At 41.5% G+C, this 57,177-nt stretch overlaps 1 protein-coding gene across 2 annotated transcripts; it reads right to left on the bottom strand.

Moving 5' to 3' along the window:
• Nucleotides 1–483: 483 nt before the first annotated feature.
• Nucleotides 484–29,971, bottom strand: pofut1 (protein O-fucosyltransferase 1). Of its 2 annotated transcripts, XM_060938033.1 has the most exons (7): nucleotides 29,825–29,971; nucleotides 29,524–29,645; nucleotides 13,720–13,902; nucleotides 8,266–8,378; nucleotides 7,955–8,147; nucleotides 5,972–6,214; nucleotides 484–1,314 (listed from the first exon to the last, which is right to left on the bottom strand). In XM_060938033.1, exons 1-7 carry the CDS (start codon nucleotides 29,961–29,963, stop codon nucleotides 1,120–1,122), a joined length of 1,188 nt encoding a protein of 395 aa, XP_060794016.1. In that variant the 5' UTR covers nucleotides 29,964–29,971; the 3' UTR covers nucleotides 484–1,119. The 2 variants fall into 2 exon arrangements, with proteins under 2 accessions (XP_060794016.1, XP_060794017.1); XM_060938034.1 differs by lacking the exon at nucleotides 29,524–29,645 and having other exon boundaries at nucleotides 29,825–29,912.
• Between the last annotated feature and the right edge of the window lie 27,206 nt (nucleotides 29,972–57,177).

Here is a 57,177-nt window from a genome sequence, read left to right on the forward strand (position 1 = left end):
GCAGTTATTGCTGCACAAGGGGGTCACACCAGATACTGAAAGCAAAGGTTCACCTACTTTTGCCACTCACAGATATGTAATATTGGATCATTTTCCTCAAATAAATGACCAAGTAAATATTTTTGTCTCATTTGTTTAACTGGGTTCTCTTTATCTACTTTTAGGACTTGTGTGAAAATCTGATGTTTTAGGTCAGAAATATAGAAAATTCTAAAGGGTTCACAAATTTTATGTACTAGAACATTCTTGGGAGGTTGAACGAAACAGAAAACCCAAAGGAAACTCGTACTGACAGAGAGAGAACATACACAAATACTCCATCCAGACAGAAGCCCTGACATATACATTAGGTGTTTACAAGCTTAGAACATGTATAAACCTTCTGACAGCTGGTAGATCACTACAAGATCAAACAAGTTTGAACTTTGATCGGACCACTGAGGTTTGTTTTCTCCATTAAAAAAGGCATTCAATGCTGGCATGTGCAGTTTCAACTTAAAAAGTACAATTTATTCTTCAACAGCTTTACAAAAATTACACACCTAGAGTGTACAGACTCGCTTGTGAAGTAATAGACCCTTGCATCCCTTTCTTGTAGTGTGCAGGTTTGTTATTAAACACAAACCAACTGACTAATTTGAGCTCCTCACGCCACTATAATTAGCATCCAACGGATCATTTACTGCCCCCCGAGGGGAGGGGGGGGGGAATCACGTCCCAATAACGTACAACTATTACACACCAAATGTCAACTAGTTTCTAGTTCATAAATTTATACTGTATAGCCTATAGTATGTGAATACAACATACATGTATTCACGTACAATAGGCAATGTATCAGCATTAGTTTTAGCATCTAAACAGCTAAATTAACAGGAGTACATTAAAAGGCAGCATCCGGTCAATGCTATACACGTGAACTGTTTTTCAATACTGGTCTGTTCAAGTCTGGAATGTTCTAATCTGCAAAATACTTCTGCATTGAGTTTTGCCTGAAACTTTTTGTGTCTTCTACACCATACCAAAACCCCTTCTGAGCTTCACTCTTCTGTAAAGTATTCACCTGAGATCACAAAAAAGTCAGCTTTCAGAGTTAAACACTTCAGTGCAAGATGGTTTCTAAAGTTCATCTTTTCTTTCCTTTTTAATAGGGTAGTCCATGCCAAAGAAGGAGGAGGACCTGTTATGGATATCTCTTTCCCGCTTAACAAAAGCTGAGAAGGATGAGACACAGTTGCCTATAAAATGGTCGGCTTGGCCCAAGATGAAAAGGTCAAGCTGAGCCACGTCTGGCTGAACACTGACCACCTTTACCTGCATAAAGAGAAGAGAATGCAAAAATAAGGCTGTGGACAGGATAAAAGAAAAAGATTAAACCACAACAACATGTAAACCAATTGATAGCAATCTCAATCTATGTGGATCAAAAATTATCTACAATGAAAAGTTATTAGAAATCCAAATTAGCCTGATTTTTTTTTTTGGGGGGGGGGGACACGGACACACTGATAACCTAATCTGGAAGACGCTCTGGACTCTTACAGTAATGCTTTTATGGCTGAGGACTACAGTTGACTTGCTAACTTTAGGACTGCGGTTGTCATGAACAGTTTTGCACTCAAGTTTCCATCAATGAAGAGTTTATAACATCAACGAAACTGACTTCATGTTAAAACTGTTATAGTCATGCTGTCTATTGTTGCCCAAATGAGGATGGGTTCCCTTTTAAGTCTGGTTCCTCTCGAGGTTTCTTCCTCATGTCATCTGAGGGAGTTTTTCCTTGCCACCGTCGCCACAGGCGTGCTCATTGGGGATAGATTAGGAATAAAATTAGCTCATATTTTAAGTCGTTCAAATTCCGTAAAGCTGCTTTACGACAATGTTTATTGTTAAAAGCGCTATACAAATAAACTTGACTTATCCCAAAGATATCATGTCTACTGTTAATCAGGGGCGGGTTTCCCAAAAGCCTCTTCATGCCAAAAGCATCTTAACTAGGAGAGAGAGAGTGTTCATTGTGCTGCTCACTCTACCATTTAACAATGATCTTTGTGCTACAATGCTTTTGGGAAACTCGGCACAGCTTTGTACCACAGCGCTGATGAACTCTCGATTCTGATTGGTCAGAGGGTGTCCAGTATGAGCATGGCTCAGAGGGCAGTTCTGGTTGCAAAGCAAATCAGGTTTATATTAAAAGGGGCTGACTCAACCTTCCCAGAATCCAGTGGTTTTTGTTTTCAAATCAAGAGAACGCTTCTCTGCTTGCTTTGTGCAGTAAAACCTCTGCAAATTCACTGTTAGTTTAGTGATCCCTTCGAAATCCATCTCAAATTTTTTCTTCATCTACACTGAATGTCACTAAAACATGGACATTTTGAATAAAATATGCCCGATTTTTCCCCCCTTTCCTTCACGTCTGAGGCCGGTTCCGGTCCATTACAACAGAATAACCATTCAAAAACAGACTGGATTGGTCAAAATCATAAAATATAACTACTTTGGCCAAAAGAATCTTCAATTTCAAGTTACAATTTATGATCTATGGCTTAGTATGTTGCTGGATTGTTGTGGACTGTTTTGCAAATCAGTGGAATCTCTATGGATAAGAAAATGGTGACATGGTAGAGAGGCTTCTAGGAAGGGAGAGCTGGCCCCTTTAATGTGTTCATATGAATAAATTTTTTTGATCGTAAAAACATACGCAGGGACCTGCATGAACACATGTACAATTACATGCAATTGTTAATATGGTGAAACTTTCTGTACAGGTGTTTATTTGATATTTTTGGAGTCTCCATTGTCAACACTATACAAGAGTGCTCCGAGAGCACAATATCCCCCGCTGGTAACTATGTCATAACTCTGGTAAAATGCGACTGAACTGAACAAAAATTACAATATGCGCATTACCGACATGTAACAAAAAATCCTGTCAAATTTCGTGAAATCCCTTCAAAAACTGAGAGAGGAGTTGATTTCAGAAGGTAAGTACCCTTCCTGGGAGGGGACGGATATCGCCACGACATAATCCCCCCTTCGGGCCTTTCAGCCAGCAGGGGATAAAAATCGTGAGGGAAGTTGATTTCAGAAAGCAAGCAGACCTTGATGAAATTGCCAAAGTACAAGTTTGTTAATAATCAAGGGCATAACTCTGATAAAATCTGCCCAAATTAAATGAAATTTCAATATGCGTATAACTGCCATATAACAAAGCCTTTTACCAAGTTTGGTGAAATTCCTGCACAAATTGTGAGAGGAGTTGATTTCAGAAGAAAGTACACCCTCATGAAATTGTCAAAGTTATTTAATCAAGGGTCAAAACTCTGGTAAAATTTTCGCAAACAAAATTAAATCGCAATATGCATATTACCGTCATATAACAAGGCCTTTGGCCAAGCTTCGAGAAATTCGTCCAAAAATTGAGAGAGGAGTTGATTTCAGAAGGCAAGAACATCTTCATGAAATTGTCAAAGTATACATTTTGTTAATCAAGGGCTGTAACTCTGCTAAATGTGACTGAATTTAACGAAATTACAATATGCGTACGACTGACATATAACAAATGCCACTTGCCAAGTTCTGTGAAATTCCTCCACAAATTGCGAGAGGAGTTGATTTCAGAAAGTGAGTACCCTTCCCAGGACGGAAACTGCCATGACATAATCCCTCTTCAGACCCAGGGCTCAACATTAACAGTAGCCCGATTGCCCAGGGCAACCATTCAATAGATTCGGACAACCAGACTCTCACAAATGCTTGCCCGATCGGGCAACTACCCAAATATGTCAACTTACGTGAAAAACGATTTTTATCCATTCATTCATATTATGATGAAATTCCATCACGATTTGCGATTGTTTGACTCGGAAAGACCACGTCCATGTTATCATTACGGGATGTTCAACAACTAGCGGAATTCACATTTGCACATCGCGGGCTGGCAATGCAGTTTCCCATTGCTAATAATTATCGCATAGTGCATAATTTATTCAGTGTTCTATTCAGACCCTCCAGGATTTTGCGATGCTGCGATTTGCAACTTCAACGCAAATTCAACCAATCCCCACGAATTCAGGGCGGTGTTGCAATTATATCCAATCACCGCAACTTTCCCGCAAATTTGACCAATCGTTGGCGTCGTCTTGAGGCGACGTCGACAAACTACCTTCCACCTTACTTCCGTGTATACGTTCAAGAGAAGCAGCATGTGCGCAGTGTTGCCAGATTGGGCGGTTTTAAGTGCATTTTGGCAGGGTTTGAACATATTTTGGGCTGGAAAACGTCAGCAGTATCTGGCAACACTGCATGATGAGCGAGTCAGTGTTTATGTAGGCTTAAATTCTGTTACTGAAAGTGTGTTATGTTTACAGTGAAGGACTGTGTGCACTTTACATTTTTTTTTTTTTTTTACTTAATACAAGAAATTAATGGATGCCAACATTTTTGCCAAAATGGTATTTTATTTTCCATTGTTTAGGCAGCTTCAGCATCATACTGTGAGATTCCGTTCAAATTGTTTTTTTTCTTCTATGAAGCCTGAGCCATTTATTTTATTAGTTTATAATTATTGTTTAATTTAGTCTTCAGGAGAGACTGCCTGCACACAGTACTAGTATTAATAGTTTTTTTTTTCTTACATGAAAGCTGAGGCATTTATATTCTATTTTAAGGTAACTTCATGTTGTGCTGTGAGGTTCTATGCACTTTAACTTTTGAACCAACAGGTGCATTTGGATAAGTAAAGCCTATTTTTCTGCATTTTTGTAGTCCTGGTAATCTTTTATATTGGTAAAGTTGTTTATAGGACCATTTCTCAGTGTCTTTGTTTTTTTAATCAATAGTTTTCAGTAATAACTTGATCTTTAACATATCACTCAATTTTAATCACAAAAAGAGAAAATCGCAACAATTTCTCGTAACTTTCACTTCCTCCCGCAATGTAATCGCAACAAAAACCTAAAAAACACCACAACTTTCATTGCAATTTTTTTGGAAAACCCCCCACATCATCAGACATTTTAGCCCGCAACAATCACAAAAAAGGCCCGCAGAATCCTGGGGGGACTGTCTATTGGTATGTCCTTCACTACATGACTAATTACCGCATTACTTGCATGGGGCGCTAGTGTCAATGCTTGTTGATACAGACAGCGTCTGAGAAGGTTGAATAATAAATAAAAAAAATAATATGTAATATTTGGGCAACCATGTTCTGAGTTCAGGCAACCAGATTTCTACAAAGTTAACGTAGAGCCCTGAGACCTTTTGGCCAGCGGGGGATAAAAAGTAAAGGGTTTAGGTTTCCTTTCCAACACTGGAAATTCTTCAAGGACAGAGACCTTTGCAGGTTGTGGCTTCTCAGTAACATATCAAGCTGCATTTGCTGTCTTATTCATTTCAAGCAAGAGAAGAGGGGGAAAAAAAATGGCTGGTAAGGGAACAATGGTTTACAGCTGCTGTCAGTGATAACGTGAACCAACTTGTTTCATAGATGTTCTGTTACATTAAGCAACTATAACTGAATATAATATATGATACGCATTCTTTAATAAATATGAAACTGTTGGCAAGATGCTGTGGAGTGAGACAATATACTTTGAGACACTGGGAAATTGGAATTTGGGTTATTGGAAAATCATCCACTTGGTAATGTATAACACCACCTCGTTGCTGATTATTATTTTCCTGTAACAGTACACACAGTCATGTTTTATTCCATCCATGAGAATTATAACAGGTCATAACCAATTCTCATATCATCAAACACCTCACAAAAGAATCGATACTCCAACGTTTCCAAGGGCTTTTGATAGTAGGGAGGCAAAATCCCAAGAGGTTAAAAGTGTGTTTTGAAAATGAACATCAAATACTAGCTTAATTTGATGCTACCAACTGACATTTCATCACTAGATGAGCAAAGAGCATTGTCTTCACTTCCTAGGCTAGTAAGCGCAATTGGACGTCAAGTCACCTTTCCTTTGAAGAGTTTCTCAATATCGGAGCTGTGAGACTCTGAGTCAGTGGCGATGTAGACAGACTGAGCTTTGATCTTTTTCACCCAGAGCTTGACGGCACGCAGGATTTCCTTCAGGTCAGGCAGACACATGGTAAAGGTGAGCAGCAGTGCTGTCTGTCGGTCATAACCCACACACTGCGGCGAGGCCATAAAGTGGGGACCGGCGTCACCCGTCTGCAGCATCTTGCAGGCATTTTGCTAGAGAAGATGAGGAAATGAATGAGAACGCATTAGTGGTAAAGTCTAGAGTCTGGCCTCGAAGATTCAAAAACCTAGTTTCACCCTTGTCCTACATTAACACGAGCAAGCAACAAAGCGAAAGGTGACCATTCAATTCCCATCCAAGTAGGTAATATGACTGAGGTGACTGCAAGCGGAGTTATTTAAAGGAACAGTCCACCGTACTTCCATAATGAAATATGCTCTTATCTGAATTGAGACGAGCTGCTCCGTACCTCTCCGAGCTTTGCGCGACCTCCCAGTCAGTCAGACGCAGTCAGACGTGCTGTCACTCCTGTTAGCAATATAGCTAGGCTCAGTATGGCTAATGGTATTTTTTGGGGCTGTAGTTAGATGCGACCAAACTCTTCCGCGTTTTTCCTGTTTACATAGGTTTATATGACCAGTGACATGAAACAAGTTCAGTTACACAAATTGAAACGTAGCGATTTTCTATGCTATGGAAAGTCCGCACTATAATGACAGGCGTACTAACACCTTCTGCGTGCTTCGACAGCGCACTGATACCTTCACCTCTCGGAGCTCCGCATCAATGCGCTGCCGAAGCGCGCAGAAGGTGTTAGTACGCCTGTCATTATAGTGCGGACTTTCCATAGCATAGAAAATCGCTACATTTCAATTTGTGTAACTGAACTTTGTTTCATGTCACTGGTCATATAAACCTATGTAAACAGCAAAAACGTGGAAGAGTTTGGTCGCATCTAACTACAGCCCCAAAAAATACCATTGGCCATACTGAGCCTAGCTACATTGCTAACAGGAGTGACAGCGCGTCTGACTGCCTGGGAGGTCGCGCAAAGCTCGGAGAGGTACGGATCAGCTCGTCTCAATTCAGATAAGAGCATATTTCATTATGGAAGTACGGTGGACTGTTCCTTTAACATTACAGCTATAGCATGTTCTTATTGGTACACTTAAAAATGACAAGGCTGATGACAACAGCAGTAGTTAGGGTTGGACCAGATCGGTGCTGTATATTGTTCGGCAGATATTTTCTGAAATGTTGGACTGGTATTTTATGCAGTGAATGCATTTTACTTTGACAGACACAATTAGGATCTTATTTGTGAACACAGCACATAATCTGACAATGCAGAATCAATACAGTTACTAAGAACGTCACCATCAGAGATCAGTCAATACCAAGAGAGTATCATGTTACAAATGGAAAAGACGAGAGACAAACATGAAGCGAGCATCCATCCATCCGTTATCTGTAGCTGCTTATCCTGTACAGGGTCGCAGGCAAGCTGGAGCCTATCCCAGCTGACTCTGGGTGAGAGGCAGGGTACACCCTGGACAAGTTGCCAGATCATGACAGGGCTGACACAGAGACAAACAACCATTCACACCCACATTCACACCTACGGTCAATTTAGAGCCACCAATTAGCCTAACCTGCATGTCTTTGGACTGTGAGGGAAACCGGAGCACCCGGAGGAAACCTACGTGGACACGGGGAGAACATGCAAACTCCACACAGAAAGGCCCTTGCTGGCCACGGGGCTCGAACCCGGACCTTCTTGCTGTGAGGCGACAGCGCTAACCACTACACCACCGTGCTGCCCTGAGCACTAAACCGATTGACTAATTTGAAAAACTACTCTGCATATCCACACATATATAAAGAAGCCCATACAGCAGTATTGCAACTTGAAGCACCCCAGGGTGTTGCGTAAACAAGTGCACAGCACTCACCCAGTCTGATCCAATGCGAAGGTGAATTCCCACATAAGGTCTGGAAAGCAGCATGCTGATGTGCTTCTCGCCCTCCTGCACCATCCTCTCAGTCCACACGACATAGCGCTGCAGGTCCACATGCTCCTCCAACACGGGGAAATGAGCTGGAGCTCCAGGAAGAGCCAACACCGGGTGCTCCGCTGGGGGAAACCTGAGGTAATGGATTTCCCTGCATTTCTGTCATGGCTCACTAAATTAAGCACTTTTGTGATCAGTCAGTCTAGCTGAAGTAGTGTAATGAAATCATGAAACATTCAACATTTTCATACCTTTTAATCCAATGTGGAATGTAGTAGGAGCTGAAATACAGGCCACCAAATGGGACAGAATGGTCAAATTCAACTCCAAGGTGGTCCCAGAATGGACCGAATGGATTCCCATCCTGTATATAAAATCAGTCATTATCCTAAAAGACCAGTAGAGGGCAGGGTTTTATTACTGATGTCAAGAGCACTTCTGGGGGTGGGTTTCTCAAAAGCCTCTTAACACTAAAAGCAGAGAGAGAGAGAGAGAGAGAGAGAGAGAGAGAGAAAATATTGTGCTGCTCGCTCTACCATTTAACGATGATCTTTGTGCTATGATGCTTTTGGGAAACTCAACACAGAATTTTAATTACCAGCTTCTATTAAACCACCAAATAAAATGACAAGAACATTTCATACATTCTTAAATGCTGAAAGTTACATCTTTATATTTCTTTCGGTCTTTGTCAAATCTGTGAGTCTTTTCCAAACAAAGAAAATAGAGATACTACGTTGATTTCATATACATGGACAAAATGCCAAAAACATTCAGCCAAAACATGGTATTCGTCCAATAAAGTGCCTCACCATGGTGGAAAAATAAACTTTCACATTAGGTTTTGAAATTATGTTCACATCAAATGTTTAATATTTCTAGTACGCAAAAAAAAAAAAAAGTGTGTTTTACTTTAAAAAGGCCTTAATAAATATATATTCTTGAAACTTATTTAACATAATGTACCTCATGGTTACGGACACTACAGGAGGTATATAATCAAAATTTTGTTTCAAACAGCTTGAATTCTTTAATGTTTATACTGAAACATGAATGGAGTGTAACCAAAATAGCAAAAACAATCTCTGGTTGGGAAAAATTCCCAAACTAAATATCAAGTATGATTTTTAATAACCGTTAAATCTTGGGGGGGGGGGGGAGTCAATGGAACTTTTAATACAACTTTTGAAATCAAGAGAATTGGCTGTTTTAAAGGTCATAGGCAATGGTCGGAGGTGAAACGTAGAATATCAACTTTGTCTAGAAGAACGACCCAAAAGGCAAATTCAATTTTCCTAGTGTCTAATTTGCACCCTAAAATTGAATACAACGGTTAAAATATACTGTTTTACCCAATTTCCGAAGGTTTGTTTACATCTCACTTACGCGCACTTTCATCGCCAGGGGACCGCCGTTGTGACGTCATTTAAAGTAACAGTCCACCGTACTTCCATAATGAAATATGCTCTTATCTGAATTGAGACGAGCTGCTCCGTACCTCTCCGAGCTTTGTGCGACCTCCCAGTCAGTCAGACGCAGTCAGACGCGCTGTCACTCCTGTTAGCAATGTAGCTAGGCTCAGCATGGCCAATGGTATTTTTTGGGGCTGTAGTTAGATGCGACCAAACTCTTCCGCGTTTTTCCTGTTTACATAGGTTTATATGGCCAGTGATATGAAACAAGTTCAGTTACACAAATTGAAACGTAGCGATTTTCTATGCTATGGAAAGTGCGCACTATAATGACAGGCGTACTAACACCTTCTGCGCGCTTCGGCAGCACATTGATACGGAGCTCAGATATCAATGCGCTGCCGAAGCGCGCAGAAGGTGTTAGTACGCCTGTCATTATAGTGCGGACTTTCCATAGCATAGAAAATCGCTACGTTTCAATTTGTGTAACTGAACTTGTTTCATATCACTGGCCATATAAACCTATGTAAACAGGAAAAACGCGGAAGAGTTTGGTCGCATCTAACTACAGCCCCAAAAAATACCATTGGCCATGCTGAGCCTAGCTACATTGCTAACAGGAGTGACAGCGCGTCTGACTGACTGGGAGGTCGCGCAAAGCTCGGAGAGGTACAGAGCAGCTCGTCTCAATTCAGATAAGAGCATATTTCATTATGGAAGTACGGTGGACTGTTCCTTTAAGCCAAACAGACTGGGAGCAGCTCTGTGTTTACCTGCAAACCAAGCGCACGTGTACAGACTTTGGTCGTGAGAGGTTGTGTAAAATGTCTGAAAGCAATAGCGATTTTGAAGCAGGAACTCTCCAAATTAAATATCGAGAGGTGAAACCATACATGTATGAACCTATGGCCGTTGCGAAGCAATCGGTGAATGTGGCTCACTGGTTTGACCGTGCGGCCTCGGAATCGGACAGCGACTCGGCCGACTCTGATCGCGGTGACCCCGGACCTCAACAAGACTCGCGCCCAAACGATTTATCCTGGTAATTATGATAAATTCCTACTTTTGTCGCAATACTAAACAAGAGCCCTTTTGAAGAATAATTAAACCGCCCTCCCTAGTGGATATAGGTAACGATTACTGGACAGTGCGCCGGTAGGCCACATTAGCCTGCCATCCGCGGCATTATACTATTTATAGCCGAATCTAAGTGAGGAAATATCCCTTTGTCTCATTTACACAATGATTGTACAGGATCCCTCAGGATTCTTGACTTGTCAATTGCAAGCAAAAGTAAAAATGTTTGCCTCCAAACTTCTCCTTTTTGCTTGAGCGTTGCGGCTCCGTTTCTTCTTTGACTGCTTGATTTTGTTTAACGCACAATCCACTCTCTCTGCCTCATCTCCTCTTCCGGAGAAAAACAACCCTCTGGCTTCATGCGCACAATCCACTCTCTCCGCCTCGTCTCCTCTTCTGGAAAACAACAACCCTCTGGCTTCACACGCACAATCCACTCTCTCCGCCTCATCTCCTCTTTTGGAAAAAAACAACCCACTCACTCCGCCTCTTCTCCTCTTCCGAAAAAAGCCAATCCACTCTCTTCGCCTCTTCTCCTCTCTCGGAAAAAGGTAAAAACTTCTTCCTGAACCGGTCCCGTTGTTACAGTCCACTGCATACCAATATGGCATGATTTTTCTTTGGAAATTCCTGAACGCACGTCTGCACTCAAGCCGAACGGCAATGCAAGTAAACAGAAGTGGACTCAAATCAAGCGGTTTGTTTGGCTTAAATGTCATGCGCCGAGTGGTCACGAAAATAGCCGAACAGAAATTCGCCGCGATCCGCGCTAACTTATTTTAATTACTACTTATTAACAATACTTCTTGGGACCAGAAGAAAATTAGAGGGTTTAACATATAAAAGTTTCAAATGTGCATAAAATTAAAACCGTTGCCTATGAGCTTTCAAGTCATCTAACATACACTATTATAAGATAATGTGGAAGTTCTTTACATTTTTTAACTTTTAACATTTTTCCTGAACAGCGTAAACACTGGTGTCACATCGGTTACGGACGCTACAAGTTTTACATTTTGCGCTTTTGTCTTCTGAACTCATTCGAAGTTGGTTTCCATTGCCTAGGGCTTTTGGCAGGATTTTTATGATAGTATTTGACCAGTCATTGACTACGTTCAGACTGCACCCTGAAACGACCCATATCCGATTTTTTTGCCCATATGCGACCTGTATCCGATTTGTTATTGACAATCTGAACGACACAGATCCGATTTTTTTCACATGCGACCCAGGCCGCTTGGATATGTGGTCCTAAATCCGATGCATATCCGTTATTTTCACATGCGACTGCAGTCTGACCGGACAGGTCGCATTCATGCGACCTACACGTCATCAACAAGAGACAAACGTCACTATTCTGCGTTGGCTAATCCCGCCTCTTTGGTGGAAAACAACAACATTTGTACAGTTTTCAGAATTTAAATAGACTTTTATAGAATTGATCAAGCTAATGGTGGATTTGGTAGGGACCTGGATGTTGATCTGTTAGCCTGATTAAATAAAACAGTTTCTATAACTAATTTATAACTTAAACCATCCTGTATTACAAGATTATAAGATTGTTCTGGAAATTTCCAGTAACTTGACACCTTCGGTCTCATTAGTCTGCTGCCCACATTAATCTGCTGCCCACATTAATCAGATTATTGTGCGAGTTCCGCTGCCACCACAAAAACTATATCGCCAGGTCTCGCCTCATCTCCATTGAAGAGTGCACTTTTTTTTTGTTTACGTATTACGTAGATGTGCTTATTACGTGTCAATTTGCGCATGCGGGACACTTTTGGGTCGTTTTCCGTTCATATTGGAGATCGCATACAAGTCTCATATAATTGGTAATGTGAACGGCCTAACAAAAAAATCGGATTTCACAACAAATCGGATATGGGTCGTTTCAGGTTGCAGTCTGACCGCAGCGATTAACTGTTTTCATACAGATTCTTCTTCAGAACCGAGCTGTGTACTTTTCTAAGAAATGAGACCCTTTGGATGATGCAACATGGCATCATAAACATTGTTGCATCAGCCAAAATCTTTGTATTTTCCAACAGTGAACAGATTATGCAATACTGCACAATGAAAAATAACCCTTTTTTGATCAAGAAATCAAAATATAAGCCAGGAATAAGTAAGGACATTTTCATACTGAAATTTGGCAGCAATTTTTGTAGTGTCTGTAACCTTTCCAAGCTTAAAAAAAAAAAAAAAAAATGGGGGAATTATACTAAAAATAATCTGGCTTTCTTGCTTAACTAATGAAGCTGTTTAAAACTGATCAAGATTATTGTTCTATGATAAACACATTAAAAGATAGAACTGCCTGGTTAGGGACACTACAAATTTTTGTTTCCTCAAAATTCAGAATTTGAATCCACATAAAGTTGTGTGTGAGATCTTTGCTTGCAAAATAAATCATCATTCTGGGAGTCATAATCAAAAACGAGTCGACCAAGTTAATTTTCATTCTTAAACTCTGTTGTTTGCACTATTTTACAAGCATAAAACAAAGAATACGCTTTGCAATTTAGAGTTTTTGGCAAAAACACCTCTTTCCGTTATTCAGCCATAGCTTTCTCTAATATCCACCAATTTTCTTGATTTAAGTACCAAAATTTAGCCAAGGAAATGCTCTAATAGGATAAAGAGGTTTTAGTAAAAAAAAAAAAAAATGCATCAAGAAACCCAATTTATTTTAGTTTGAAAATACTTTTTTTTTTTTAAATGACAACATAACGATAAAAATGGCCATTTTTTGGGTGACGTTTGTACTTACAACTCAAAAACGCTTTAAGATATCCATGTGAAATTTGGTGGCCGTTAAAAGCAGTCAACATCAACAACCTTGAATATCAAAAACAAATTCTAGATGATTTTGTTAGTCTTTTACCTGCATATAATATGTTAAAAATAAAAAATGGACAAATATCATGTTTTGGCCGATTGTATTAAATTATCATATTGCTACCTTTGCTGTAAATATACTGTAATTATGCATATATTGGAATCCAGGTCATTATTCTTTATCAAGATACAGGTAGGAACATACAGCCCACAGACTCAAGGTCTTCTCTTCATACTAGCTGTAGTGGCTTGATTTCATTTAAGTCATTGTCTAATACCCCCAAAACGTAGCACAGACTTAACTGAAGCAGCCGCATTCAACGTAAGGCTGTTCTAACATGCTCTGCAACATCATCCCACCAAAACCAGTCACACCTTCATAGGACAGCTCTTCTTATCTGAACTCCGCTGGATGGCCGACTCGAAGCAGTACGCGGCTCTCTGGCCCGGGGGCCAGTGTGTCGGAGCCAGATGGTCTATGAAGTTCTCCAGACTCACCACACGGTGGTACTGCTTCAGCGGCTCCAGCTGGAAATATTCACTGTAGGGAACATGCACCTGTTACAGGGGAGCAGAAAGCAAACTTGATATACGGAAAAACAGGGGTTCTCCACTGGACAGATCTATAAAAGGTGCCCGAGAGCCTGGACTGAGTTTAATTGCTTGAATTAAATAACAACGTACACATTTATAGTGCATAGTCTATGTAGCTTCCCATGAATTATATTCTTTAAGACGAGAGTGATCAAATGAGCAATTAATGCACAGGCATCACAGAAACAACGCTTTGTATCCAAAGCTCACATTCAAGTCTAAATAAATAAACAAACAAAAACTAATGGCCCTTTTCCACTACCCTTTTTCAGCTCACTTCAGCCCGACACGGCTCGCGTTTCGACTACCTCAGAACAGCACGACTCAGCTCGCTTCAGCCTTACTCAGCACCCAAAACTCGCACGGTTTTGGAGTGGGGCTGAAGCGAGCCAAACTGAGCTGAGTGGGGCTAGGGGCGTGAGGAGACACTCCCCTGTGCACTGACTGGTGAGGAGGAGTGTCCTCACACGGCCCGCGAGCATGCTGGGATCTGTAAACACCGTAAACCCGGAAGAAGAAGAATTAAGAGAATTTCTGAAGCCTTATGCGCCTCGCCTCATCTATACGCTCTTGCCAGTATCTGTTGGCGTTGTCGGTGACAACAAGCCACAGCACCAAGACCAGCAACACTAACGACTCCATGTCCTCCATGTTTATTGTTTACTATCCGGGCTGTGAGACTACCGCTTAAAAGATCACTGATGTCACTGTTTGCGCCGCCTAACGACATCACGTGACGTCCACCCACTTTCGCTAACTCCACCCAATGTGTCCACCCACTTCCAGCCAGCACGGTTCAGCGCGGTTGTAGTCGAAATGCAACTCCAACAGCCCCGCTCAGCTCGACTCAGCCCAACTCGGCACGGCACGGCTCAGCCCAACTCAGCCGCGTTGGTTGTGGAAAAGCGGCATAAGTAGTTTGAAGTCAAAGAAGAAGCCTTTTCTGTCCCATGTTCACAAGCACAGCAAAATTCCTCCTCTGCCCCATATGAAGTAGTGAACACACACATGCACATACAAGTGAGCAATAAGCACACACACATACCCAGAGCAGTGGGCAGCTATGCTACAGCGCCCAGGGAGCAGTTGTGGGTTATGTGCTTTGCTCAAAAGCGCACAAAAAAAAAAAAAAAAAAAAAGAGGCACTTCAGCTGTTCATTCACTCAACTCCCCTCACATTTTTCCTGCCAGTCCCAGGAATCAAACCAGCGACCCTTTGTGCCCAAGGCTGCTTCTCTGACCTTCAAGCCATGGCTGCTAAACGCAGGCAAAGACAAGCTGCATGATGTCGGAAGCATGGAGCTACGTTTGTAGGAAAGCATCACTATTATGTGCTGAATAGTAGGGCTGCACGATATCAGAAAAATATGCGATATTCAATAACATGACTGAATATCTCGATATCGATATGTATCACGATAATTAAATATATAATGTTTTTCTTACCTCTACTCGCCGTTCTGCCCTGTCGTTGGTAGCTGCCACCACTGTTTTACATGTCTTGCAAAGTACCCGAGTTTGCAGTACGTCATCCCTCCTGAATCCAAAGTACTTCCAAATAGCAGACATGCATTTTTTTTTTTTGGGAAACCAGTTCCTCCTCACACAAGTCTGTCTCACCACACTTGCTACCGCTCCCACCTTCCGCCATCACCACGAGGCTTTTACTTGTTTTGCAATAGGGGGCGGAGTTATCCCGCAGCGCTTGTTGACATTCAAATGTGATTGGATGGCACAGAAAAATGTGCCTTTTATCGAAATTTAAGTAAATTTTTTTTTTTTTTGGGGCTTTTTTTTTCACCTTTATTGGATAGGACAGTGTAGAGACAGGACAGGAAATGAGTGGGAGAGAGAGACGGGGAGGGATCGGGAAATGACCTCGGGTCGGAATCGAACCCGGGTCCCCGGATTTATGGTATGGCGCCTTAGCCACCTGAGCCACGACGCCCCCGAAATTTAAGTAATTTTTGCGGTATGTGTATCGCAAACTATGATATCGCGATATCGATACTTTTTCGATATATTGTGCAGCCCTACTGAATAGAGATATGTTGATGTACATTGAACGCTTATTTGATTTTTGCTTGTTTAAGATGCCGGTTCATCATCCGCATCATCTGGGGTCAACTGTACAAAGTAACGGCGAGTCTAGAAAAAAAAGTAAAGAAAAGCGTGCAAGTAGGTTGGAATGGATGGAGGAGAGGATCAGGAGTGATTTGTGACAGAAAGCGAAAGTGTACGAGACAGTAGTAAGAGCAGCGATGTTGTACGGTTTGGAGACAACGGCACTGAAAAAGACAGGAGGCTGAACTGGAGGTAGTGGAGTTGAAGATGTTGGGACTCTCATTAAGAGTGACAAAGTTGGACAGGATTAGAAATGAGTACAGGAGAGACAGGACATGTAGGATGGCCTGGAGACAAAGCAAGAGAGGTGAGACTGAGAAGGAGATGGTTTGGACACATACAGAGGAGAGATCCAGGGTATACTGGGGGGAAAAGAATGCTGGAGATGGAGTTGCCAGGTTGAAAGAAAGGAGGAAGAGCAAAGATGAGATTTATGGATGTGGTGAAGGAGGACATGTGGACGATTGGTGTGGCATTAGGTGATACAGAGGATAGGAGGAGATGGAGAGACATTTTCTGCTGTGGGACCCCTAACAGGAACAGCCGGAAGAAAAAATAAAGTTGTTTAAAGGTTTTTCCAAGTTTAGGTCATAAAAAGAATTTTCCCCCAGACACCTAATTATTTTTGTTTAATGGACCAAAAAGCTACTGAACTCAAAATCACAGACTTCTATTTTTAAAAAAAAAAAAACTAAAAATTGGAACAATTAATGAATTTAGGGCCACATAGCCCTAAATTCTTCGCTATTTTTTCCTGCTTCACCATGACCCAATTCAAGAGACTACGTCATGCATCACATGGTGGGCTTTCCCCATTCGTATAAGGCATTGTGGGATACAAATTTGAAACAGGAGAGAAAAACAGGACGCGCGTGTGTGAATGAAACGTGGAAGACCGACTACAGTAACGGAAAGTGAGAAGAAAAGATGCTGTATTGTGAAGGAAAGGAAACGCGGGACCAAACAAATAAATATCGGCGATCAGCGGAGATGGTAGGCTGATCAAAGGTAAACTTGCGCGTTTGCACATGCACTTTCTCTGTCTGCTTAACTGCACGAACCGGGTGATCTCATGCACATTATTTGCTATAGCCCGGTGCACATGGGCGACTTCTCGTCGCAAGCATATTGCGATTTTTGGACGCAAGGTTCCCCTCTCAGGTAGCTGCATGTGCACGTTCTCTGCGACCAGTGGGCAATTTGGGGAGGGGGATGCAAGTCACGTGGAAATTATGGGACTACTTTGTGGACAGGGATTGGCTTAGCCTTTGGAGGTGATCGCTTCGTTATCACAAAGACGCGCACACACGGCGATATCTCTGCAACAAGTCAGCGACTGGTGATTTTATGTCGCAGAATATCAAGCATGTTTGATACCTGCAATCTGTCGCAAGTAAAAAAAAAAAAAAATAGATACAAAAATAAAGAAAAATAAAATCGCCATCCATACACAAAGCAATTTTCCGCTTGCGTCAAAAAGTTGCACGACCAAGTCACGGAAAATCACCCGTGTGCGCTGGGCTTATGGAATCCCCTCAAATTAGATGATATCTTCCCAGTGACAGAATGGCCTGATATTTTGTGAGATATTAGAGAAATAAACATGCATGATTATGACCACGTTTCAGAGAGAACTAAATTTTATCAATTTTATTAAAGGAGAACTGAAGGTCATTTTTAAACTTCAGCGGTCTCAAAAGTAGCCGGTCACCGGCGGCAAATCGCCGGCTATGGCTTGTTATGCCGCCGGCTATTGTCAGTCGAGTCACAAAATTTAATATTAAATATTTCTGACAGCAAAAAAAGTTGTGAACGTAAATTACATCCACTATGTCATGTATGTCCGTTGCCGCGTCAACTGTGTTTACATCCTCGACAGGAGTGCAGCCATTACTGCCACCTGTGTTGCCAGATTGGGCGGGTTTGTGCATTTTGGCGGGTTCTGAACATATTTTGGGCTGTAAAACGTCAGCAGTATCTGGCAACATATTTTTTTACTTAATACAAGAAATTAATGGATGCCAACGTTTTTGCCAAAATGGTATTTTATTTCCCATTGTTTAGGCAGCTTTAGCATCATACTGTGAGATTCTGTTCAAATTGTTTTTCTTCTATGAAGCCTGAGCCATTTATTTTATTAGTTTATAATTATTGTTTAATTTAGTCTTCAGGAGAGACTGCCTGCACACAGTACTAATATTAATAGTTTTTTTTTTCTTACATGAAAGCTGAGGCATTTATACTATATTTTAAGGTAACTTCATGTTGTGCTGTGAGGTTCTCTGCACTTTAACTTTTGAACCAACAGGTGCATTTGGATAAGTAAAACCTATTTTTCTGCATTTTTGTAGTCCTGGTAATCTTTTATATTGGTAAAGTTGCTTATAGGACCATTTCTCAGTGTCTGTTTTTTTAATCAATAGTTTTTCAGTAATAACTTAATATTTAATATATCACTCAATTTTAAACAACCCCCGTGCCTCCCCCATGGGCTGCCCCCATAGTCTCCAAAATTTCTGTGGGAAACACTGGCGTGCGTAACAACGCTAATCAAGCTTAAGCTAGACGACTCGCCTCAAATACCCGTCCCGGGTAAATGTTATCCCAATTTTAGATGGCCTGTTCCAAACCATCCCGCCCCATGAAAAATTCGTACTTGCATATCTCTCTCTCTCTCTCTCTCTCTCTATCTATCCCTGCACGCTTTGCGTGCATTATGTCTGCCGCTGGCAGACATTTTACCATTTTGCACCCTGCTGTAAATTATTTGTACCCTGCTATTCTCCCAAACTTTGAAGCCCCTGAACTTGCTTCATTTCTTAATTAACGCATTATTCAATTACGTTTTCAGTTTTCATAACCTTATATCGTGACTCGTATTGGCAACTAATTGCAATTAAATATTATACTTATCGGCCTATTCGGTTTTTAGCCATGTTGAATTTAGTTCGTTTGGCCCACGGCAGGCGTCGCTTATCCACATGATCTTCACAAGGCTTATGCAAGACTTCGAAATGTGAAGCATCAGCGCCGCCATTTTGAAAACTGTTTTCCAAATGAACCCTGTCCAAAATCACTCCCTGCTCACTATATAGCGGGGACACCATTTTGTAGTGCTGTCCGAAACCTGAGTGAGGATTATTTACACCCTATATAGTGAACTCAGAGTATCCCACAATGCATCACGAAAAGTAGTGTACAATGATGGTCACGAACCAAGCAATATATCCCATCATGCACTGCAGTCACGCTGAAAGAAATCAAATTAAAAAAAGTCTCAAATTTGATTTAATAAAAGCCAGCGACAAAGAAGAAAGTATTCAGCCTTGATTTAAAAGAACTAAAAGATGCAGGTACTTTGTATTGATTAATGTGGGAAAAGCGCACAGTATAATATGTATCTATTGCAAAAATACATGCATGCATTTATTTTTTTTGAAAACCCACCAGCCGCCTGATCTGGCATGTTTTAGTTGTGACACAGTAATGATGTAAACACCAACGCAACGGAGTAGTGTCCGAAATTAGTTTTTCATTTTACCAAGGAGCTCAGTGTATAGTCCTCTATACAGTAATTCCCCATATAGGGAGAGAACGAGTGAGCGACTTCGAACATGGGAAATATTGCACAAAAACAAAGTTTAAATGACGATTACTGCCTACTTTTTTCAAACTTCCCTGATTGCTATCAAAACAAACAAAATTTCCGGCTTGATCACATCAGTATTTGAAAGAGGGCGCGCGCGTCTATTGACAACGCTGGCAGATGTTGGTCACTTTGATTTCCGCTGTATGTTTTACTTCCGTCCTACGATGTCTCGCACAGGTCTCAGCGAATCTCATTTGCAGCCATTACTTTGACATATGGACTGATATATTACAGAGCATATTTCAAACACTCATAACCAGAGGTGGACAAAGTACCCAACTTCATTACTTAAAAGTCAAAGTACAAATCCCACTGGTCAAATGTTACTCTCATACAAGTGAAAGTTGTACAATCAAATTTTTATTTAAGTTAAAGTACTTACTTTTAAAAATACTTAAGTATTAAAAGTACATTTTCTGTCAACACATCATTGTATTATTGTCACAGCGCTTACAAAACCTAATGCCATTACCAAAGACAGAAATATGAATTCACAAAATGCTGTGCCATCATGGTGGTTTAATGTTAAGCTAGCTACTCAGTGAAATTCCACCTGACATGCTAGCAAACTCTTTTCAAACTCAAAAATTATACTGTGTAGCTAACGCTACTAGAAAAGATTTCTACATTCTGTTTATTTGGCAAGATTATGCTAAAACATATTTCTGAAAGCACTTCAGATAAGTTAACGTTATTCATGTTAGTGTAACTCCATTTTTACATACTAACAGTGTCAACATTAACTAGCTACGTGTTATTGTTAGCTGTGGACAAGGCTACGGCAACTTGGCGGGCAAATCCATAGAAAGTCATTTGACTAACCAGACTGCATAGCTAGTGCAGCGTTATCGCTAGCTCTAAAAGCACAGACAACTTCATTGCAAGCTTTCTCTTGGAATAAAACGTTTATATACCTCTATATGCTCCCGCAGGTCAGACGGCGAGTTTTTGTAGGCCGTGATGTGGTTCGTTTTCAGCAAACAAAGCAAACATATAAAACGAAACGAATCTTTAATCCTTTCAGAAAACTGAAACATGGGTTCTAGGTATGGCCATGGGTGCGTGCATTCCCCAGAAGAACCGCCTCCTTCCATTCTGCCATCAACTGATCGTGTTAAATAATGCTGCGGAGAAATCATTGAACTTGATTTTATACAGTCTATGGATGTGACGTGACCCTAGTGATTACTGATCGGCTGTCTCAGTGTCACCTGTGAAAAAAATCATGTTTTAGAAAAGAAAAGAATAAAGCATCCACTTTCAAAGCTGCTTCATAGTAACGAGGACCTTGATAGAAATGTAGTGGAGTAAAAAAGTACATGGGTTTTCCCCAAAGCGTTTTAGCGTATTGGGCCCGATACGCTTGCTCTGCCTGCCAATACGCTTAGTCGCTTTAGTTAGATTAGATAAAACTTTACTGATCCCTTTGGGAGGGTTCCCTCAGGGAAATTAAGAAAAAATCCGATACGCTTAGATTTACACCGATACGTTAAATTTCCTACCCACAAGTAACCAGATACATAGGAGAGCAAATAACAGATCCATTTACATATTGATTGATATTTGTGTTAAACAAGCGGTCTTTTTTTCGCCCAACGTTTGTGTTGATTCTGTCAAAGTAATACGTCCGCATGGTACGATGTAAACAAAGTAACCTGTTGGCTATGTCAAGATCACGTGTTCAAACTGTCCAATAAAAATATCGAAAGAAAACATCCCGGAAGTTTCGGATTCATTATAAGCGATCTCATTGGCTGCCGATGTTGTCCCCCACCAGACAGACAAAGCCGACTGATTTTAATCACAAAAGTTTGATCTAGTCTATTATCATTCATGAATGTGTTTATAAGTGCATAATCTTTCTGCAAACTTAAATGTATGAATTAAGTTTTCTTTTCCTTTAAATATGTTTTAATCTTAATCTAGTCCATTTAATAAAGTGCCAAAATTTTAACTTTATAATATGTAGTTGCCTTACTTTTCTTTTCAGTGTCTCTTAGTTCTACATATATTATGGTAATTGCATCAGAAACATTCTAAATCATTACAGTTATAGTAATACAGCAACTTATTTTAAGGTGGCAGTTCTTAGGTTCAGATCCCTTTGTGATCAACAGGAGGTCATGATGATCGATTCTCTTCACTGGATTGCATAAGATGGAGCAAACCGCTGTTCATATTTTTCATGCACATTTTTGTTACAACACTACTTGATCATAGGTAATTAAGGGATCCCCATAGATTTTCAATCTATAACAAAACAGTTTAACTTGCATGTTGAACTTTAAGGTGAAATTTAATACTATTTAGGTCAGAAATCATTGAAACACTGGTAAAATCTATCCTATAATCATGTATCTAAAACCTCTCAGAGACCCTGAAAATGCACCTCATCTCATTATCTCTAGCCGCTTTATCCTTCTACAGGGTCGCAGGCAAGCTGGAGCCTATCCCAGCTGACTACGGGTGAAAGGCGGGGTACACCCTGGACAAGTCGCCAGGTCATCACAGGGCTGACACAGAGACACAGACAACCATTCACACTCACATTCACACCTACGGTCAATTTAGAGTCACCAGTTAACCTAACCTGCATGTCTTTGGACTGTGGGGGAAACCGGAGCACCCGGAGGAAACCCACGCGGACACGGGGAGAACATGCAAACTCCACACAGAAAGGTCCTTGCCGGCCCCGGGGCTTGAACCCAGGACCTTCTTGCTGTGAGGCGACAGCGCTAACCACTACACCACCGTGCCGCCTGAAAATGCACCCGAGAGCATCTATTTTCAAAAAATTTTCCAGGGGGTGCATGCCCCCAGAACCCCCTAGTTTCGCTTCGTACCTTCGGCACTCAATTGTCTGTGTATTATCATGCCAGAATTTAGGGCTTTAAAAAGTATGATATTTGCCTTTCAAATATAGTGAAGTTAGTCATAAGTTTCCAAAAAAATAATACTCAAGTACTACTACTTCTTTTGGCTGTTCCCGATTAGAGGCCGCCACAGCGGACCTTTTGTCTCCATTGCAGGGATGTGATTTGGAGCTGGTGAAATTATCTGAAAATTTTAGGCGGGGGTCTGGGGGCCGCAGGCCCCCAGCTGGTCCAGGGCAGCGCCCTGGTGGGGGGACAAGGGGGGAAGCCCCCCGAAGCTCCTGGGTTTTTCTGACTTAAAAATTGTACTAAAATGGCAAGCAAAACACACAAGAAAAAACTTGTCATGATTAACAAATTCAAGCCAATTTAATGGTCAACATGCAACTCTGACACACACGGTCACTCACTCACTCTCTCACTCACTCACTCACTCACACCCCCCCAAAGAACCAGCGCGAGCAGGGCCCGCTAGCCTTGGGACGTAATTCGCCCCGAGGCGAGCCGCGGCGCTCCGCTTAGATTTCGTTTCTATCCCGACTTTGGACGCTCGTGGCTCGGGCAGGGGAGGTCCCAGTATCCCCAAACTTGACAGCCAGAGACCTCTGCCCTCTCCCCAAAGAACGAAATCGCTGAACAAATGTCTCACAGTCTTATGTCCAACGTCTGTAGCAACCTCTTTCTCCAACCATTCCCAGCGGAACTTGTTTTTCACTATTCTGTCGATTTCTTTAACTCGATTTGCATCTTTACGCTCGATCACAGAGACTGCCATCTTTCAACTCTTTGTTTGAAGCGAGCTTACGTACAGCTAACAAGCGCGTTCATTGGTTGTTACAGAGCGATGGGCCAATCACGTACCTCGTTTCATCTCATTGACGTAATTGCGTAAATGACGTAATTACGTCAATGAGATGAAACGAGGTACGTGATTGGCCCATCGCTCTGTAACAACCAATGAACGCGCTCGCTTCAAACAAAGAGTTGAAAGATGGCAGCCTCCGTGATCGAGGCATAAAGATGCAAATCCGAGGCTGCCATCTTTCAAACAAAGTCAGAACGAATAGGATACGAATCTGGATTTGAGGGAAAAATCGGAAACATTTTTTTTTTCAAGTTTTGAGGTGAAAAAAGTGGAATTCCACGAATTCGCGGAAAAATCACATCCCTGCCATTGCTCCCTGTCTTCCACATCCTTCCCTACCACACCTGCCACTTTCATGTCCTCCCTCACCACATCCATGTATCTCCTCTTTGGCCTTCCTCGTTTTCGTGTGCCTGGCAGCTCCATCCTCAACATTCTCCTTCCCACATGCTCTAGTCTGGCTAACGTGACTGCAAAGCTCTACGAGTTATTGGTCTGGCCAAGATATTAAGCCCAACCGTTTCCCAGAGCCCATGGTTGACCCGCCTCCCTGAAATACCTCAGTTTGCTACTGGTCGAAGCCAGAAAAGGCTGTGACGAAGCTTAAAGCAATCACATCACTCTTTCCTCTGACGTATGTGACGCGACGGGGCTAACTGGTAGATTAAACTCTTACCGAAGCCGGTCAGGAGCAAGGCGAAAACGTCCTTCCTTTCAATAAATACCTCCAGGGCTGCTCTTTGCTCCGTTTTCAATGAGAACTTGCTCCATGTTCGTAATATTTCTAGTGAATGAAGCGCTTCCGGCATAGATTCTGTAAACAATCTATGGCTTCCGGTCGCAGTTCTACTACGTCACTCCCTTGAACACGCCTCTACCCAGGGCCGTTGGAGATGCTCAAAGTTGATTGGTTCCCGATTTTTCGGGAGCTTGGAAGAGCTGTAGATAGCTTGCCTGGCCAGACTAAGCTCACAACAGGCCCTCATGTTGCATCACGCTTAGGCTGGACGGGCCCAGGCTACATATGCTCTGCATCTCTTCTCAGGATGTGCCCATGCCATCTCAGTCTCATCTCTCTTAGCTTAATTCCCAAGCTCTCCACATGTGCTGTCCCTCTGATGTGCTCATTCCTTATCCTGTCCAACCTTGTCACTCCCATCGCAAACCTTAACACTCTGAGGTCCCGGGCCTGTCAGACACACTGTGGCAGTCTGATAAACCTTGACATTTTTAAGCATTTCATCTAACTAAAAACATCCCTGCAAAAGTGACACACATGGTTATATTCTGGACACCCTCAGCAATAATAATGAGAGTAAAGTGAATGTAATGAAATTTGTTTTTATTTAAATTAAGTGCAAACACAACCTTACAAAAAACTATTTTCAGAGTCTTCAAACCTTGTAAAAAATAAAAAAAAAAACACTATAAATATATCTGCACAAGACTTTTGAAGTCTGAACTTTGTAAACATAGGTGTTGGCTATATAAAAGTAAGAACAGCATTCAGAAATGTTATGTAGTTTCAATAATTGTAGAAACTTCAGACTACCTATGTTTTCTCCAAAGTCAGTTGCCCTTTCAAATGAATATTGATGAGGTAGGTGTAATTCACCTGTAATCCCCCCCCGTCACTGTCAATAGATAGTTTTCACATGACGTCACAGAGTCGGGGATTCCCTAGTGGCAGCCATCTTGCGGGTCAAGCTTACCGTACGGGTGACTGAGCACACATTGTAACGCACGAGTACAAAGTCTTCAAAAGAACCCAAGCAGGCTATTTAAAGCTAGCAATGGTGCACACCTGTTGTATTCACGGCTGCCGTAATAGGTCAAATGATGAAGTCAAGCGGAGCTTTTATGGAATTCCCACTGTACGGGAGCACGAAGGCGAGCAAACAAACTCAGCATACAAAGGAGAAATCTATGGCTTGCGAGAATCAACCGCAAGGATTATCAGCCTTCCAAACACAGCAAAGTCTGCTCCGATCATTTTATAAGTGGGAAGTTGTTTAAATAAACAATCAATTGTGTTTAAATTTGTTTTTGGAAACCAAAACATCATGTGAACAATCTCTGGAGAATGCCTAACTGGAACCGCTGAGTGTACGTTTACATTGTAATGTACACTTAATATCCCTCGTTTGTCACGTTTCTATTTGAAACTTGTCACTTCACTCACGCAAGGGTCATTTTTGAAAAACATTTTAGGTCTATTCTGTATGATTTGATTTGTGCTTGGGATGCAAACAGCGCACCTTTTGGCGGATGCCGCCTGAATCGCGCAGATCCGGGGTTTTTTTTAGGGGGGGCGTTGGAGTGTCTGATTATAATTTCAAAGTAAATTCTGTATTAAAATTACTAAATAAGCAAATCCGTTACAGTCCATGAAACAGGAAGTATAAGGATGAGAAAAAAACAGTTTAAATCGGAAAGCTGCGCACATTTGCGCAGCTCGAGCAGGACTGCGCAAATGTGCGCAGCTTTGCGATTTAAACTGTTTTTTTCTCATCCTTATACTTCCTGTTTCATGGACTGTAACGGATTTGCTTATTTAGTAATTTTAATACAGAATTTACTTTGAAATTATAATCAGACACTCCAACCCCCCCAAAAAATCGGATCTGCGCGATTCAGGCGGCATCCGCCAAAAGGCGCGCTGTGACTATATAAAGTTGTATATATCAGACAGCCTTTAAAGTTTGATGAAGTCAGTTTCAGGCTTTGGCAGTTTCAGGCTTTGGAGCAGGCTTTGGCAGTTTCAGGCTTTGGCAGCCCTGCATAGTCACTTCAAAATGCATCTTTGTCCACTTCGTAGGGGTCAATTCCCCCAATCAAGGCCAGTTTGGCTGCATACCGTTGTCGTGAGATGTCGTCCAATGTATCTATATACTTCCGTTTGCTTGATTTTGCCGACATTGATCTTTATTTTAGAAAACTGACTATATAACTTCATAAATTCGTCCGAGATAACGTAGCCGGTAGTGGCGATGGTCCGTTTTGTTTGCCCCGCAAGATGGCGGCTGGGGGGGCGTTCCCCGGAATGCCGTGATGTCAGTGAAAACTATCTATACCAGTGAAATGGGGCGTGTTCTCACCTCCCCTTGCTACACAATGAGCGAATGATGACACTGATGTTCCATGCGCTTAACATGTGAATAGCTGATGGGTGTGTCGTTAAGAGGCTGTTGCTGGCTGAAGTACTGAAATTCGTAAGATTTGTTTTTATTCTCTTTACAAAGTGCTAAAGATAAAGTTTGTTTTAAAGATAGATAGATAGATAGATAGATAGATAGATAGATAGATAGATAGATAGATAGATAGATAGAGTGGGTATTGCCAAGGACCTCACGATACACATCACGATACTTGAGTCACGATACGATACGCATCACAATACTTGAGTCACGATACGATATTGTGATATATTCAGGGGTGATAGCGTTCCGGTGCCGCGCCGGATTTCCGGCGTACCGTGGCTGGGGGAAAAAAAAAAAATCTAGTTCGCCCATTGTCCTGTGTCATTCTGAGATGCGCAGATAGACAGTAAAGGGAATTCGGAATTCCCTTTACTGTCTATCTGCGCATCTCAGAATGACACAGGACAATGGGCGAACTAGATTTTTTTTTTTTCCCCCAGCCACGGTACGCCGGAAATCCGGCGCGGCACCGGAACGCCATCACCCCTGTATATTGCGATATTCTACATAGTTCACTGAAAAAATGTAAACTGCATTATGCATCTTAAAATCCGAGTTGTATGTACATCAGATGATAGTGATAATTCGTGGGACAAACTGAGTCAAAACAATGTAATTCAAATTATCCATACCATTTGATTGTAACTATACAAGCGCAAGTTACAACATATTTGCAGGAACAACACACTGTCTGGAACACATTGAAAAGTGCAGTGTGCATCTTAGTCTCCCTGAGCACAATTATGAAACAAAGTGCAGTGTGGGTCAGTGTCCACACACTGAAACTGAACTGAAACCTCAGTGAATCTTGTTTCTTCTGAACTTTGAGTAAATACTCAAAATAAAATGCAGTATCTCACACACACTAAAACTGAAAATGCAAAATAAAGTGCAGCTTCTTGCCTTTGGTCTTAAATGACAAAATAAAGTTCACAGTGACAGTAAGTCACACATCACTGAAGTAGACGGGAGGACTTTGGCGCTGTCCAGTGTAGTTTGCTTCGGGTCGGGTTTCGGTGGCTCCGGCTGAGCTAATATGTCGGGGTGGTGTCGTGCTAAGTAAGTTCGCAAGTTTGTTGTGTTACCTGAATATCTAATTGGAGCGAAACAGGTTTTGCAAAGTGCGTACTCTTTGTCCAGCTCACTGTTTTTTTTTCTCCTTTCCTTTGGAATCCAAAGTGCCTCCAAACATCTGCCTTAAAGTTCGGCGGCGTCTCTAGGTTTACATTAACAGCCATGCTTGCTTGTTTTTTTTTTCCCTCACTGCAACCACCAGGAAAAAAGAGAAGACGAAGAGTGCCTCGCAGTGAGGTAGCGGCACAGCGACACCTTGCGGAGCGGAAGTGCGGAAGTCGTACTGGATTTACAACCCGTCTGAAACATGATTTATTATTTGAAAAAATATCGATATTCAAATTTTGAGTATCGATATTGAATCGGAAGACAAAGTATCGCGATATATTGCCGTATCGATATTTTTGCCCACCCCTAATAGATAGATATATGAAAATGGGCAGCATGGTGGTGTAGTGGTTAGCGCTGTCGCCTCACAGCAAGAAGGTCCGGGTTCAAGCCCCGTGGCTGGCGAGGGCCTTTCTGTGTGGAGTTTGCATGTTCTCCCCGTGTTCGCGTGGGTTTCCTCCGGGTGCTCCGGTTTCCCCCACAGTCCAAAGACATGCAGGTTAGGTTAACTGGTGACTCTAAATTGACCGTAGGTGTGAATGTGAGTGTGAATGGTTGTCTGTGTCTATGTGTCAGCCCTGTGATGACCTGGCGACTTGTCCAGGGTGTACCCCGCCTTTCACCTGTAGTCAGCTGGGATAGGCTCCAGCTTGCCTGCAACCCGGTAGAACAGGATAAAGCGGCTACAGATAATGAGATGAAAGATTTGAAAACTAGAAGATTCAAGGTCTCTAGTGGTGTTACTTGAATATTTCTAGCACAAAAACTCGCCGAGCTTTAGATGTGTGTTTACGAACAGTCGGCGACCTGAGCGTGTTTAAAAATCCTCAACTCTGTCACCTCCAACTTTGCCTCCTGTCTCTTTGTTAAGGGTACGGTCTCCAATCCATACATCACAGCTGGTCTCACTACTGTCTTATACAGCTTACCTTTCACTTTTGCTGGGACTTTCCGATCACAAATGACTTTACTCAAGTAAAGTACAGATACTCAAAGTGTACTTAAGTACAGTACTCAAGTAAATGTACTTCGTTACTGTCATAACTTGCTATAGCAGTGAGAAAATAGCTGTCAGAAATGTATTCCTATATTTAATAAAATGAGATAAATAGAATTTTGATGAGGGCGGCACGGTGGTGTAGTGGTTAGCGCTGTCGCCTCACAGCAAGAAGGTCCGGGTTCGAGCCCCGTGGCTGGCGAGGGCCTTTCTGTGCGGAGTTTGCATGTTCTCCCCGTGTCCGCGTGGGTTTCCTCCGGGTGCTCCGGTTTCCCCCACAGTCCAAAGACATGCAGGTTAGGTTAACTGGTGACTCTAAATTGAGCGTAGGTGTGAATGTGAGTGTGAATGGTTGTCTGTGTCTATGTGTCAGCCCTGTGATGACCTGGTGACTTGTCCAGGGTGTACCCCACCTTTCGCCCGTAGTCAGCTGGGATAGGCTCCAGCTTGCCTGCGACCCTGTAGAAGGATAAAGTGGCTACAGATAATGAGAGAGAGATGAGAATTTTGATGATAAAAAAATTGCCTTCAATTCCCCTTTAAATTGAAAGTCAGTCAGGATTGTCTGGAGTATGATCACACATCACTGTGTGGGTCTTTGAAGGTTCTCAGTCATCCAGGTCATTGTAAATCATAAGTTCTTTAAAAAAATAATTAAAAATAAAAAAAACACAGGAAAACACAATGGCTCTTACATTAGTGTACGGAGGCGCGTGATGCCGGTAAACAATCCATGGCGGAACCGCTAAAGTCCTGTTCAGCATTTTGGCGAAAGCCAGCGAGCCAAGAAAATGATCCGCCTGGTTTCCAAACCGACCTAATATTAAAAAAAATAATTAAAAAAATTAAAAAAGGCACCATTTTGACTGAGTTACATTATCCATTAACAACTTTAAGAAAGCCGACGACGACGGTTTGCTAGCATAATTAGCATAATTCCTGTGTTGACACAAACAGACTAAAAATAAAAAATTAAATCTCAAAATAGATAATTACCCATGCAGGGACAGTAAAGTATATATCCATTTTCATCCCACGTCAAGTCAGTAGCGTCAATAAATATGTTAAAATAAAGAACTGCTATGTGTATCCAACTCAAACACAAAAGTTTAAACTGACTTGGTTTCGCCGCCATTGTGAATCGCCTGCTATCCCAGAATGCACTGCGAAGACCAGCCAGCATGTTTAACCCTTACCGTGCCGCAGCACTGCAACACCTGAACTTCCATCCATCCATTATCTTGGACAGGTCATCACAGGTCTGACACAGAGACAAACAACCATTCACACTCACATTCACACCTACGCTCAATTTAGAGCCACTAAGTAGACTGGACTTGCAACACCAATCACTTGTACAGGAAGGGACAGAGCAGGCTATACTTCCTTAAGAGGCTGCGGTCCTTTAACATCTGCAGGAAACTCCTGTGGATGTTCTATCAGTCTGTGGACACCAGTGTCCTGTTTTACACCGTGGTGTGCTGGGGGGGCAGCACATCCAGGCTGGACAAACTGATCAGGCGGGCCGGCTCTGTGGTCGGCATGAAGCTGGACTCTCTGGTGACGGTGGCGGAGAAGAGGTCTATGGACAAACTATTGAACATCATGGACGATGCCAGTCACCCTCTGCACACCGTCATCAGCAACCAGAGGAGTCTGTTCAGTGACAGAATGCTCCTTCCCAAGTGCAGGATGAACAGACTTAAAAACTCCTTTGTCCCTCACGCCATCAGACTGTACAACTCCTCTCTGGGGGGTAACAGGAGGACAGAGGACAGGAAGGAGCAGTAGCCTAGCCTAACAATAAGCAATACCGGACAATGCGCAACATAATGTGCAATATAAAGTGCAATATCTCTCCTGCTGCCCCCCCTTTTCCCCCCTTTTTGACCCCCTCCTCTCTCTCCCCCTTCCTCTTTTCCCCATATCTTATTCTTTTTATATTTGTATCAAGTCAAGTCAACTTTATTGTCAAATATGCTATACATGCTCGACATACAGCACAGATGAAATTTCAGTCCTCTCTGACCCACGGTGCAAACAGGCAATGCAATAAATAAAAATAGAATAATTGAAATTATATAAACAGTATAAACACTCTAGATAAGAACTAGACATAGACTAAACACTAATATATATATATATATATATATATACACACGGGAGCGGCACGGTGGTGTAGTGGTTAGCGCTGTCGCCTCACAGCAAGAAGGTCCAGGTTCGAGCCCCATGGCCGGCGAGGGCCTTTCTGTGCAGAGTTTGCATGTTCTCCCCGTGTCCACGTGGGTTTCCTCCGGGTGCTCCGGTTTCCCCCACAGTCCAAAGACATGCAGGTTAGGTTAACTGGTGACTCTAAATTGACCGTAGGTGTGAATGTGAGTGTGAATGGTTGTCTGTGTCTATGTGTCAGCCCTGTGATGACCTGGCGACTTGTCCAGGGTGTACCCCGCCTTTCGCCCGTAGTCAGCTGGGGTAGGCTCCAGCTTAGAACAGGATAAAGCGGCTACAGATAATGAGATGAGATGAGATGAGATATATATATATATATACACACGCATATATACGCACACACATATACACACACACACACACATATAAATTGGAGCAAATAAACAGTCAAGGGCACTTGAGGTACAGCAGGTAAACATGAAATAAGCAGTATAAACAATAAACTAATAGCTGTTAAGGTGAGGTAGTGCGGAATAGTGCAAACGAGCGAGGTAAAGTGAAATGTGCAGTCCCTGAGTTCAGTGTGCGAATGAACGTTGAAAGTGTGTGTGTGTGTGTGTGTGTGTGTGTTGGGGGGGGGACTGTGAGGATGACATGTCAGATGCTGAAGGGGGGGCAGGGGGGTGTGCGAGCAGAATCTGTGGCAGGGGGCAGAGGGGGGAGGAGGGGCAGAACAGGGAGGGAGTTGAGCCTCCTGACTGCCTGGTGAAAGAAACTGTTCTTGAGCCTGCTGGTTTTGGCCCAGAGACTCCGCAGTCTCCTCCCCGATGGCAGCAGGCTGAAGAGGCTGTGAGATGGGTGGGTGGGGTCACCTGCAATCCTGATGGCTTTGCGGGTGAGGCGGGAGTTATAGATTTCCATTAGAGAAGGGAGAGAGACACCAATGATCCTCTCAGCTGCTCTCACGATGCACTGCAGAGACTTGCAGCAGGACACGGTGCAGGCGCCGTACCACACGGTGATGCAGCTGGTCAGGATGTTCTCGATGATGCCTCTGTAGAATGTGTGCATGATGGGGGCCAGGACTCTTGATCTCCTAAGTTTGCGGAGGAAGTACAGACGCTGTTGGGCTTTTTTGGCCAGTGATGCGGTGTTGTTGCTCCAGGACAGGTCTTCAGAGATGTGCACACCCAGAAACTTGGTGCTGCTCACTGTAGCACCGTCGATAGTTAGTGGAGCATGCTGGGTGTGCGCTCTCCTGAAGTCCACAACAATCTCCTTCATCTTCTCCACATTCAAGCGGAGATTGTTGTCCTTGCACCACATGGCCAAGTGGCTCACCTCACTCCTGTAGATTGTCTCATCGTCATTGTTGATGAGACCCACCACAGTTGTGTCATCCGCAAACTTAATGAAGAGATTAGAGCTGGATGTTGGTGTGCAGTCGTGGGTCAGCAGAGTGAAGAGGAGGGGGCTCAGCACACATCCTTGGGGGGCCCCCGTGTTCAATGTGATGGTGCTGGAGGAGTTGCTGCCGACCCGTACAGCCTGTGGTCTCCCTGTCAGAAGTCCAGCAGCCAGTTGCGCAGGGAAGTGGCACATTTGTATATATAAATACTTAATTTGTACAACCCCGATTCCAAAAAAGTTGGGACAAAGTACAAATTGTAAATAAAAACTGAATGCAATAATTTACAAATCTCAAAAACTGATATTGTATTCACAATAGAACATAGACAACATATCAAATGTCGAAAGTGAGACATTTTGAAATTTCATGCCAAATATTGGCTCATTTGAAATTTCATGACAGCAACACATCTCAAAAAAGTTGGGACAGGGGCAATAAGAGGCTGGAAAAGTTAAAGATACAAAAAAGGAACAGCTGGAGGACCAAATTGCAACTCATTAGGTCAATTGGCAATAGGTCATTAACATGACTGGGTATAAAAAGAGCATCTTGGAGTGGCAGCAGCTGTCAGAAGTAAAGATGGGAAGAGGATCACCAATCCCCCTAATTCTGCGCTGACAAATAGTGGAGCAATATCAGAAAGGAGTTCAACAGTGTAAAATTGCAAAGAGTTTGAACATATCATCATCTACAGTGCATAATATCATCAAAAGATTCAGAGAATCTGGAAGAATCTCTGTGCGTAAGGGTCAAGGCCGGAAAACCATACTGGGTGCCCGTGATCTTCGGGCCCTTAGACGGCACTGCATCACATACGGGCATGCTTCTGTATTGGAAATCACAAAATGGGCTCAGGAATATTTCCAGAGAACATTATCTGTGAACACAATTCACCGTGCCATCTGCCGTTGCCAGCTAAAACTCTATAGTTCAAAGAAGAAGCCGTATCTAAACATGATCCAGAAGCGCAGATGTCTTCTCTGGGCCAAGGCTCATTTAAAATGGACTGTGGCAAAGTGGAAAACTGTTCTGTGATCAGACGAATCAAAATTTGAAGTTCTTTATGGAAATCAGGGACGCCGTGTCATTCGGACTAAAGAGGAGAAGGACGACCCAAGTTGTTATCAGCGCTCAGTTCAGAAGCCTGCATCTCTGATGGTATGGGGTTGCATTAGTGCGTGTGGCATGGGCAGCTTACACATCTGGAAAGACACCATCAATGCTGAAAGGTATATCCAGGTTCTAGAGCAACATATGCTCCCATCCAGACGACATCTCTTTCAGGGAAGACCTTGCATTTTCCAACATGACAATGCCAAACCACATACTGCATCAATTACAGCATCATGGCTGCATAGAAGAAGGGTCCGGGTACTGAACTGGCCAGCCTGCAGTCCAGATCTTTCACCCATAGAAAACATTTGGCGCATCATAAAACGGAAGATACGACAAAAAAGACCTAAGACAGTTGAGCAACTAGAATCCTACATTAGACAAGAATGGGTTAACATTCCTATCCCTAAACTTGAGCAACTTGTCTCCTCAGTCCCCAGACGTTTACAGACTGTTGTAAAGAGAAAAGGGGATGTCTCACAGTGGTAAACATGGCCTTGTCCCAACTTTTTTGAGATGTGTTGTTGTCATTAAATTTAAAATCACCTAATTTTTCTCTTTAAATGATGTATTTTCTCAGTTTAAACATTTGAAATGTCATCTATATTCTATTCTGAATAAAATATGGAATTTTGAAACTTCCACATCATTGCATTCCATTTTTATTTACAATTTGTACTTTGTCCCAACTTTTTTTGGAATCGGGGTTGTATATGTAAATACTTTATTTTAATTTATCTAGAAGTTTTTCTCTATTTCTCTGTAATGATGCTGCTGGAATCTTAATTTCCCTGAGGGAACCCTCCCAAAGGGATCAATAAAGTTTAATCTAATCTAATCTCTAATCTAACCTGCATGTCTTTGGACTGTGGGAGAAACCAGAGCACCAGGAGGAAACCCATGCAGACACGGGAGAACATGCAAACTCCACACAGAAAGGCCCTTGTCGGCTGCTGAGCTCGAACCCAGAACCTTCTTGTTGGGAGGCAACAGTGCTAACCACTACACCACCGTGCAGCCCATGACCATTGTTTAAAGTGCTATATAAATAAAATGTAATTAGTCATGTTTTCTTGGTTCACCCTCTTTGTGTTTCTCAGTCAGTTGTACTGTTTGTGTCTGCACACAAACTAGTTTATATATAAAGTGGTGGGGTACACCCTGGACAAGTCACCAGGTCATCACAGGGCTGACATATAGAGACACACAACCATTCACACTCACGGTCAATTTAGAGCCACCAATTAACCTAACCTGCATGCCTTTGGACTGTGGGGGAAACTGGAGCACCCGGAGGAAACACGACACGGGGAGAACATGTAAACTCTACACAGAAAGGCCCTCGTCAGCCACTAGACTCGAACCCAGAACCTTCTTGCTGTGAGGCAACAGTGCTAAATCACTACACCACCGTGCCGCCCAACACCTGAACACGGAAATATAAAATACCAGAGTTACTCAAATTCAGTCCCACGTGACTTCTCTGCTGGACGGTTAATACAGTATCTAAGATGTAGAAGCATTTTCACAGTTTATGGTGCACTTATATAGAAAGCAAGAAGGTGTGTTTGCCCATAGACTGCCTAGAGAAGAAGAACAAATTCATTCATCACATGTACACTTGGTGGTGTAGTGGCTAGCACTGTCGCCTCACAGCAAGAAGGTTCTGGGTTCAAGCCCAGCAGCCGACGAGGGCCTTTCTGTGTGGAGTTTGCATGTTCTCCCCGTGTCTGCGCAGGTTTCCTCCGGGAGCTCTAGTTACAGTCCAAAGACATGCAGGTTAGGCTAATTGGTGGCTCTAAATTGAGCATAGGTGTGAATGTGAGTGTGAATGGTTGTGTGTCTCTATGGGTCAGCCCTGCGATGATCCAGGGTGTACCCCGCCTCTCGCCCATAGTCAGCTGGGATAGGCTCCAACTTGCCTGCAACCCTGTACAGGATAAGCGGCTACAGATGATGGATGGATGTACACTTGTGAAATTCCTCTCTGCATTTAACCCATCTGAAGCAGTGAACACACACACATATGTGAGCAATGAGCATACACACATACCCAGAGCAGAGGGCAGCCATGCTATAGCGCACAGGGAGCAGTTGGGAGTTAGGTGCCTCGTTCAAGGGCACTACAGGGTCGCAGGCAAGCTGGAGCCTATCCCAGCTGACTATGGGCAAGAGGCGGGGTACACACTGGACAAGTCACCAGGTCATCGCAGGGCTGACAAAGAGACAAACAACCATTCACACTCACATTCACACTGACGGTCAATTAACCTAACCGCATGTCTTTGAACTGTGGGCAAACTGGAGCACCTGGAGGAAACCCATGCAAACACGGGGAGAACATGCAAACTCCACACAGAAAGGCCCAGAGGCAACAATGCTAACCACTACACCACCATGTGCCTATCTGGATTACATTAATATTCTGGGAACATATTTCAGAATTGGGACAGAATATCTGGACATAAGCATCTGTACATTTCAATTTATTCATTTGGCAGGTGCTTTTGCTCTTTCTTCACCCTGACTTACCATTCAGCTAATTAAATCAGGATTAAGGGCCTTGCTCAAGGACCCAATAGTAGCAGTTCAAGCGTTACTGGGATTTGAACTCACAACCTTTGATTCAGTAAGCCAGCCCCCTACACTCTCAGAAGTAGAGGTACAGTAGGAGTGCATTTCTGTGTTCCAAGGTACAATCTACACTAATGTAGCCCCTAGCAGCTTTGGGATCAAAAGGTTGCTGGTTTGATTCCCTGAGTCAGCAGGAATGGCTGAAGTGCCCTTGAGCAAGGCACCTAACCCCCAACTGCTCCCCGGGCTGAACTGGGAATGTTGTATATCACTCCGGATAAGAGCATCTGTTAAATGTTAATGTAATGTAATATCATTTGTATGCTTTGGCATTGCAATTTTCCTTCTCTGGAACTAAGTGGGCCAAACCCGTTCCAGCAGGACGGTGCTCCTGTGCACAAAATAAGCTTCATGAAGATATAGTTTGACAGGGTTAGAGTGGAAAAACTCAAGTGTCCTGCATAAAGCCCTGACCTCACCCTCACTGAACACCTTTGGGATGATCTGGAATGCCAACTGTGCCCCAGGCCTCCTTGCCTGTTATCAGACCTCACCAATGCTCTTGTGGCTGAATGGGCAACTCCCCAAAGCTATGCTCCAAAATCTAGTGGAAAGCCTTCTCAGAAGAAAGGAGGTTATTATTATTATTACAGCAAAGAGAGGACAAACTCTGTAATGGGATGCTCACAAATGGGTGTAATGGTCAGATGTCTGCAAACTTTTGGCCATACAGTGTACTTACAGTTCATACATCCACTTCAAATTTCCACACAATGTCATTCGAGTTTGTACAAAGAAATAGGAGCAAAGATATGTCTCATCTCATCTCATTATCTCTAGCCGCTTTATCCTTCTACAGGGTCGCAGGCAAGCTGGAGCCTATCCCAGCTGACTACGGGCAAAAGGCAGGGTACACCCTGGACAAGTCGCCAGGTCATCACAGGGCTGACACATAGACACAGACAACCATTCACACTCACATTCACACCTACGGTCAATTTAGAGTCACCAGTTAACCTAACCTGCATGTCTTTGGACTGTGGGGGAAACCGGAGCACCCGGAGGAAACCCACGCGGACAACATGCAAACTCCACACAGAAAGGCCCTCGCCGGCCCCGGGGCTCGAACCCAGGACCTTCTTGCTGTGAGGCGACAGCGCTAACCACTACACCACCGTGCCGCCCCGCAAAGATATGTTTACAAGCAAAATTGAAAGGGAAAGAGTATTCAGACAACACAAATTACCAACAATGGTACTTTGCTGCAAAGCTGTTGTTGACAATTACAGCTTCAAGATGTCTACAGTAAGAAGTACTTCGCGTTTTGCAGCAGGGTTACAATGGTCCCTCTGATAGCCTCGCAAATTCACAATCCTCCATACATTTTCATTGGGATTCAAGTCAGAGGATTGGTGACGCCACTCAAGGCCTTCTTGAGTTATTCTGGATATATGTCTTCTCCCCAGATTCAGTTTCTTGATAAATGAGATTAAACTGTCCTCAAATATATCCTGGTACATCGCTCCATTCATGTTTCTTTTGATGACACATAATGCCTTTTGTTGAGAAGCAGCTCCTTTTCATGATGCTCCCACACTAGTGGGAATGGTGTTCGTGGAATCACACACACAACCCTTCTTTCTCCAAACATGACAAGCTGAAATGGGTGGCACGGTGGTGTAGTGGTTAGCGCTGTCACCTCACAGCAAGAAGGTCCTGGGTTTGAGCCCAGCGGCCGGTGAGGGCCTTTCTGTGTGGAGTTTGCATGTTCTCCCCGTGTCTGCGTGGGTTTCCTCCGGGTGCTCCGGTTTCCCCACAGTCCAAAGACATGCAGGTTAGGTTAATTGACCGTCAGTGTGAATGTGAGTGTGAATGGTTGTTTGTCTCTTTGTCAGCCCTGCGATGACCTGGTGACTTGTCCAGTGTGTACCCCGCCTCTTGCCCATAGTCAGCTGGGATAGGCTCCAGCTTGCCTGCGACCCTGTAGAACAGGATAAGCGGCTACAGATAATGGATGGATAGATGGACAAGCTGAAATATTGTAAGCGTTCGAGTTTTAAATGTGCATCTCTCTGCAGCTTTTTTTTTTTTTTTAGCTGAGGAGTTTTGTGTGAGGTTTAGGAACATCAATAATTGCAGTGCAGTTCATTGCTTATTGTTCTCTGTGTAACTGCTGTTCCGGCTGCCTTCAGGTCATCCTGCAACTCTTTTTTTTTTTGAGTGACCACTTGCTTTGTATTTACAGGATTGTCCTTATTGTTAGTGTGAGAGTGCATTGTGAAATCATTCACAGACATGTACCTGATCAGTTGTCGTGCCATGAACTTTCCACCTGCATATTATCGAATCGATTGAGCTTACAGGGATGTATGGTCTTTGCTATGGCAGTGGAGGTTTTTTTCATTTGAGTGTTGTGTAATAATGTTTATAACTAACTAAATGCATTTTTCCCCAAAATAATATTTTTCATTATTAACTTTAGGAAGCGGCGGCACGGTGGTGTAGTGGTTAGCGCTGTCGCCTCACAGCAAGAAGGTCCTGGGTTCGAGCCCTGGGGCCGGCGAGGGCCTTTCTGTGTGGAGTTTGCATGTTCTCCCCGTGTCCGCGTGGGTTTCCTCCGGGTGCTCCGGTTTCCCCCACAGTCCAAAGACATGCAGGTTAGGTTAACTGGTGACTCTAAATTGACCGTAGGTGTGAATGTGAGTGTGAATGGTTGTCTGTGTGTCAGCCCTGTGATGACCTGGCGACTTGTCCAGGGTGTACCCCGCCTTTTGCCCGTAGTCAGCTGGGATAGGCTCCAGCTTGCCTGCGACCCTGTAGAAGGATAAAGCGGCTAGAGATAATGAGATGAGATGAACTTTAGGAAGCTCCTTCACCATGATTGCGACTAGTCGCATGTATGGATGTATGTATTCTTCATCTGCGCATGATGTCACGCTCATTTCCCAACCAAGAAGTCCGCCATGTTGGATAATAAACAACAACCAGGAACCAGCGCTTCACATGTGAGCTGCTGCAATGCTTCATGATTTTCTTTTGATTACATTGCCTTTGAAGAAAGACAGTGCTTCCTTTGTGTGTGGGATATAATTGCGATAATAACGCTACTCATGACAAAGAGAAACGGTTCTTCAGAATTCCCAAAATAATTCAAAACAGTTAGAAAACAGATGAAGAACTGTCCAGAGAACGCCGTGTGTGTGCTGTGGTTCAAAAACATACATTGTAAGGACTTAACTGAGGATAAAGCTAATTGCACCTGCGTATGTGGTGACCACTTTATATCTGGTAATAGATCATTGCTAATTAAAGCTGTCTTCTGCTGATTAAATTGAACTTTTGAGCTTTAGCGCAAACACCCTGCTTCTCACCTTGCAGGAGCAGCGGCAAACCTACGCGATAAAACAAATCCAGATCGGGCACCAACACTCACATTAGGACACGATAAGATCAAGATGAAAACTCATCTCGCAGTATCAAGAAGCAACAGGAGAAATGAAAGCTCTGCCAAGAAAGCCAGATTAGAAGCAGCGCAAACCTTAGCGAGTTTGGATACACAAGGAGAATAGTGTGGGTCAACTTTGCCAGGTGAGATATTAGCGATGCTGTTCCAGTAACCCAGCAACTTCAGTTTACTTATACACTTTTTTTTTTTAGTTCACAATATCAGGGTATTCATCTCATCTCATTATCTCTAGCTGCTTTATCCTGTTCTACAGGGTCGCAGGCAAGCTGGAGCCTATCCCAGCTGACTACGGGCGAAAGGCGGGGTACACCCTGGACAAGCCGCCAGGTCATCACAGGGCTCATATATGGGTTAAAGCCACAAATTTCAACTTTTTCTCTGCATTTTGACTTGGCAGAGGACTCCAGAGAATCATAATATTTTGAGAATGTCGGAAATGCATCACAGTTATTGTTCGCACGAGACGGTATTTTGGATTTGTGTATCATCCAACATGGCGACGGGTGCATACGTTAGACTGTTTTTGTCACGTGCTTGCACACGAAGAATTGTATGCTATAAAATTTAAGTAAATAGAAAAAAATTTGTTTTTGCCACTAAGCTATGGGGGATGCTAACTTTTGCACTCTGTCTACAGAGTTAAGTATTTGGCAGTACAGACCATACATACATCAGAAGCTGAATGAGTTCTCTGGACAGTTCTTCATCTGTTTTGTCGCTGTTTTGAATTATTTTGGGAATTCTGAAGAACCGTTTCTCTTTGTCATGAGTAGCCTTGGGTGATTTGTTTAGTGGTTTGTTACCTTGCCCGGTACAGAGTCCACCAGGGGGCGAAGTATTGTTTTCGGTCGAGTTTCTTTCTTTCTTTGTTTTTTTTTGTTAACAATATTATGGGAAAACGGCTGGACCAATCTTCATGAAACTTTCAGGACAGATGGGCATTGGTCTCAAATGGCCCTTTTCCACTACCCTTTTTCAGCTCACTTCAGCCCGACACGGCTCGCGTTTTGACTATCTAAGAACAGCACGATTCAGCTCGCTTCAGCCCTGCTCAGCCCCCAAAACTCGCACGGTTTTGGAGTGGGGCTGAAGCGAGCGAAACTGAGCTGAGTGAGGCTGGGGGCGTGAGGAGACACTCCCCTGTGCACTGATTGGTGAGGAGGAGTGTCCTCACATGCCCACACACGCCCTGAGAGCACGCTGGGATCTGTAAACACCGTAAACCCGGAAGAAGAATTACGAATTACGAGAATTATGAAGCCTTATGCGCCTTGCCTCATCTATACGCTCTTGCCAGTATCTGTTGGCGTTGTCGGTGACAACAAGCCACAGCACCAAGACCAGCAACACTAACGACTCCATGTCCTCCATGTTTATTGTTTACTATCCGGGTCGTGAGACTACCGCTTAAAAGATCACTGATGTCACTGTTTGCGCCGCCTAACGACATCACCTGACGTCCACCCACTTTCGCTAACTCCACCCAATGTGTCCACCCACTTCCAGCCAGCACGGTTCAGCGCGGTTGTAGTCGAAATGCAACTCCAACAGCCCCGCTCAGCTCGACTCAGCCTGACTCAGCATGGCACGGCTCAGCCCAACTCAGCCGCGTTGGTAGTGGAAAAGCGGCAAAATAGAACCTCAAACATTTTGATGGTCATATGGTCAAGGTCACCAAAAAGGTCAAAATCGTTTTTGTTGTGGCTGCTGCCTCATATACAGGCGCTAGCCACTATGTCATCATGCTGTAAGAATGTAAGAGTGTAACAATCGCGCACTGCGCATGCTCATACACGTGTTCCGATTAAAATGGCCGGTGAGTGTATACAATTCGGTTCACGATTCGAAATAAATGGATTAGACTAAAGAAATCGCTTTCAGACATGTTTATGCTTATTACAGAGGGAAAGTGCGTTCCACTGAGCTCTAGCACCGGGCCATTTCCGGGAAATAAGAGTTTGGGTCATGGCGACAGTGTGTGTATGTCAGTCTCGGTTCGGAGGTTTCAGTTTCGAAAACTGTAAGAGGTAAGAGTAGAATAATATAAAGTACAGACACTTGGTATATTTTACTTCTGTGATTTTTTAAATTGTTCATTTTTGGATTACGCTTCATTTTTGTGGCTACTGCCTCAGAGAGTAAATATATATGCTATAGTTACTGTATGGACATGGTATCAGAAAACAATTTTATTTATAAGCAGTAGCCACATGGACCCATAGGGTACCTATTTTTTTGCAATATCTTCCTTCATATTCATCGTAAGTGCTACCGGGCGAAGTTTGTTTTGCCTGGCAACACTTGTTGAGCTTGTTTCGCTTGAATGATCAAACGCCATCATACCCAGAATACATCATAATGTCTAATGGGACACGACACACACTATGACTCTAACGTTTTTGGGTTGTTTTTGTTTGTTGTTGTTGATTTTTTTTATTTAAGAAGCAGAAAAATGTCAGCACTCTGTCTGTGTAATGAACATGTCCTCTGTGCTTTCTTTTAATGGTTGAACAAGGCTGAATGAGTTCATTTTCATAGTAAGAGCTGAATCCAGTATATTTCGAGGCAATGGTTAGATACGGTTTTTTTAGGCGAGTATTTAAGGTAACAACGTCTCCCAACCCCCTATTCAATCACCATATCTTTTACCATTTCCTCTCGCTTTTGTTGTTCCACTCTTTCTTCTGTCTATCACCTTCTGCTTTCTGTCCCTCCTACCCTACATTGTGGCCCATCCCCCATCCTGAAATGTTCACTCACTCACACACACACACACACACACATATGCAGTCACACAAAGTTTTTCATTGTAGAGATGACGGCAGAGATAAGAATGCAAAGCAAGTCTCATCTGTCTGCTTCTGTCTTACCTGAATTTTGAAAAGTCGGTCGGCTGAGGAAGCGAATCAGACCTTCAAAGGCCATGAGACAGAACTTAAAACAATTGCTTTTCATTGTGTTTCTACATGCAGCTTGCAGTAGCAGAAGAACAAATGTTTCCTTTTCTGCAAGCTACATCTACCATGTGGCACAAAGCATTTTGTCTATAACGGGTTTTTGTCATCATTTTTGAATGTCTAATAGTAATAAACCATTTATGCACTCATTCAACATGCTTGATTCATTCTGAGAACGCTGAATATGGCATGCATATATCGATACAGTTCTTGCTAATTTCTTGTATGCACCAGTTTGAGGGTGTACAGTAAACAGTATCTTTATATAATTGCTTGATTAGTGGTATTAGTAGTACAGGGTTTGGAACATATGACGTCATTATCCAGGACATTTCTGGGTCCACCCATGCTCTTTATCAGCTTCAGCCAGATCCAATACACCGACTGTCTAACACATGATAGAGTACCAGCCGGTGGTTTAGCCTCCTCTCTCTCTCTCTCTCTCTCTCTCTCTGTATGTGTAAGTAATACATGTGTTACCTAAGGCTATTTCAATTCCCTACAAGTTCAGACAAAAAAAGAAAAGTGGTACTGTTTAATTAATAAGTATATATGGTCAATTTGAGTAGTAAACACAACACGGAAAGAAAGGAAGAGATTAGAGAGTCCCTAATCACCCTTTCAGATGTATCAAGGCTGCGGTTGACTTCATTTGCTCCAACTGTTCTTCCCAGCCAAACAAACATCTGTGGCTTTTTTTTTTTTCTGTGTTCACAAACTTCACATTATCCTGTAACTACACATATACAACTGCTCATCCAGTGTTGGCCGGGAAAAGAGGTTTAGCCACAAACAGCAAATAAAGCAAATGCTTATTTCCTAAGATAGACTTCCCACACTTGGAGGTAGAAGACTAGTTCATTGGTTTACTATATACAAAGATGTGAATGAGATATTAATATCACTGGGAAGTCACAGGGCATTGGTTTTAAGTGATGAGTCCATGAAGAATTCCCGCACTCTCTGTTGGTGGTTGAATGCTACATCTACCATTCAAGGGTTGTTTATTGCCAACCCTCGCTCATGTCTACCTACCATCTGTTTTTAACCAAACAGACTAAAAAAATAACAACCAAAACCCTCGCACCCTCCCCATTCAGAGGCCGGAATAAAGAGAGGGAGTAAAGGAGTCAATTCTATAAGCTGCCGACTCCTCTGGTGAGGAAATTCACTCCAGATGTGTACAAACCGCCCACTCTTTTAATTGCTATTGTCATGTTTGGGGATTGACCACTAGCTATTTACTCATAATAGCTACAGATAATTGCACTGTCTCCTCACAAGAAATCTTTCGGCTGTGTGTGTGTGTGTGTGTGTGTGTGTGTGTGTGTGTGTGTGTGTGTGTGTGTGTGACTTTCTGTTTTGGCCATCATCACATTCGCGCAGGGGCGAAGAAGGATATTGGCATTTTCATCTCCCATGGTTAATCAGATCCTAATTAGGAGCTGGTTGGGTTGGAGCAGAGGAGTGGTTGAGCCTTTGAAACTCGCCCTCCCCTTGTTCTTCTTAATGGCTTTTTTTACAAGCCTGTTTGAGGTGGAGAGAGCAGGGGGAGCTGGCAGGGCTGCCAGTGTGGCTCATGGCATTTCAAACAGCACTTTAAAATCAATCTGGAACTCTCAAATGACAGGCCACCCCTTGGCTGTAATCACCCTGAACCACAAGCCCAAAAAGTATACGGGCCTTTATATCAGTAAATAAACATAAGATAATGAAAGAAGGCTTCAGCTGATGCCATAAAATGATGCAAGTGCATGTGTGTTCAGCCTCACCTTCCAAGTTCGAGAAAGTAGACCCGAACGATTTTGCCAAATAATGTGGCAGAAATTATGTTGAAAAGAGGAAGAAAGAGAGATAGAAAGACAGCACGGGGACATGTGCTCCTCAGAGAGTGTTTTCTTTTCTTTTTTAAACTAATATGATTAGCAATTCGAAATCGATTCTTGTCTCTGTTTATTATTATTATTATTATTATTATTATTAACTGGTTAAGCTTGATCCATCACATACCTATACAGTCAGGGACATGGGAGGCCATTTTACCTCAGCGTGCTGGAATTTTAAGCACCACAGACATGACGTGTGCTGTATCCTGAAAGTCGGGGGTGCTGCAGGAACCTCAGCACCCCTTCTTCCTGCATCCTGATAAACAGTCAGCTCTTGAATTATTGGCGCCCTGTCAGTATTATATTATAGTGATGTAATATACATGCATGCATCTTTATCTTATTTGAAGAAAAATCCTGGATGTTGTTTATCATTCTGCTTTGAGGTTTGTAACTGGTGCTACCGCAAGAACACGTCACTGTAAACTATATGAAAGGGTTCAGTGGACATCATTATATCTCAGAAGGAAAATTCATAGCCTAGTTTTTATTGCAAAATCTTTAATGGGCAAATTACCTCAGTACATATGTAGTCTACTGACACTTCATACTACCACGTACAGTACTCGCTTATCAGTCAAACTTCTCCTTCAGTCTCGAACCACACGGACAGAACTGGGGAAATCTGCCTTTTGTTCATATCCACCACACAAATGGAATGAGCTGCAAAACATTCTAAATTTGGATTCCTTGCTTTCTATGAAGGCGTTTAAAAATCTCTTAAACTCAGTTCTTATAGACCAGTGTCATTGTTTCAAATAAATGTCCTTTTTTGTGGCTACTGCCTCATGTAGAGGCTGTAACCACTACGTCATCGTGTAGTAAGAATGTAAGAATGAGTGTAACAATAGTGCACTGCACATATGCATAAGCATTACAATCACCAGAACGGCGAATCGTGATCTCGTGATACGAATAGTTGATCTCGTGTTATCAAAGGTACACAATAATGAGTGACGAAGCCATGATGTCATCGTGTTGTAAGAATGAGTGTAACAATAGCGAAACTTCGTAACCAGAGGTGGACAGTAACGAAGTACATTTACTTGAGTACTGTACTTAAGTACACTTTTTGAGTATCTGTACTTTACTTGAGTATTTTTTTTTGGAAACTTATGACTTCACTACATTTGAAAGACAAATATCGTACTTTTCACTCCACTACATTTCTGTCAAGGTCCTCGTTACTATGAAGCAGCTTTGAAAGTGGATGTTTTTTTTCTTTTTCTTTTCTAAAACGTGATTGTTTTTTTCGCAGGTGACACTGAGACAGCCTGTCAGTAATCACTAGGGTCACATAACATCCATAGACTGTATAAAATCAAGTTCAATGATTTCTCCGCAGCGTTATTTGAACACGATCAGTTGATGGCAGAATGAAAGGAGGCGGTTCTTCTGGGGAATGCACGCACCCATGGCCATACCTAGAACCCATGTTTCAGTTTTCTGACAGGATTAAAGATTCATTTCGTTTTAAATGTTTGCTTTGTTTGCTGAAAACGAACCACATCACGGCCTACAAAAACTCACTGTCCGACCTGCGGAAGCATATTGAGGTATATAAATGTTTTATTCCAAGAGAAAGCTTGCAGTGAAGTTGTCTGTGCTTTTAGAGCTAGCGATAATGTTGCAATAGCTATGCAGTCTGGTGAGTCAAATGACTTTCTATGGATTTGTCCGCCAAGTTGCCGTCGCCTTGTCCATGGCTAACATTAACACATAGCTAGTTAACTTGGACACTGTTAGTTAGCATGTAAAAACAGAGTTACGCGAACATGAATAACGTTAACTTATCTGAAGTCCTTTCAGAAATGTTTTAGCATAATCTTGCCAAATAAACAGAATGTAGAAATCTTTCTTTTCTAGTGGCATTAGCTACACAATATGATTTTGAGTTTGAAAAGAGTTTGCTAGCATGTCAGGTGGAGTTTCACTGACTTGAGCTTAACATTCAACCACCATGATGGCACAGCGTGTGTTCATTTTGTAAATCCAGTCAGTTGCTTCAGAGGTATTAAGATTTGTAAGCATTGGGGCAATAATACAACGATGCATTGACAGAAAATGCACTTTTAATACTTAAGTATTTTTAAAAGCGAGTACTTCAGTATTTTAACTTAAGTAAAAATTTGACTGGAGAACTTTCACTTGTATCGGAGTAACATTTGACCAGCGGGATCTGTACTTTGACTTAAGGAATGAAGTTGGGTACTTTGTCCACTTCTGTTCATAATCAATCAGCACTTATCCTGATCAAGTTTGATTACCTGTTCTATTTCTTGATAAACTTCGGAACCTATCAGAACCAGAAACGAAATAAGAGAAACCTCATTATAACTTTGTAGTATCGGAAGATAATCGGCAAATAAAAAGATAAACGAAATTCACCTTGTTGTTCACCAAGGCTACTGATTCAATATCAAGTAAGTGTTGTTTATTTTAAGAAAATTTACCTTTTGATTATCACAGCTTTTGTTTAGTCCTTCTGAAAGGGCAAATGAAAGGTCTTGTAAGGTTTTTTGTTTGTTTGTTTTTTTAGCTTTTAGGCAGATATATTGAGAAGCCAATATCAAACTTCTGCTATTCGCTTTAGTTTTTTTATTTTATTTTTAATTTAATTTATTTTTATTTTAAAAGGGTGGAACGGTGGTGTAGTGGTCAGCGCTGTTGCCTCACAGCAAGAAGGTCCGGGTTCGAGCCCCATGGCCGGCGAGGGCCTTTCTGTGTGGAGTTTGCATGTTCTCCCCGTGTCCGTGTGGGTTTCCTCCGGGTGCTCCGGTTTCCCCCACAGTCCAAAGACATGCAGGTTAGGTTAACTGGTGACTCTAAATTGAGCGTAGGTGTGAATGTGAGTGTGAATGGTTGTCTGTGTCTATGTGTCAGCCCTGTGATGACCTGGCGACTTGTCCAGGGTGTACCCCGCCTTTCGCCCGTAGTCAGCTGGGATAGGCTCCAGCTTGCCTGCGACCCTGTAGAACAGGATAAAGCGGCTAGAGATAATGAGATGAGATTTTTAATTTTAGAGTCTTTACACTACACTTGTGACGTGTAAAGACTTATTTAGTACTAATGTACTCATTACCACTAAATAATGCTTCAAAGACAATTCAAAGTGCTTTCTTACTATTTTGAAAATAGATATAGTTCACAGCATTGTATTTTGAACAAAACAGTCAAAATTGGTAACCAAAATACTCCAAGCCCTGAAGCTGCTCACAGCTTGGTGATGCTTGCAAAAGATGAGGCGAATATCATTGATAACATGTACAGTATATATGCTATATTTACTGTATGGACATGGGATCAGAAAACAATTATATTTCTAAGCAGTAGTCCCATGTACCCATACGGTACCTTTTTTTAAAAATATTTTCCATGGTTCATTTTAGTCACTGACACCCTTATGTCTCTGTGTCTGTTTTGAGATTTAGAGTGTTTGTCTGTGTTTTAGTCTGTGTTAATGTTACCTGTCTCAATATGTATATGAAACTTTTATTTTATTTGCTGCCATCTTGGCTAGGACTCCCTGGAAGAAGAAATATTGTATCTCAATGGGACCTTTAAAATAAAGGATGAATAAATAAATAAATAAATAAATAAATAAATAAATGAACCCTTACGGAGAGTATAGAAAAAAGTCTTAGTGGTCAACAAGTTTCATTTCACACTGAAAATATGACAGAATTCTAACCTTTAACTGAAACTGTTCTTCAGGAAGAAAAAAAACCCACTAATATAAAGAAGATATATTTTAACAAAGCCACATGTATCACAGTTATTGCCAACCCTGTATTTACTTTCGATTCTATGGTCACTTTACTTAAAAGTGGAGATTGTGTTCATTTATGTGTAACTATCCTTATTTTTACTTATTTTAATTCAGGTTCACTTTAAATGTTTACTGCAGAAAAGCTCTATTTTGTCTCATCGGAGCACAGAACAGGACTCGGTTCAAATTTCCAGTAGCATTTCATAAATTCCAAGTAAGTGCTTACTCTTGTTCAAGAAAAGGTGCTCTTCTGCCACACCTTCCAAATATTTTATTGGAATGGAGGTGTCTTCTAATTAACAATTATTCCACGAAATCCAGTCGTACATGAGCTGATAGATGACGAGGCACGTAGCGCCGAGTCAGCTATAAGCCATGTACAACGAGATTGAGTGGAATAACTGCTTTATTCGATCCACATTCACTGGATTTTAAGAAACAGAGCATTTTTATTTTTATTTTTTGCAAATTCGATAAATAAAAGCTTTATATAAAACGTCCGACAAAACCATTCCCGCTTCGGTGGACTTCTTAAAAACCTATCGTTGGCTGAACGAATTGACTTTTGTGCGCTTTTTTTGTAGGAAGTGCTGGCTGTCTTGTTGTCGTGCCGAGGTATAGCATAGCTTTAGACATTTATTTAATTCTTCCTTGGACATCTCAGTTCTGTCATTTCCAAACTTCTTTGAGCTTTTGAACCAGTCTAAAAAAAATTCAACAAATTTTAATGCTTAAAGATGAAGAATGTAAACAAACCAGCAAAATAACAGTAGCAATTTTTGAAAAATGTTATAATAATAATAACAATAATAATTCTTGAAAAATAATAAAAGATATGTTTTTACCATCAAATACTTTCATTCCATATTTTGTTGCTTTTTTTTGGGGGGGGGGGTTGTTTTCGAGTAGAGTTTTTATTTCGTCCTTGGTTGGTTCAGCAAAACGCTCAGCCATTTTGTTTTTCTCTACTCACGGTATATGAGCTGATAGCCTAGTAGTAGAGTAGCCAATCAGAGCACACAATTGCTCATATCCAGTGAATGTGGATATAATAATTGTAGATATGACTCAGTTATATTATTTATCCTTATCTACACTGTCATCTTCTTTATATATCCAACTGCCATCCTTGGAGAAATTTTTACCTCTTTAAGCATCTTCTTCACTGTTCAAGCAAGACAAAAAAAAACAAAAACATTTGTGTTGTCTCCCTGACAAGCTCTGATTGTTTTAAACGTCTTAGTTATTGCCCTAACAGAAGATATGGACATTTCTGGGGCATGGCTATTTCATAGCTAATGTTATAAAGCTGAAGTTCAACACACTTTAATTTCATTTGTCCGTCTTCTCAATATAAGTGAATGCTCATGATAATTTGGCCTCTGTGCCACCTCATATTCATTCATTTTCAGTAGCCACTTTATCCTCATCAGGATCACTGTGGATCCCCAGTAACTGGGCGTAAGGCGAGAACTCACCCTGGATAAGATGCCAGTCAATAGCAGGGCACCATGCACACATACAATATACATTCGCACAGACTCCTTCACACCTAGTAGCAATTTAACATAGCCAGTCCGTCTACCTCAATGGTTTTGGACAGTGTAAGGAAACCAGAGAATCCAAAGGACATGGACACAGGAATATATAGAACTCAGCACAGACAGTAACCCGAGCTCAGGTATGGGCCGAGGACCCTGAAACTGTGAGGCGGCAATGCTGTGTCACTGTACTGCCCACCTCATATTTATACCCCAGGAGTCCTAAACACTTAGATGTAGATAATAAACACAAATAAGGCATTATTATTATTATTATTATTATTATTATTATTATTATTATTATTATTATTATTATTATTATTATGTGCAGCACAACACTGGAAATAAGTTAGAATAGTAAGATATTGTGAAGTGATAGTTATTAAAATAAGTGTAAATAGTTATAAATAATATACCAGACAATAAAAAAAATTATTATTTTTTTACTTAGAAAAGGGTCTTTCTGCATGAAGACTAACGTCAATCATCTCACGTTTTTTTAAATAATACAGTATATTCTCGCATGTTAACTAACCACATAATTAAATAAATGAATTGTTATTTCATTTAATATCAAGCTCTATGAAAATGTGAAAAGTGATAGTTATACACTGGAAAAAACATACCGGACCATACAGTTACCAGCCTGTAAATGTTTTATACCATTTCATCCCGGTATACTCTTAAAGATAGGTGCTAGAAAGCTGCCATAGAAGAACCAGGTTATTGTTTGGTTTGGTTTGGTTTGGTTTGGTTTGGTTTGGTTTGGTTTGGTTTGGTTTTTTTGAAAGAAATTTTCAGTCTGTGAGTCCATTTTTGATGTTGCCACAATAAACTGAATAATCACTTTCCACAAATTTCCATTCACATAATGGGATTTATTGCAAGATCTTTATATATATATATATATATATATATATATATATATATATATATATAAAATTTTTTCTTCTATGGTATCAGTCTAAAGAAAATGAATGGTACCTTTATTTGTAAGAATCATGTAAAGGTTTAGAAATCTTTAGTGTTATTTGGTTTGTCTCTGTAAGGAACATTTTAAGGTTATATTTATAACACAACAACTGAGTACAATCTGTAGGAGGTGAAGAACCCATAACCGTCCAAAAAGAACTCTTGAAGAACCCAGTTCTCCTCAGACTGTGCTGTAGATTATAATGAATAATAGATTGTGCATTCCTATGAAACAGCATTTATGAATCAAACTGTAAGAAGGTTCACGTGAACAGGATGTACATGCTTCAGAATCCATGTCTATTCCTCAGCATCTACCTCTTCCTCTATTCCTAACCCGAACTCTTAACTTATTTATTTTAGATAATCATATTTATTTCATCTTTATTTAACCAGTTTAGTTCTACTGAAGTATAAATGCCTTTTTCACAACAGACCCTGAATATACATGGTATATAAATATAGCACATGTTCATAACGTTTCATACACAACATTAAAATGCACATCAAGACAACTGAACATTACAATTTATGTAACTAAAGCATTTACAATGAATTTATTTAACTTTACAATGATTTCAAATTCAAATTGTTAAAAAACAAATATTTGAAATGTCACATTTAGGCTAATAACTTTACTCACAAAAATAGTACTATCTATTTTTATTTTATGAATATTGTCATCCTTTTTATCTTTTTAACTAATAAACATTGACAAAAGTCAATGTCGTCATAAAAATAGAAATAATTTAATTCCCACGTATATTTTTAATCAATGTGAAAGAAGTAGTTTAAATTTGTCAAGACTCTTCATTAACTGCAGTCGGAAGCATCATGAAGAAATTTCGGATCACATATTATACCATGTTAAACACAACATTTCACCTTATTTTATGTAGTAAATATTGTTCTGCAAAGTTACATTTAGCTTCTTGTAATAGTTTTAAGGTTCAGATAAATTTTATCTGAGCCGTAGGATTGCTGAAACAAAAATGTAAAATGTAATAACATCCCTGATATTTGCCATAACCTGTCTTGATTTTGCCAGCTACCCCTTTGCTGACAAATACACTTTTTACAGATTTACTGATTTTAAAGATTTGTTTAAGAATGCTGAGATTTCAAATGACTAACTTTTTTTTCCACATTTGTAAATAGGATTTTTCATTTAAACATTTATTTAGGAATTGATAAATCATTCTGAATTAAGCAACAATTGTGTGTGTGTGTGTGTGTGTGTGTGTGTGTGTGTGTGTGTGTGTGTGTGTGTGTGTGTGTGTCCAGCTACAATTTTACCACATTGACAATATGTGAGGAGTTTGGTTTTCAAATAAATAAACATTTTCATTCATTTAGGCAGGCAGCCAACATTTCCCAAGGAGTGGTCCAAACACATGTGACTGCACAGCATGATGTATTTAATGGGAATGTGTTTTGCACCTTATCAGAAACATAACACCATTCGTTCATGAGAGCTTGTGCAAACCATCTGCCAGAGGATTAAAAGTGAAACAACGCACATTAATTTGTGAATAAACATGATTTAGGATTTATATTTTATGTTGTATTTTAATGCTATATAAATGATCTTCACAGTTTCAATAAAACTTCAAGACATATAAACTTGCTTCACAGTGTCTTAGTAATCAATACAAACTGAATGAACACAACACAGCTTTTGCAGCGCCACAATTTCTTACAATTTATAACAGAAAATTGGCCACTTGATAGAATAAATAGTCAACAGAATTATGATTACATTTTATCATCAAAACATGGGAGATTGTTTTAGGGCAGAGGTTTTATTTTTTATTTTTTTACATATGAGACCAGTTTATAATTTTGTTCTCTGTTCGTACAGCTCCTGAAGCTAGGATTTTGCATTGTATTGCTTGATCTAATTAAAGTATAGCCTTAAAAAATGGGTACTCATAAAATATATATATATATATATGAGGGTAAGCCAAAAAGTTCTAAGACAGATGTTATAATTTCAAAAGGTTTGAAAGACATCCCCCAGAATTCTACAAAGAAGGAATTCACAGATGCACTGAAAAAAATGGCCTGTTAAATTAACACAAAAAAATCTTGTACATCAGTTGCACTTATTAAAATCATATCCACTAAGACCAATTAAGTCATGTTCTGTTTGACTGAACATGACTTAATAATTGCTCTTAGTGGATATGATTTTAATAAGTGCAACCGATGTACAAGATTTTTTTGTGTTAATTTAACAGGCCATTTTTTTCAGTGTGGAAACACTGCTTGCAGAAGTGTTTAGACTTAAATGGAGGTTATGGAGAGAAATAGCTTTGTTATTTTCATAAATAAAGATTTTTTTTCAATTTGTCTTAGCTTACCCTTGTGTGTGTGTGTATATATATATATATATATATATATATATATATATATATATATATATATATATATATATATATATATATATATATAAAAGACAGTATAAAATGTTATAAAAACAGTATAAGTTAACATATATAACAGTATAATATAAGTATAAAAACAGTATAAAATGTTAAGCATATTCAGTTATTTTAATTTTCTCTTTCAGGTTATTTTCATTAATCACCAAATTACTGAGACCAATTAGCAGGATGGAGAAAATAAAAAAATCAAAATTATATATATATATATATATATATTATATATATATATATATATATATATATATATATATATATATATATATATATATATATATATATATATATATAATTTTTTTTTCCTAATTAAACTATTTTGCTAGTATTTTGTCTGAACCACAGCAGGAACTTTTCATGAAGTGGTGGAAATAGTGCTGAGATATTAATATAAACACCAAATTAAACACCTACTCTCTCTCTCTCTCTCTCTCTCTCTCTCTCTCTCTCTTTATTTATTCCCTCCGCCAAATAAAGCGCGCGACACTTCCGTCTGAAAGCTCACCGTCCGTCCAAATGAGGAGAAGGGTCTTAGTGCCCCCCGCCCCGCCCCTCTCCGCCCCTCCCCATCAGTCTCAGCTCTATTATGATCAACTTCTTCCAAACAAATACACAAAGCTTTTGTTTATTTCTTTGTTTGTTGGTTGGTTTTAAGTTGTATGGCTCTCTGAGCCGCAGCAGGACCGTCAGGGCGGCGTGGCTTCCTGAAGCAGTCAGCCTGTTTCTCTGAACATAAAACGTGTTTTCATCGTTAACATGGAGCTTGTGGCAGAGCCCTGATCCTGAGCCCCTCACCTCCCCCTGCCTCGGTCCAAACCCGCTTGTGGCAGAGCCCTGATCCTGAGCCCCTCACCTCCCCCTGCCTCGGTCCAAACCCGCTTCTGGAAGAGCCCTGATCCTGAGCCCCTCACCTCCCCCTGCCTCGGTCCAAACCCGCTTGTGGCAGAGCCCTGATCCTGAGCCCCTCACCGCCCCCTGCCTCGGTCCAAACCCGCTTCTGGAAGAGCCCTGATCCTGAGCCCCTCACCTCCCCCTGCCTCGGTCCAAACCCGCTTCTGGAAGAGCCCTGATCCTGAGCCCCTCACCGCCCCCTGCCTCAGTCCAAACCCGCTTCTGGAAGAGCCCTGATCCTGAGCCTCTTACCTCCCCCTGCCTCAGTCCAAACCCGCTTCTGGAAGAGCCCTGATCCTGAGCCTCTCACCTCCCCCTGCCTCGGTCCAAACCCGCTTCTGGAAGAGCCCTGATCCTGAGCCCCTCACCGCCCCCTGCCTCAGTCCAAACCCGCTTCTGGAAGAGCCCTGATCCTGAGCCTCTTACCTCCCCCTGCCTCAGTCCAAACCCGCTTCTGGAAGAGCCCTGATCCTGAGCCTCTCACCTCCCCCTGCCTCGGTCCAAACCCGCTTCTGGAAGAGCCCTGATCCTGAGCCCCTCACCGCCCCCTGCCTCAGTCCAAACCCGCTTCTGGAAGAGCCCTGATCCTGAGCCTCTTACCTCCCCCTGCCTCAGTCCAAACCCGCTTCTGGAAGAGCCCTGATCCTGAGCCTCTCACCTCCCCCTGCCTCGGTCCAAACCCGCTTCTGGAAGAGCCCTGATCCTGAGCCCCTCACCGCCCCCTGCCTCAGTCCAAACCCGCTTCTGGAAGAGCCCTGATCCTGAGCCTCTTACCTCCCCCTGCCTCAGTCCAAACCCGCTTCTGGAAGAGCCCTGATCCTGAGCCTCTCACCTCCCCCTGCCTCGGTCCAAACCCGCTTCTGGAAGAGCCCTGATCCTGAGCCCCTCACCTCCCCCTGCCTCGGTCCAAACCCGCACCCGCGCGCGCTCCGGTACCGACCCAACGGGCCGACTGCACTGTGTGCCACTGACTACACTGCCTCATTCTGACTGCACACACAATACACTTTTATTAGTTTGCTATTATGATGTTATAGTTTTATCAGTTATAGTGTACTATTTTGACGTAGTACTGTAGTATGCTAGTATATACTGGTTAGCACGTACACCCCCGCCTCTCTCTCCCTCTCTCTCCCTCTCTGTGTGTGTGTGTGTGTGTGTCCACTCACACATCCATCAGCAGGGTCGCTGGTGTGGAGGGGGGTTGGGGGTTGGGGAGCTGAGGAAATGGGCTCACTGTGCCCTGGAAGTGATTCCATTTCTCCCCTAAAACACACAACGTAAAGTGAGACCACCGCAAAACAACAACAGACAGACAGACAGACAGACAGATAGATCGATAGATAGATAGATAGATAGATAGATAGATAGATAGATAGATAGATAGATAGATAGATAGATAGATAGATAGATAGATAGATAGATAGATAGATAGATAGATATCACGTTTCATATATCAGAATCAGAATTACTTTATAAATCCCCGGAGGGAAATTCAAGTTTGCTACCAAGCTCCTGAATTAAAGAAGTTGTAAACATGTCTAAAAACAGAAGATAAAATCGTCTGAAAAAATAATAAATAAAAATAAAATAAATTTAAATAAGTTCAGTAACTTAAGCAAAACAAAATGAAGTGATTTATATACAGTGATTCCTATATACATATATTGCATATATTCTTCTTCTTCATTATTATTATTATTATTATTATTATTATTATTATTATTATTATTATTATTAATTACAGAGAAATGTATTTTGAACTCAAACAAGAAATCATGCACACATTGCATTTAAATAGTACAACATTATAAACACAGCACTGGCCAAGTTAATGATATAATGTGCAATACCTCTCCTGCTAGATTTCTTTTTTCCATTTTCCCCCATATTTTATTTTTTATATTTGTATATGTTAATAATTAATTTATCTAGAAGTTTTCTCTATTTTCTTTCTCTGTTTATTCTGTAATGATGCTGCTGGAATTTTAATTTCCCTGAGGGAACCCTCCCAAAGGGATCAATAAAGTTCTATCTATCTATCTATCTATCTATCTATCTATCTATCTATCTATCTATCTATCTATCTATCTATCTATCTATCTATCTATCTATCTATCTATCTAAAAACCGTTGTTTTTGTTTATTTTTTGTTTTTCCCCCCCTGAATGACTGAAACCTGTTGCTGAATTTACAAAACATGTGAAACCCAGACAGCATGAACCAGCTCATGTAATGAGACTCATTCACTTTATTAGTACTTTATTAGACCTGTGTGGTGAAATGGCAGCCTATATGACATGATCAAACCCAGTAGGACACAATATGCTCCAGTTTATTCATTCAATATCAAGAAAAGATGACAACTTACAGAACTGAGTACAATCCCAAAGCCTAATGTTTATCTAATTGACCTTTAATGCATTGTACCATTTCGTACCATGGATAGTAATTAGTATAGGTAATCGTATGGTTCCTCCTAAAATTAAGGATTAATTTCAAGAGTGATTTCGAAGTTTTGAAAGTTTTCAAAACTTTGAAATCATGAGTGAAATTGATCCTTAATTTTACGAGGAACCATATGATTACTTGTTTATAATATATAGGGCCAAATTCATACTTCGGGAGCCATTCAAGTTCACAGCATTTGTCATTCATGTTTTCTGAAACAATCAGGGCGCAAGACTATCTTGCATGTTTGAATCAGTTTCTAAAGCATCTTTCATCATGGCACAAAAAAACCCCGATAGCACCTTGTCTAACTCATGGCATTCATATGCCACTAGAAAGTCGTTTATTTGTCTTTCTGCGGCCCATTTCTTAAACATGGGAAGCCAAAAAGTCATACTTTTTTTTGGGGCATTTTCATTTTTGCTTGCAGCTTTCAAATGGTTTATCATTTCTTTGTCAAATATAGCGAAATGCGGCATTGCTGAGTCAGCCATTTTGTTGACAAAATTTGCTAATTTTTGTAACCGTAACCAAGCAACGAACTAGCCAATAGCATTTCAAGGAAAAATAAAGCCCTCCTTGATTGACCAATCAGAATTGAGTAATTTGGCCCTATGTCTTTATTATAAACAGTGTAATTACAATCCAGGGCGAATTTCAATGAAATTATTTAAACCTCCAGAATGAGATGGAATCAGAACATTGGTT

The sequence above is a fragment of the Neoarius graeffei genome, chromosome 13 (assembly GCF_027579695.1).
Source record: "Neoarius graeffei isolate fNeoGra1 chromosome 13, fNeoGra1.pri, whole genome shotgun sequence".
NCBI classification, from domain to species: domain Eukaryota; kingdom Metazoa; phylum Chordata; class Actinopteri; order Siluriformes; family Ariidae; genus Neoarius; species Neoarius graeffei.

Excerpts from the sequence above, each read along its gene's own strand:
- pofut1 (XM_060938033.1), bottom strand. The coding sequence starts at position 29,963 with ATGGCGGCGAAACCAAGTCAGTTTAAACTTTTGTGTTTGAGTTGGATA. Across the intron at positions 8,379-13,719 it reads AGAAGAGCTGTCCTATGAAG|GATGGGAATCCATTCGGTCC; the intron begins GTGTGACTGGTT and ends TTTTATATACAG. Across the intron at positions 1,315-5,971 it reads AGAAACTCTTCAAAGGAAAG|GTAAAGGTGGTCAGTGTTCA; the intron begins GTGACTTGACGT and ends CTCTTTATGCAG.